Here is a 72,089-nt window from a genome sequence, read left to right on the forward strand (position 1 = left end):
AAGGGGAAAATGCATTGGGCAATAGAGAGAGCTGAACAATGACTGATAAGTACCACAATTTGGTGGAAACTTCCTTTGAAACTTGCGAGATGAGACCATTGATTTATTTGTGATATTTCTGGATATAACTTTCAGTACCCTGCTGTTTTCTTTTTGTCTTGCAATTATAGCATATGATTACTTGATGGGCATTATGTAATATGATTATTGAAATACGTCATCTGCTACTGCCTGATCGGTCATCCATAATAGGTCATTTGATAAAAATGTGTATGGGCATTGTGCAATTGAGATATGAAATGCGGCATTTAACACTGCTAGATTAGGTATTCATTAATAGATATACAGGTCATCTGACAAAAAATGTGTACGTTACAAAACTATCTGAAATTTAGGGGTACTGTGTAATAGGAATAGAGGCTTGATTCTACCACTTAAAGCTGTAATATTGCCATCAGCACTACAGACTTTGACCCTATTATTAGACATAGGACATTTTTTCAGCTAAAAATCTTTGGTCCCTAATTGTAGTTTAAAATATTGTTATTAGTATTACAGACTTTGGCCCTATCATTTGATACAGGTCATCTTTCTGCTACCCATTTTTCCTTTTTTTTTGCTACCCATTTTTTGGTTGCAATATTTCTCCTGGTACTACGAGATAATTTTCACATTGGGTATTTCTTTGTATGTGTGTGTATTTTTTGTTTATATTTAGCGTAAGATTTTTAGAGTCCACGAGGGCCTTTAGGGCTGCCAACATTGAGCAGGGGCGCCATTGTGTCAACAAATTAGGGTGCCAACCTCCACTGGTAGGAAGGCTAAGTCTAGGGTCATTCTAGGGAAAGATTAGCCCTAGTTAAGTTATCACTCCACTGCTACATAAATTTGTTTATTTTTACACTCTTTGGATAATTACTATTATGTGATATACATTTTTAAATATATTAAAATAAAGGTTAATTTTTAGAGGTCTAGGGTTTTTTGTTTTTCTTTTGGTTTGTAAAAGTAGTAAGAACTCTACTATTTTTAATGAAGGTTTTTGTTACTTTTCTGGCAGCCCTGCTGCTATCTGCCAGCCACCCAGTCGTTTTCTTCCTGCCTTCTCTGGCCTCTTCACTATAGACCAGAACTTCATGTTGCGATCAGGCCTTGGGGCTCACGGTGACCCATAAGGTCACAAATGGGACAAGGGGGATGTCGGATGGCACAATGCAGTGATGTCATTGTGCCATCCAGCTCCCACTGCTGTACTAGACAGAAGAGGAGGCAGTGGCAGAGCTGGGTGGGGAGCCTCGATTAGGTGAATACAGTATAAGGTTTTTTTTCCTTATATTGGCTTACTAATTAGTGGGGGACATTACAAGAGGGCAGGGGCTGGCTGGCAATTTTCAGCCTGGGGGGCAATCACAAGGCAGTGGCCCTCGAGTTGCGGTGGCCCTCCTTTTCCCTGCTTTTATCTGGCCATTGCATTAAAGTAGCAGAGATAACAGACTTTAAAAACAGGCTGGTACACAGATATGGGAACTGAACAGAGCTTGCTGCATAGATATGGGAGCAGAATCGAGCTTACTCCAGAGATATGGGAACAGAACGGAGCTTACTACAGAGATATGTGAGCAGAACAGAGCTTACTACAGAGATATGGGAGCAGAACAGAGGTTACTATAGAGATATGGGAGCAGAACCAAACTTACTAGATTCAGAGATATGGGAGCCGAACCGAGCTTACTGCAAAGATATGGGAGCAGAACCGAGCTTACTACAGAGATATGGGAGCAGAACCAAGCTTACTGCAGGAATATGGGAGCAGGACCGAGCTTACTGCAGAGATATGGGAGCAGAACGGGGCTTACAACAGAGATATGGCAGCAGAAACGAGCTTACTACAGAGATAAGGGAGCAGAACCAAGCTTACTACAGAGATAGGGGAACAGAACCGAGCTTACTACAGAGATATGGGAGTAGAAACGAGCTTACTACAGAGATATGGGAACAGAACCGAGCTTACTACAAAGATATGGGAGCAGAACCGAGCTTACTGCAAAGATATGGGAGCAGAACCAAGCTTACTAGAGAGATATGGGAGCAGAACCAAGCTTAGTGCAGAGAAATGGGAGCAGAACCGAGCTTACTGCAGAGATATGGGAACAGAATCGAGCTTACTACAGAGATATGGGAGCTGTTATGAGCTTGCGGTTTAGGAGCAACATGGGACGTGCTCTGGAGGAGGTGGTACCTGTACAGACCGCAGTTCCTGAGCTTAACACAACACTAGAAGTAGCCGTGGGATGTTCCTGTCACTCCCTAGACACCTCTTCACAGCCGGAGGACTAACTACTCCTAAAGATAGAAACAGGAAAGCTATCTTGCCTCAGAGAAAATCCCCAAAGGATAGGACAGCCCCCCACAAATATTGACTGTGAGTGGAGAGGGAAATGACATATGCAGAATGAAACCAGGATGTAGCAAAGGAGGCCAGTCTAGCTAGATAGATAGAACAGGACATAATACTGTGCGGTCAGTATTAAAAATTAGAAAAATCCACCACAGAGTTTACAAAAATCTCCACACCTGACTAAAGGTGTGGAGGGTAAATCTGCTTCCCAGAGCTCCCAGCTTAACTGAATAAATCCATACTGACAAGCTGGACTAGAAAAAACATAGAAAGTGCAGAAAGATTAAGTCCACAACAAGTGGACTGCAAAAGAACAAAGCAAGGACTTATCTTTGCTGAACTGGTCAGAATATCAGGGAAATCCAAGCAGAGATGTGAATCCAACCAGGAACCATTGACAACTGGCACAGGCTGAAGGATAGAACCAGGCTAAATAGCCGAGCCAGAAAGACAATCAGTGGAAGCATCTGCTGGCTACTAAATCCAAGGAGCAGCAGTACCACTTAAAACCACCGGAGGGAGCCCAAGAGCAGAACTCACAAAAGTGCCACTTACAACCACCGGAGGGAGCCCAAGAGCGGAATTCACAACAGTACCCCCCCTTGAAAAAGGGTCACCGAACCCTCACCAGAGCCCCCAGGCCGATCGGGATGAGCCAAGTGAAAAGCACGAACCAAATCGGCGGCATGGACATCGGAGGCAACAACCCAAGAATTATCCTCCTGGCCATAACCCTTCCACTTGACAAGATACTGAAGCCTCCGCCTCGAAAAACGAGAATCCAAAATTTTCTCCACCACATATTCCAACTCCCCATCAACCAACACCGGGGCAGGAGGATCAACAGAGGGAACAACGGGCACCACATATCTCCGCAACAAAGATCTATGGAAAACATTATGGATGGCAAAAGAGGCTGGAAGGGCCAAACGAAAAGATACCGGATTGATAATCTCAGAAATCTTATAAGGACCAATAAACCGAGGCTTGAACTTAGGGGAAGAAACCTTCATAGGAACATGACGAGAAGATAACCAGACTAAATCCCCCACCCGAAGCCGGGGACCAACACACCGACGGCGGTTAGCAAAACGTTGAGCCTTTTCCTGAGACAACATCAAATTGTCTACCACATGAGTCCAAATCTGCTGTAACCTGTCCATTACAGAATCCACACCAGGATAATCAGAAGGCTCAACCTGCCCCGAAGAAAAACGAGGATGAAAACCAAAATTACAAAAGAAAGGCGAAACCAAAGTAGCCGAACTAGCCCGATTATTAAGGGCAAACTCGGCCAACGGCAAGAAAGCCACCCAATCATCCTGGTCAGCAGACACAAACCTGTTGTGGATTCTGTTTGTGGGCTCCCTCTGGTGGTTACTGCTGGTACTGGGTGACTTTGGTGGGTTGCGGCCTTTGGTTTCCACCTGTCCATCAGAGGCTGGGTGTTTCCTATTTTACCTGGCCTTTCTGTCATTTCCTTGCCGGCTATCAATGTATTCAGATGTGCTCTGTTTGGTTCCTGCCTACCTGCTCCCAGATCTTTCAGGATAAGCTAAGTGCTGATTTTCAGTTGTTTGGTTTTTTTTCCAGCTTGCTTATTATGTCTCTATGCTAGCTGGTAGCTCTAGTGGACTGAGGTTCTCCCCATGTGCCATGAGTTGGCACATGGGTTCTTGTAATCTCAGGATGGTTTTTTGATTAGGGTTTTTTGCTGACCGCTCAGTCCCCTTTTGTATCGTTCTGCTTTCTAGTTTACAGCGGGCCTCAATTTGCTAAATCTATATATATCATCTCTATGTGTGTGCCTTCCTCTCATTTCACCGTCAATACATGTGAGGGGGCAACTATATCTTTTGGGGTTCATTCCTCTGGAGGCAAGTGAGGTCTTTATTTTCTCTGCAGTACTAGTTAGCTCTTAGGCTGGTGCGTGGCGTCTAGAACCAACGTAGGCACGCTCCCTGGCTATCTCTAGTTGCGTTTGTCAGGCGTAGGGCAGCGGTCAGCCCAGGTTCCATCACCCTAGAGCTCGTCCGTTATTTATTTGTACTTTGCTTGTCCTGTGCTATCCCTAGCCATTGGGGATTCATGACACAAAGCATCTCAAATAGGTTTCGAAGGTCTGATTAGTTCGCTCAGTTTGGCCATTTGTCTGAGGATGAAACGCCGAAGAAAAAGACAAATCAATGCCCATCCTAGCACAAAAGGCCCGCCAAAACCTAGAAACAAACTGGGAACCTCTGTCAGACACAATATTCTCCGGAATGCCATGCAAACGAACCACATGCTGAAAAAACAATGGAACCAAATCAGAGGAGGAAGGCAATTTAGGCAAAGGTACCAAATGGACCATTTTAGAGAACCGGTCACAAACCACCCAGATAACAGACATCTTCTGGGAAACAGGAAGATCCGAAATAAAATCCATGGAAATATGCGTCCAGGGCCTCTCAGGGACCGGCAAAGGCAAAAGCAACCCACTAGCGCGGGAACAGCAAGGCTTGGCCCGGGCACAAGTCCCACAGGACTGCACAAAAGAATGCACATCCCGTGACAAGGAAGGCCACCAAAAGGACCTAGCAACCAAATCTCTGGTACCAAAAATCCCAGGATGACCAGCCAACACCGAACAATGAACCTCAGAAATTACCTTACTTGTCCATCTATCAGGAAAAAACAGCTTCCCCACAGGACAGCGGTCCGGTTTATCAGCCTGAAATTCCTGAAGCACCCGCCGTAAATCAGGGGAGATGACAGAAAGAATCACCCCTTCCTTAAGAATGCCAACCGGCTCAAGGACTCCAGGAGAATCAGGCAAAAAACTCCTAGAGAGGGCATCAGCCTTAACATTCTTAGATCCCGGAAGATACAAGACCAAAAAATCAAAACGGGAGAAAAACAGGGACCATCGAGCCTGTCTAGGGTTCAGCCGCTTGGCCGACTCGAGGTAAATCAGATTCTTATGATCGGTCAAGACCACAACGCGGTGCTTGGCTCCCTCAAGCCAATGTCGCCACTCCTCAAATGCCCACTTCATGGCCAACAACTCCCGATTGCCGACATCATAATTGCGCTCCGCAGGCGAAAACTTTCTGGAAAAAAAGGCACACGGTTTCATCAAAGAACCATCAGAACTCCTCTGAGACAAAACGGCCCCTGCCCCAATCTCAGAAGCGTCAACCTCAACCTGAAAAGGAAGAGAAACATCCGGCTGACGCAACACAGGGGCAGAAGTAAATCGGCGTTTAAGCTCCTGAAAGGCCTCAACAGCCGCAGAGGACCAATTCGTCACATCAGCGCCTTTCTTCGTCAAATTGGTCAGGGGCTTAACCACACTGGAAAAGTTGGCAATGAAACGGCGATAAAAATTAGCAAAGCCCAAAAATTTCTGAAGACTCTTCACAGATGTGGGTTGAATCCAGTCATGAATGGCTTGGACCTTAACAGGACCCATTTCTATAGATGAGGGAGAAAAAATAAAACCCAAAAAAGAGACCTTCTGAACTCCAAATAGGCACTTAGACCCCTTCACAAATAAAGCATTATCACGAAGGATCTGGAATACCATCCTGACCTGCTACATGAGACTCCCAATCATCGGAAAAAATCAAAATATCATCCAAATACACAATCATGAATTTATCATGATAATTGCGGAAAATATCATGCATGAAGGACTGAAATACAGAAGGAGCATTAGAGAGCCCGAAAGGCATGACAAGGTATTCAAAATGGCCTTCGGGCGTATTAAATGCAGTTTTCCATTCGTCACCCTGTTTAATACAAACAAGATTATATGCCCCTCGAAGGTCAATCTTAGTAAACCAACTAGCCCCCTTGATCCGAGCAAACAAATCAGAAAGCAAAGGTAAAGGGTATTGGAATTTGACCGTGATCTTATTAAGAAGGCGATAATCAATACAGGGTCTCAAGGAGCCATCCTTCTTGGCAACAAAAAAGAATCCCGCTCCCAATGGTGAGGAAGACGGCCGAATATGCCCCTTCTCCAAAGACTCCTTAACATAACTCCGCATGGCGGCATGCTCTGGCACAGACAGATTGAAAAGTCGGCCCTTAGGGAACTTACAGCCAGGAATCAAGTTAATAGCACAATCACAGTCCCTATGTGGAGGAAGGGAACTGGACTTGGGCTCATCAAATACATCCTGGAAATCCGACAAAAACTCAGGAACTTCAGAAGAGGGGGAAGAGGAAATTGACATCAAAGGAACGTCACTATATACCCCTTGACAACCCCAACTAGTCACAGACATAGATTTCCAATCCAGCACCGGATTATGTCCCTGTAACCATGGAAAACCCAGTACAACAACATCATGCAAATTATGCAACACCAGAAAACGGCAATCTTCCTTGATGTGCTGGAGCCATGCACATGGTCAGCTGAGTCCAATACTGAGGTTTATCCTTGGCCAACGGTGTAGCATCAATGCCTCTCAAAGGAATAGGGCTCTGCAAAGGCTGCAAGGAAAAATCACAGCGCCTGGCGAATTCCAAGTCCATCAAGTTCAGGACAGCGCCTGAATCCACAAATGCCATGACAGAAAAGGACGATAATGAGCAAATCAAGGTCACAGATAAGAGAAATTTAGGCTGTACAGTACTGATGGTAACAGACCTAGCGACCCTCTTAGTACGCTTAGGGCAATCAGAAATAACATGAGCAGAATCACCACAGTAAAAACACAGCCTATTCTGGCATCTGAATCCCTGCCGTTCTGCTCTAGTCAAAATCCTATCACATTGCATAGGCTCAGGACTCTGCTCAGAGGATACTGCCATATGGTGCACAACTTTGCGCTCGCGCAGGCGCCGATCAATCTGAATGGCTAGAGACATAGATTCGCTCAAACCAGCAGGCGTGGGGAACCCCACCATAACATCTTTAAGGGCTTCAGAAAGACCCTTTCTGAAAATTGCTGCCAGAGCCTCCTCATTCCATTTAGTGAGCACAGACCATTTTCTAAATTTCTGGCAGTATACTTCTGCCTCTTCCTGACCCTGACACAGGGCCAACAAGGTCTTTTCTGCATGATCCACAGAATTAGGTTCGTCATACAATAATCCGAGCGCTTGAAAAAATGCGTCTACATTAAGCAATGCCGGATCCCCTGATTCAAGAGAGAATGCCCAGTCCTGAGGGTCACCACGCAGCAGAGAGATGACAATTTTAACCTGCTGAATGGAATCACCAGAAGAACGGGGTTTCAAGGCAAAAAACAATTTGCAGTTATTTTTAAAGTTCAAAAACTTGGATCTGTCCCCAAAAAACAAATCAGGGGTTGGAATTCTAGGCTCTAAAGCCGGAGTCTGGACAACATAATCTTGGATACTCTGTACTCTTGCAGCAAGTTGATCCACACGAGAAAACAAACCCTGAACATCCGTGCCAGCGCCAAAATCCTGAACCACCCAGAGATTAAGAGGAAAAAAAAGACAAAACAGACTGCTGAAAAAAAAATGGCTCAGAACTTCTTTTTCCTTCTTTTGAGATGCATTTAATTCATTTTTGGCCAGTTGTACTGTTATGAGCTGGTGGTTTAGGAGCAACATGGGACGTGCTCTGGAGGAGGTGGTACCTGTACAGACCACAGTTCCTGAGCTTAACACAACACTAGAAGTAGCCGTGGGATGTTCCTGTCACTCCCTAGACACCTCTTCACAGCCGGAGGACTAACTACCCCTAAAAATAGAAACAGGAAAACTATCTTGCCTCAGAGAAAATCCCCAAAGGATAGGACAGCCCCCCACAAATATTGACTGTGAGTGGAGAGGGAAATGACATATGCAGAATGAAACCAAGATGTAGCAAAAGAGGCCCGTCTAGCTAGATAGATAGAACAGGACAGAATACTGTGCGGTCAGTATTAAAAATTAGAAAAATCCACCACAGAGTTTACAAAAATCTCCACATCTGACTAAAGGTGTGGAGGGTAAATCTGCTTCCCAGAGCTTCCAGCTTAACTGAATAAATCCATACTGACAAGCTGGACTAGAAAAAACATAGAAAGTGCAGAAAGATTAAGTCCACAACAAGTGGACTGCAAAAGAACAAAGCAAGGACTTATCTTTGCTGAACTGGTCAGAATATCAGGGAAATCCAAGCAGAGATGTGAATCCAACCAGGAACCATTGACAACTGGCACAGGCTGAAGGATAGAACCAGGCTAAATAGCCGAGACAGAAAGACAATCAGTGGAAGCAGCTGCTGGCTACTAAATCCAAGGAGCAGCAGTACCACTTAAAACCACCGGAGGGAGCCCAAGAGCAGAACTCACAAAAGTGCCACTTACAACCACCAGAGGGAGCCCAAGAGTGGAATTCACAACAGGGAGCAGAACCAAACTTACTACAGAGATATGGGAGCAGAACCTAGCATACTACAGAGATAAGGGAACAGAACTGAGCTTACTAGAGAGATAAGGAAGCAGAACCGAGCTTACTACAGAGATATGGGAACAGAATCGAGCTTACTACAGAGATATGGGAGCAGAACCAAACTTACTACAGAGATATGGGAGCAGAACCTAGCATACTACAGAGATAAGGGAGCAGAACCGAGCTTACTAGAGAGATAAGGGAGCAGAACCGAGCTTACTACAGAGATAAAGGAGCAGAACCAAGCTTAATAAGTCTACTACATGGAACCAAGTCTGCTACATAGAAACTGGAGCAGAACTGAGATTACGACATACATACAGTACCATAATCTAGATTACTACATTGATAGAGTACCAGAACCAAGCTTACTGCTTAGATATGGTGCCATAACGGAGCTTACTTACAAACATACACACAGCAATACAGCTACACAGTGCCTAGTACTATCACCACTACACAGAGAATACATAATATTATAATATCACCATTACTTCTACATGAAACTACACTCTATACAAAGACCAAAGATGCCACCATACACTCCCTGACAGAAGTTATGTCGCTTATTTATCCATGTTATGTAAATAAAAGCTTATAACCTGACGTTAAATTCATCCATTGGTTGTATAAGTTATTCTTTTGAAAGCTGAAACCCTCCAAAATGTGGTTTAGGTTAAGAAAATAAATTGTTATCAAAGCAGAAATATTGATCAGTTAATGGACACAGAATGGTCAGATTTTGGCAAGACAAAATTTTTGTTGCCCACAGACAAATAATTAACTTAAAATACAAATATATGTTGCATAACATTGGTGAATGAATTTGTGGTGCTATTGGAGTCATATTTAATATTTTGTGCGACTTCCATGAGCTTGAAGGACTGCTTCCATACGGTTCAACAATGATTTATACAATTTATTAATGAAGTCATCAGGAATAGCACAGAATGCAGTCTTCCATGCCACCCAGAGTTCATCTAGATTCTTTGGTTTTGTCTTCCAAGCTTCCTCTTTCATCCTACCCCAAACATGCTCAATGATGTTCATGTCTGGTGACTGGGCTGACCAGTCCTTGAGCACCTTTATCTTTTTTGCCTGGAGGAACTTTGTTGTAGAAATGGATGTATGAGATGGAGCACCATCCTGCTGCAGAATTTGACCACTTTTATGATTTGGAATATAAGAGGTAGCTAATACTACTTGATATTTTAGGCTATTGACATTGCCTTCCACCTTGCAAATGCTTCCCACACCCCCATACTTAATGTAACCCCAGACCATGATCTTTCTTGTATTTTGGATCCATACGGCTCCAGTAGGTCTCCTGCAGCATTTGCGGCGGCTGTGGTGTAATTCTACTGAAGATTCATCAGAGAAATCCACCTTCTGCCACTTTTCCAGCATCCATCTGTTTAGCAGGCTGTGGGAGTTTGCAAATGCCACACGGTTTTTTATTTGCCTTTTGATTAGTGCTGGCTTCTGGGCACTGATTCGACCATGGAGGCCATTTTGAGACAGAATCCTTCAAACTGTTCTAGTTGACACAGGGACTTGATTTGACCAGACCTGTTGGAGCTCTGCTGCTGTGGAAGAGGGGCTTGCTTTGGATTTTCTAACCAACAAACATTCCTCCTGAGCAGTTGTCTTGCGGGGTCTGCCGGATTTGGGCTAGTCAAACACATCTCCAGTCTCTTCAAATCTTTTTTTTAATTCTTTGTACTTGACGCTGAGACACATTAAAGGTGCCCGCCACCTCTGCAGTGGATCTGGTCTTCAGCCTCTTGATAATCCAGGCTTTTTTTTATACACACACTAAATAACCGATTATTTACTGAGCACAGGTGAGGATGTAAACTAGGATTGGGTGCATTATATGACCAGGCGACAAAACTTTTGTCTTGCTAAAATCTGACCATTCTGTGTCCATTAACTGATCAATATTTCTGCATTGATGTCAATTTATTTTCTTAACCTAAACCACATTTTGGAAGGTTTCAGCTTTCAAAAGAATAATTTATACAACCAATGGATGAATTTAACATCAGGTTATAAGCTTTTATTTACATAACATGGATAAGCGACATTACTTCTGTCAGGGAGTGTACACCTTTTACTACTTGTATACTGATCATTAATTTAAAAAAAGCACAATACTAAGTGCCATTGTATACAGGAACTCTGTATTTACGGTCAGTGTAAAGATACTACAGTGATCACTGGTGACATTATATACAGGAGATCTGTATAAGGTGTCAGTGTACAGGTAATACAGTGATCACCACTGCCAGTGACATTATACACAGGAGCTTTGTATATAGTATACAGTGTATAGTGTCAGTGTACAGGTAATACACTGACTCACTAGTGATGTCTCTAGCTGAAGTCCTTCATCTTTGCTTTTCATTTTCATCCAGCACAGACTGCCGTCACTTCTTCCAGCCAGGACTCGTCTCTGCATAAAATAACACAGTTACCTAGAGCACGGCTTCCAGAGCACATTCCCCACTTTTTCCCTTTCTTCTACACCATGTTCCAAATTATTATGCAAATTATATTTTTCTCGAATTTTCCTAAATGGTCGGTGCAAATGACAGTCAGTCTAATAAAAGTCATCACCCGTTAGAGAATACATCGAATTTTATTGAAGAAACCTCCCAATGATAACAGTATAATCAAAAAAATGAATAAAAACTGAAAATGCACTGTTCCAAATTATTAGGCACAGTAGAATTTCTAAACATTTGATCTGTTTTAAAGAACTGAAAATGCTCATTTGTGGAATTTGCAGCATTAGGAGGTCACATTCACTGAACAAAAAAGCTATTTAACTCCAAAACATCCTAACAGGCCAAGTTACATGTTAAAGGGAACCTGTCACCTGGCGGGACCAGTTTTGGGTCATATGGGCGGGGTTTTTGGGTGTTTGATTCACCCTTTCCTTACCCGCTGGCTGCATGCTGGCCGCAATATTGGATTGAAGTTCTCTGTCCTCCGGAGTACACGCCAGCGCAAGGCAATCCAATATTGCGGCCAGTAGGCAGCCAGCGGGTAAGGAAAGGGTGAATCAAACACCCGAAAACCCCGCCCATATGACCCAAAACTGGTCCCGCCAAATTCAGGTGACAGGTTCCCTTTAACGTAGGAACCCTTCTTTGTTATCACCTTCACAATTCTCGCCTCCATTGAACTTGTGAGTATTTGGAGAGTTTCTGCTTGTATTTCTTTGTATTTCTAACAGAGCTGATGTTTTGATGTGAACTGCCTCCCACCCTCATAGATCTTTTGCTTGAGGATACTCCAAAGGTTCTGTATAGGGTTGAGGTCAGGCGAAGATGGCAATACCATGAGTTTATCTCCTTTTATGCCCACAGCAGCCAATGACTCAGAGGTATTCTTTGCAGCATGAGATGGTGCATTGACATGCATGAAGATGATTTTGCTCCTGAAGGCACAATTCTGATTTTTATACCATGGAAGAAAGTTGTCAGTCAGAAACTCTATATTCTTTGCCAAGGTTATTTTCACACCTTCATGAACCAGGGTGTTATGACCCCAATGGCAGAGGGTCTCAGGAATCAATACCAAGTCTGCAAACACAAAAAACCAGCTCATAGGGCAGTGGTAACTGGGCTGACCATATATCTAATCCTAGCACCACAAATAGAAGTAGCCGGGGAACGTGCCTACGTTGGTTCTAGACGTCTCGCGCCAGCCGGAGAACTAACTAACCCTAGAAGGGAAAAGAAAGACCTCTCCTGCCTCCAGAGAAAAGACCCCAAAAGTTGGATACAAGCCCCCAACAAATAACAACGGTGAGGTAAGAGGAAAAGACAAACATAAGAATGAGCTAGGTATTTAGCAAAGAGAGGCCCACTAGCTAATAGCAGAATATAGTAAGATGACTTATATGGTCAGCAAAAACCCTATTAAAATATCCACGCTGGATATTCAAGAACCCCCGAACCATCTAACGGCCGGGGGGAGAACACCAGCCCCCTAGAGCTTCCAGCAAGGTCAGAAATCACATTTAGTACAAGCTGGACAAAAATAGTAGCAAAGCAAGTAACTCAAAAAACAAAGAAGCAAGACTTAGCTTAATTTTGCAAGAGCCAGGACCAGCAGACAGGAGCAACAGAAGGATCTGATTACAACGATGCCAGGCACTGGACTAAGGATCCAGGAAGTTAATATAGCGACACCCCTGGACTAACGACCCAGGTGAGTGCCAAACAGAAAAAAGACAATCCCAGAGTCATACCACTAGTGACCACAAGAGGGAGCCAAAAAGTCTAATTCACAACACCAGGGCCCTAGAAGCTGTTTCCCCATGATTCCGGCCCAAAACATGACTCCTCCATCTCCTTGCTGACGTTGCAGCCTTGTTGGGCCATCCACCAACCATCCACTACTCCATCCATCTGGACCACCCAGGGTTGCTCGACACTCATCAGTAAACAAGACTTTGGAAATTAGTCTTCATTGGTGTCTGGGCCCACTGCAACCGTTTCTGCTTGTGAACACTGCTTAGGGGTAGCCGAATAGTAGGTTTATGCACCACAGCAAGCCTTTGAAGGATCCTACACCTTGAGGTTTGAGGGACTCCAGAGGCACCAGCAGCTTCAAATAACTGTTTGCTGCTTTGTAATGGTATTTTGGCAGCTGCTCTCTTTATCCAATAAATTTGTATGGCAGAAATCTTCCTCATTATGCCTTTATCTGCATGAACTCTGTCTGTGCTCTGTTTCAGTCACAAATCTCTTCACAGTATGATGATCACTCTTAAGTTTTCATGAAATATCTAATGTTTTCATACCTTTACCAAGGCATTGCACTATTTAATGCTTTTCAGCAGCAGAGAGATCCTTTTTATTTCCCATATTGCTTGAAACCTGTGGTCTGCTTAATAATGTGGAACATAATTTTTAAGTAGTTTTTTTTAATTAGAATCACCTGGAAAACTAATCATCACATGTGTTTAAGATTGATTTTAGTGATCCATTGAGCCCTGAGACACAATACCATCCACGAGTTTATTTGAAAAACAAAACAATTAAATCTTTATGACACTTAAATCTAATTTGCATAATAATTTGGAACATGGTGTACACTAGACATCTGAATACAGAGGTGCACCCACAAACAATATATAATTGGTTATTATGCAACCTCATAGATTGTAAGCTTGCGTGCAGGGCCCTCATTCCTTTTGGTATCTGTTGATCTATGTGTTTATTGTTATGCTTAATGTCCATTTTCTGTACAAGTCCCCTCTAAAATGTTGCGGAATATGTTGGCACTATAGAAATAAAATTATTATAATTATTATTATTAACCGACCATTCCAAATATAAATTATAATCCACCACTGTGCACCCACTAACTATAAATAGCCACTTTCCCCATTTAATATATAAATTAATTAGCACCTGTACTCTTTCCCCCAATTCATTACCAGTCACTTCATCCTCAACGCCCCCCACTATGTACCTACCACTCTAACCCTAACCCCGATTCATTATAGTTACATGCCCCTCCCGCCCAAATTCATTGTCATGTCTTTCTCTCTCACCCTCTATTCATTATCAACTGCTCTACCACACATTCAATACATCATTTACTCCCCCACCCTTAAAATTCATTATTTGTTCTTCCCCTAGATCATCATTTGCTCTCCCCACCCCCTCTTCAATTGATCATTTGCTCTCCCCACCCCCACCTTCAATTAAATTGCTGTCCCCTGTCCCTCACACTGAATTTATCATTTTGCAGTCCCCCACTTTAATTTGAAGTCCCCTTACTTCATTCATTGCAGTCCCCTATCACCCCCTCACTTCATCTGCAGTGCCCCTTCATCATTTGCAGCCCCCTATCCCCCTTCCATTTCATCATGAGCAGTCCCACATCATGCACACTTCATCATGTGCAGTCCTGCAGTCCTCTTCTCCCACTTTATCATGTGCAGTCCCCTTACCCCCCACTTCATCATGTGCAGTCACTAGTGTTGAGCATTCCGATACCGCAAGTATCGGGTATCGGCCGATATTTGCTGTATCGGAATTCCGATACCGAGATCCGATACTTTTGTGGTATCGGGTATCGGTATCGAAACAACATTAATGTAAAAATGTGTAAAAGAGAGAATTAAAATAAAAAATATTGCTATACTCACCTCTCCGACGCAGCCTGCACCTTACCGAGGGAAGCGGCAGCGTTCTTTGTTTAAAATTCGCGCTTTTCTTTCCTTACGTGAAGTCCCGGCTTTGTGATTGGTTGCGTCGCAGTCACATGGGCGACGCAACCAATCACAGCAAGCCGTGACGTAATTTCAGGTCCTTAAGGATTTTAAAATTACGTCCCGGCTTTGTGATTGGTTGCGTCGCAGTCACATGGGCGACGCAACCAATCACAAGCCGTGACGTCACGGGAGGCTGGACACGCGCGCATTTTAAAATGCGCGCTTGTCCAGCCTCCCGTGACGTCCCGGCTTGTGATTGGTTGCGTCGCGATCAACCAATCACAAGCCGGGAGGCTGGACACGCGCGCATTTTAAAATGCGTGCTTGTCCAGCCTCCCGTGACGTCCCGGCTTGTGATTGGTTGCGTCGCGATCAACCAATCACAAGCCGGGAGGCTGGACACGCGCGCATTTTAAAATGCGCGCTTGTCCAGCCTCCCGTGACGTCCCGGCTTGTGATTGGTTGCGTCGCGATCAACCAATCACAAGCCGGGAGGCTGGACAAGCGCGCATTTTAAAATGCGCGCTTGTCCAGCCTCCCGTGACGTCCCGGCTTGTGATTGGTTGCGTCGCGATCAACCAATCACAAGCCGGGAGGCTGGACACGCGCGCATTTTAAAATGCGCGCTTGTCCAGCCTCCCGTGACGTCCCGGCTTGTGATTGGTTGCGTCGCGATCAACCAATCACAAGCCGGGAGGCTGGACAAGCGCGCATTTTAAAATGCGCGCGTGTCCAGCCTCCCGGCTTGTGATTGGTTGACCGCGAAGCAACCAATCACAAGCCGGGACGTCACGGGAGGTTGGACAAGCGCGCATTTTAAAATGCGCGCGTGTCCAGCCTCCCGGCTTGTGATTGGTTGACCGCGAAGCAACCAATCACAAGCCGGGACGTCACGGGAGGTTGGACAAGCGCACATTTTAAAATGCGCGCGTGTCCAGCCTCCCGGCTTGTGATTGGTTGACCGCGAAGCAACCAATCACAAGCCGGGACGTCACGGGAGGTTAGACAAGCGCGCATTTTAAAATGCGCGCGTGTCCAGCCTCCTGGCTTGTGATTGGTTGACCGCGACGCAACCAATCACAAAGCCGGGACGTAATTTTAAAATCCTGAAGGACCTGAAATTACGTCACGGCTTGCTGTGATTGGTTGCGTCGCCCATGTGACTGCGACGCAACCAATCACAACGCCGGAACGTAATTTTAAAATCCTGATGGACCTGAAATTACGTCACGGCTTGCTGTGATTGGTTGCGTCCCGGCCACAAGGGCGGCACGCGACCAATCACAAGCCGGGACTTCACGTAAAGGAAAGAAAAGCGCGAATTTTAAACAAAGAACGCTGCCGCTTCCCTCGGTAAGGTGCAGGCTGCGTCGGAGAGGTGAGTATAGCAATATTTTTTATTTTAATTCTTTCTTTTACACATTAATATGTTCCCAGGGCCTGAAGGAGAGTTTCCTCTCCTTCAGACCCTGGGAACCATCAGGGATACCGTCCGATACATGAGTCCCATTGACTTGTATTGGTATCGGGTATCGGTATCGGATTGGATCCGATACTTTGCCGGTATCGGCCGATACTTTCCGATACCGATACTTTCAAGTATCGGACGGTATCGCTCAACACTAGCAGTCACCCTTACCCCCCACTTCATGTGCAGTCCATCTTACACTCCACTTTATCATATGCAGTCCCCATTACCCCCCACTTCATGTGCAGATCACCTTACCCCCCACTTCATCATGTGCAGTCCCCTTTAACCCCCAATTCATCATGTGCAGTCCCCCTTACCCTCACATCATCATGTGCAGTCCCCCTTACCCCCCACTTCATGTGCAGCCCCACTCCCCCTTCATCATGCGCAATCCCCCTTACCCCCACATCATCATGTGCGGCCCCATTCAATCATGTACAGCCCCACTCTCCCCACTTCATCATGTGCAGTCTCCTTTATCCACTAAACTCTATCATGTGCAGCCCCACTCCCCCTTCATCATATGCAGCCCCACTCCATCATGTACAGCCCCACTCAACCTTCATCATGTGCAGCCCCACTTACCCCCTCACTCCATCATGTGCAGTCTCCTTTAACCCCCAAATTCCATCATGTGCAGTCTCCTTACACCCCCTACTTCATCACTTGCAGTTACCCACCATTAAATTTATTTTATAAAGAAAACAAAAAAGTTCTTCATATTTACCTCAACAGTCGCTCCCATGCAGTGCCTCTCTGCTTCTAGCATCCGGGTCATGTCGGCGCGTGCGTGAGGACGCCATCGCGCATGCCCGACACCTAACCTGGATGTATAGAGAACATGAAGGGAGCAGTAGCTGCGCAGCCGTCAAGGTGACAGCCAAGCATAGCTCCTGGCCCCAGCGCAGACGTGTGCGCTGACTGTGATGTGGCTGTGTCTGCTGCCGGCCATGTCACAGTACAGCAGACATGGCTGCGCACAATTTGCTGTGTGGCTGTAGCCACCACCAGGCAGCCGGCCCTGAACAGCTGCTGGGGGAGCGGCCCGGGGGCATTTGCCTCTTTGCCACCTGTAGGGACATACAAGAGGCTGGCTGTGCAGACATACATGGGGCTGGTTGTGGGCACATGCATGGGGCTGGCTGTGCAGACATATGAGAGGCTGGCTGTGCGGACATACGAGAATCTGATTGTGTGGATATACTGTATTTGAGGCTGGCTGTGGGCAAATATGAAGGGATGGCTGTTCACTGTTCAGACATACGAGGGGCTTGCTGTGCGACATATGAGGGGCTGGTTGTCTGGACATACTGTACATGGGGCCGGCTGTGGGGACATATGAAGGGGTGGCTGTGCAAAGATACGAGGGGCTGGTTGTGCAGACATATGTTGGGCTGACTGTGGGGACATTACAAGAGGGGCTGGCTGTGGAGACATTACAAGAGATGTATTCATGTACTGATGGTGGTTCGGTGGCATATTAATGTACTGATGGTGGTTTTAGCTACCTAAACTGGCTATGGACTAGCGTATAGCAAATGTGGTGCCAATATTCAAAAAGGGGACAAAAACTGAACTCGGAAATTATAGGCCAGTAAGCTTAACCTCTACTGTGGGTAAAATCCTGGTGGGCATTCTAAGGATGCTATGCTGGAGTATCTGAAGAGGAATAATCTCATGACCCAATATCAACATGGGTTTACTAGGGACTGTTCCTGTCAGACTAATTTGATCAATTTCTATGAAGAGGAAAGTTCCGGACTGGACCAAGGGAACCCAGTGGACGTAGTGTATATGGACTTTTCAAAAGCTTTTGATATGGTGCCACACAAAAGGTTGATACATAAAATGAGAATAATGGGGATAGGGGAAAATATGTGTAAGTGGGTTAAGAGCTGGCTCAGGGATAGGAAACAAAGGGTGGTTATTAATGGAGCACACTCGGACTGGGTCACGGTTAGCAGTGGGGTACCACAGGGGTCAGTATTGGGCCCTCTTCTTTTTAACATATTTATTAATGACCTTGTAGGGGGCATTCAGAGTAGAATTTCAATATTTGCAGATGACACTAAACTCTGCAGGGTAATCAATACAGAGGAGGACAATTTTATATTACAGGATGATTTATGTAAACTAGAAGCTTGGGCTGATAAATGGCAAATGAGCTTTAATGGGGATAAATGTAGGGCCATGCACTTCAGTAGAAGTAATAAGATGTATAACTATGTGCTTAATTCTAAAACTCTGGGCAAAACCGTCAATGAAAAAGACCTGGGAGTATAGGTGGATGACAGACTCACATTTAGTGGCCAGTGTGAGGCAGCTGCTACAAAGGCAAATAAAATAATGGGATGCATTAAAAGAGGCATAGATGCTCATGAGGAGAACATAATTTTACCTCTATACAAGTCACTAGTTCGACACACTTAGAATACTTTGTACAGTTCTGGTCTCCGTTGTATAAGAAAGACATAGCTGAACTAGAGCGGGTGCAGAGAAGAGCGACCAAGGTTATTAGAGGACTGGGGGGTCTGCAATACCAAGATAGATTATTTAGTTTGGAAAAACGAAGGCTAAGGGGTGATCTTATTTTAATGTATAAATATATGAGGGGACAGTACAAAGACCTTTCTGATGATCTTTTTAATCATAGACCTGAGACAGGGACAAGGGGGCATCCTCTACGGCTGGAGGAAAGAAGGTTTAAGCATAACAGACGCGGATTCTTTACACAGTGAGACTATGGAACTCTCTGCCGTATGATGTTGTAATGAGTAGTATTGAGCGATACCTTCCGATATTCAAAAGTATCGGTATCGGATTGGATCGGCCGATATCCAAAAAATATCGGATATCGCCGATACCGATACCCGATACCAATACAAGTAAATGGGACACAAATATCGGAAGCTATCCTGGATGGTACCCAGGGACTGAAGGAGAGGAAACTCTGGGATCCATATTCATGTAAAAAATAAAGAATAAAAATAAAAAATATGGATATACTCACCCCTCCGACGGACCCTGGACCACAGCGGTGCAACCGGCAGCCTCCGTTCCTAAGAATGCAGTGAGGGTAGGACCTGCGATGACGTCGCGGTCTTGTGATTGGTCGCGTGACCGCTCATGTGACTGCGATGTCATCGAAGGTCCTTCACTCACTGCATTCTTAGGAACGGAGGCAGACGCTTGCACCGGTGAGAGCCAGGGTCCGTCGGAGGGGTGAGTATATCCATATTTTTTATTTTTATTCTTTATTTTTCACATGAAAATGGATCCCAGGGCCTGAAGGAGAGTCTCCTCTCTAGTGTATAGCACAGCCCACGTAGTGTATAGCACAGCCACGTAGTATATTGCACAGCCATGTAGTATATTGCACAGCCCACGTAGTATATTGCACAGCCCACGTAGTATATTACACAGCCTACGTAATATATAGCACAGCCCACGCAGTATATTGCACAGCCCATGCAGTATATTGCACAGCCCACACAGTATATTGCACAGCCCATGTAGTATATTGCACAGCCCACGTAGTATATTGCACAGCCCACGCAGTACATTGCACAGCCAACATAGTACATTGCACAGCCCACGTAGTATATTGCACAGCCCACGTAGTTTATTGCACAGCCCATGTAGTATATAGCACAGCCCATGCAGTATATTGCTCAGCCTACATAGTATATTGCACAGCCCACTTAGTATATAGCACAGCCCACACAGTATATTGCACAGCAGCCCACGCAGTATATTGCACAGCCCATGTAGTATATAGCACAGCCCCCGCAGTATATTGCACAGCCCACGCAGTATATTGCACAGCCCACGTAGTATATAGCACAGCCCACGCAGTATATTGCACAGCCCACGCAGTATATAGCACAGCCACATAGTGTATAACACAGCCCATGTAGTGTATAGCACAGCCCACGTAGTATATTGCACAGCCCATGTAGTATATAGCACAGCCCACACAGTATATTGCACAGCCCACTCAGTATATTGCACAGCCCACGTAGTATATAGCACAGCCCACGCAGTATATTGCACAGCCCATGTAGTATATAGCACTGCCAACGCAGTATATTGCACAGCCCATGCAGTATATTGCACAGCCCACGTAGTATATAGCACAGCTCACACAGTATATTCAACAGCCCATGCAGTATATTGCACAGCCCACGTAGTATATAGCGCAGCCCACGTATTATATAGCACAGCCCACGCAGTATATTGCACAGCCCACGCAGTATATTGCACAGCCCATGCAGTATATTGCACAGCCCACATAGTATATAGCAAAGCCCACACAGTATGTTCAACAGCCCATGCAGTATATTGCACAGCCCACGTAGTATATAGCACAGCCCACGCAGTATATAGCACAGCCCACGCAGTATATTGCACAGCCCACTCAGTATATTGCACAGCCCATGTAGTATATAGCACAGCCCACACAGTATATTCAACAGCCCATGCAGTATATTGCACAGCCCACATAGTATATAGCACAGCCACGTAGTATATAGCACAGCCCACGTAGTATATAGCACAGCCCATGCAGTATATTGCACAGCCCATGCAGTATATTGCACAGACCATGCAGTATATTGCACAGCCCACGTAGTATATTGCACAGCCCACGTAGTATATAGCAATGTGGGCATCATATCCCTGTTAAAAAAAGATTTAAAATAAAAAATAATTATATACTCACCGTCCGGTGGCCCCTGGATCCAGGTGAAGCGTTTACCTATGCTCCTCGCGCGCTCCTGTCTCAAGAGTGCATTGCGGTCTCGCGAGATGATGATGTAGTGGTCTCGATAGACCACTACGTCATCATCTCACGAGATCGCAATGCATGGAGCGGTCACCGGCGCGTCGCGAGGAGTGGGAAAGGCCTGTTCTGGATCCGAGGGGTCGACGGACGGTGAGTATATAACTATTTTTTATTTTTTTATTATTTTTAACATTAGATCTTTTTACTATTGATGCTGCATAGGCAGCATCAATAGTAAAAAGTTGGTCACACAGGGTTAATAGCAGCGTTAACGGAGTGCGTTACACCGCGGCATAACACGGTCCGTTAGCGCTGCCATTAACCCTGTGTGAGCGCTGACTGGAGGGGAGTATGGAGCGGGCACTGATTGCAGGGATTAAGGAGCGGCCATTTTGCCGCCGGACTGTGCCCGTTGCTGATTGGTTGTGGCTGTTTTGCCGCGATCAATCAGCGACTTGGGATTTCCGTGACAAACAGAAAGACAGACAGACAGAAAGACAGAAGTGACCCTTAGACAATTATATAGTAGATATGGTCCTGATTCTGTATTGATGTACTATTGATGACTCTGGTCTTCTATTTATGTACTGATGATGATTTTGGTTTTGCATTCATTTACTGATTATGGCTCTGGTGATGAGTACAGCACCAGAACCGTCATCACTATATGTGTTAGGCATCAGGATTCTCCCTCTGTACGAGTTAGATCACAAGCCTTATCTGCCTCTGCAGTCTCACATTCAGGTCCGGTCACTCAGATTGCTGCTCAGCATAGATGTCATTCCCATCGACTTGCTCAGGCTCCTGGTATGTGCTTGATTACTGCTGGCTCTCCAGCCAAACCTATAGTAACCAGTGTTGTGCAGGTGCAGTCTTGTGCTCTAGAGCCTAAGTCCAGAAATCACCTTACTGAGCATGTCTGTGATGTGGCAGCTCCAGATTAGCCTGCGGGCGATGCCATGGCTGGTTGGGCATGAGTTTTTGGGGTGGAGCCTAATGTTTAATGGCTCTCAGAGGTGCATGCTAGTATCATTTTATGCATGGCTATGTGAGCAAGTCTCTACCACTCTGTCTGCAAGTGTCATGAATCTGTCTAAACTTTGGAACTGTACAAGTAGGCAGGCACCTAGCATCAGTAGGGGCAATTAGCCATTGGCTTAGCATCTGGTTCCTGCATGTGTATGGTTAGCACAGCAGAGTTCCAGAGCAATCACAACCCTAGTCAGGGTATTAAGCTCAGAGCATCTGTTCCGTTTCTGTGTGGGAGTGACACAGCTCAGTTGCAGTGCATCTGTTCCATTGCTGTGTGTGAGTGACACAGCTCAGTTGCAGAGCTTTTCTTTCATTTCTGTGTGCGAGTGACAAGGCTCTGTTGCAGAGCTTCTCTTTCATTTCTGTGTGCAAGTGGCACATCTCAGTGCAGAGCAACTCTTTTCATTTCTGTACTGTTCCTCTCTGTGGAGTAACAGAGGTTGGAACTCAGCGTTCTGTTTACATGGAGTGACGTTAACCCAGTAGGTACAGGCAATTGCTCGCCGTCATTGTTTACTAGCAGCAGTTTTCCATCTCTGCACAGTGGACCCCTGGTTGCAATTGGACTTTATTAGTTATTTTAGTTAGCGCAATCCACTAACCCTAGCAATATGAATACATAACCAGATCCATCAGTAGTACATGAACATAGCACCAGGACAATCATTACTACACGAATGCATCACCAGAACCCCTATCATTACAGGAATATGACACAAGAACCTTCATCAGTGCTTGCATATGTCACCAGATCCACCATCAGTACAGGACTATGGCACCAGAACCACAAATCAGTTTTGTCACATGATAGAGGTAAAAACCATCATGTGCATCCCTTTATCTATAATGGGATCTGTTTGGTTTCCATTAGTGTATCTGACAAATGCTGGATACCTTGATTGAAACCAATTGACCCCTATTGATTGTTAAGTTGTATTAGTTTCCATTACTATCCTTCTGTCTGACATTGAAAATATAGGATGTCAGGGATTTATCCCTTGTATTGTGCAAATGGTTCCCAAGCAATTAATGATTCTATATCTAACTTTGAAAACATAGTCCCTGTTGAGCCTCACCCCTAAAGTGCACCACTTTTTTACTTTTACTGGTATTCTTTTTGTAAAAATGGTAACAATTCTAGTGGAAATGGTTTTCAGAGCTTGTTACTTGAAACATCAAAAGGGGAGGCGGCATGTGTTAGGGGTCCTTTTATCTTAGTCTCTGACCCATTCCTTTATTTGGGGGCTGAGGGTTCATGAGAGTGTGGGTGGTAGGGTCGCCATCGGCTTCATCTGCATAGGGCACCAAAATACCTTGTCACGGCCCTGTGTGAATGAGCCTTTGTGGTAAACCTTTAATTTCTGCATTCTTATTCCTAAATATGCACACCAAAAAAAGACTGAAGTAGGCACAAATTAAGAGAATAATGGGTAAAGTACAACATTGCTATAAAGCTCTGCACGCATCTTGTCTTTACACCACATTTACTTTTTGGCATGCATTCTTGCATTATGTGTCATTATTCCTTTTTTTCTTTAATTTTTCAGACTTTTCAAAACATTTTTAATACAAAGAGATGCTGAAAAAAGTATACTGAGTGAAATGTGTTTTTATGTTTTAACAAAGGCAGAGACAATGCCAAGGAAAATTACAAGAATTTCTGTAGAATTACTGAGAAAGTAGAACCAAAAGTATTATGAATAAAAGTAACTCTTCCTAAGGCCACATTCACATGTTCAGTATTTGGTCAGTATTTTACATCTGTATTTGTAACCAAAACCAGGAGTGGAACAATAGAAACACGTCACCACTTCTGTATTTATCACCCTCTCCTGGTTTTAGCTTACAAATACTGATGTAAAATACTGACGAAATACTGAACGTATTAACATTGCCTAATAGTGCATCTAGTTTGTTGAGTATCTTTGTCTGACATTGTAAACTGATACCTAATACAGACTTCTTGAGTAGTACATAAGAAGTAAGTATGAATGATACAACTGGATAAATACCAGTATGAACCCTGTAATAGAAACTAACCAGTAAAACCTCTTTAAAAGACCACTTTTTGAGAAGAGCACCCCATATCAGATTTCTTCTGACAGATTCTCAGTTCCATCATACATGATGCTATGATCACTCCCCTAGAAGAACACTGTTAATGCTTTTGATCAAAGAGCAATATGCCATAGATCACATCTATAGGTGGACTCTGACAGTCAAAACATGTTTCCCTGTCATGTTTCTCCTTTATATACACATGTACATATGAAATACACACATATACTGTACATGCTCATATACAGTGTTCAGCATAAGTGAGTGCACCTGTCATGATCCAGGCCAGGGTTTGTTTCTTGCTATTCTCTCCCCGGTCTGGTCATGTGGGGGTTAACCTTCTCTGCCTTGTTCTGGGTTCGGTGTGGCTATTTCAGTCTGCTGTGGCCTGCAGACCCATGTCAGTGATAGTTCATGCTCCCAGGCTAGAGCAGCTGACCCCTTGATACCTTGTTTTGTCTTCTGCCCGTTTGCTCTGTTCCCATGACTTCCCTTTCCTGCCACCCCGCTTGTCTTAGTGTTCGCTCCCTGTGCTTGGACCTCTTGGTATGTGACCCGGCTTGTCTTCTCACCTGTTTTACTGTCTCATGTCTCAGTTATCTCTTCTCCTGTCTGGCTCTGACTTCTGGCTTGTATTTGACCACGTGTATTGCTGTGACCTCTGGTACTTCTGTTCCTGACTGTTACTTACTCGGCTCGTCTGACTACTCTTTCACCACTTGGTGGTACCCTGTGCTGCTGCCCAGTAGTGCTGCGCTGTGTGTGCAACCTCTCTTCCCTCATCAGCATCCTCTGGGGAGTTTGCGCTATACTGCACTGCAGCAGCATTACAGCACCCCAACACATTTATCAAGATTTGATATTTTGCGCATCCAAGAAAAGTAATTTTCCTGACAAATTCATTCAAGACCATGTTGTAAAAATGAGTACACTAGTACACCAATTAAAGTCTTAGAAGCTAAGCTAAAGTGTAGACTACAATCTTCAGTCAGTCAAAATACTGTTGCAAAAGTATAAAGTATTACAAAAAATAAACAAAGATGTAACTGAAACCATCTCAAAGAGATGTCCAGGTCAACCAAGGAAGTTAATGCCAAAAGAGGAGCATCTTCTGATGAGAAGAGTTGAAGAAAATCAACATGCAAGTTCACTGCAGATATCTAAAGATGTAGAAAACCAAATCGAAGTGAGGGCTTCCAGAGACACAATGTGGCATATACTGCAGAAGAATAGCATGCATGGGTGTCCCTCATGAAGGATCCTTTCCTAAAGTCAATGGACAAAAAATGGCCATCTACAATTTGCGAGGGCCTATGCTTAAGATTATGAAGATTACTGGAACTCTATATACTGGAGTGACGAGAACAAAATAAAGTTGTTTCAAGCTGATGTCTTCAAAACTGAATGGTGCAACAAAGGTGAGGAGTACAAAGAAGAATGCATCGTGCCTATAGTAAAACATAGTGGTGGCAGTGACTTTATGTGGGGCTAAATGAGCGCTGCTGGTGTTGGGGAGCTACATTTCATTGCTAGTATCATTAATTCACAGTTGTACTGTTCTTTATTGAAAAAGAAGATGCCATCACTCCGTGCACTTTTCCACCATGACAATGATCCAAAACACACATAAGTTTAATTTCTGAAGAAAAACATGATGAAAAGGATTCAGTGGCCGAGTGTCTCCTGATCTGAACCCAATCGAATGCCTACAGGCAATTGTGAAGGGACAAATTGAGTATCATTCTCCTTCCAGCATCCAGGCTCTAAAAGAAGTAGTTCCTAAAGAATGAAAAAAGATAGATGTTACAATATGTCACCACCCTGTTCATTCCATGCCTAGAAGGCTTGATGCTGTCCTTAAAAATCATTGAGGTTATACAAAATACTAGATGTAATGTAATGTAATGCTAATATGGCACCTGTGTATGTCTGTTGCCGAGTGCGCATGCGCCTGCCTCTCTGCGGTATGTGCGCTCCTGCTTGCCGTCCGGCACATAGTCACGTGGGGCCCTGCGTGTTCTTGTTGCCGGCGGACATGTTGGAATCGTCTGTGCCGCTGATGCGCAGGTGCAGCGTGGTTGTGCTCTTATTACCTTTTCATGGCGATATATAAAGCACACTCCGGCGATGTTTCCTTACCCCCTGAGGAAGGAGCGCTTTGTTGGCTCCGAAACGCGCGTTGGGGTTCGGTCCAGCTGTCCCACTAGCACACCGGTCCTGCAGTGTGAGGTATGTAGCTACGCTGATATGGTGATGATTCTTTGATATAATATACAGCATAGGCCTATGATGGAAATATTTATTTAATAAGCATTGCCTTTAATTATACTACTCTGTCCTATGCTGTATCCCTGCTAGTGACTTGGTTGTGGGTGGACACCTGGCCCCAATTTTGACCTGGTCGTGTTCCAGTGGTTGCCTCCATCTCTTATGCCATTTTTCTTGTTCATGTCTGGTGTTTTAATGGTTGTTTATTTAATAAAATTATTTGTATAGGATCTTCATGGCTGTTTTTCTTCTGTTTTTGCGTGTTGTATTTTTGCAGCTGATCCTCAATAGTCCGTTATGCATATTATATTTAGCCCCATATAGGAGATATAATGTCAGCTACTGTCAATTATAGTATGCTTGCCTCAATATTTTTGTAAAATACTAGATGTAGTAGTTTTTGATGAGGGTAGTATTCATTTTTGCATCTATTAATTTGAGTAAACTTTAATATTTTGTAATGAAAGTTATAGTATTAACTTTACTTTCATGTCATTGGTTACAAAATGTTCTATGACACCTCAGTCTTGTCAAAATGTGGGTGACTTTTCTTGTGTTCAGTGAAATATTGATTGAAATCTTACTTTTCTTAGGGGGTGTACTCAATTATGCTGAGCACTGAACATTACAAACATAGAACATATATTTATGCCATTTTAATACATCACAGATTGATGAAAAAAACACAATGTGAACCAAACCTAAAAAGGAGAGAGTAATTTAATCCTCTTTTACTGATGAAAAGCATAACTTTTTTTTATTTTTATTTATACTTTTGCTATAGAATGTTTTGGTGCTTTTTGTAAAACAAGTTGTGTTTTTTAGGCAGCATTTTGCCATATTATACATCTGTGTATATCAATATAATATGCCTATAAATAGAAAGATAGGGTTTTTAGGCAGTGAAAATCCACTTACATTGACCAGTGAAGCCTGTGGCTCACATTAGAGTTTCTGTCTACCAGGTCTTGAGTTTGAATCCCAGCAGAGTCAAGTTATAAGAAGAAAATAAGAATTAATGAAATATATTTAGGCATCAACTAAGAGCACTCAGATGTTTGTAACACCCTCCAAAATGTCCTGTCTAGGAGGAAAATTAGACCATGGTAGTGTCCTGCATGGAACATATGTAACATAAGGCATTTCATCTTTTTATTGGAAAGTGTATTAGCTAATACAATGGAGTGTCTTAGAATGGCTGCACAGTTTCAAAAACAAAAGTAAGGCCAAAGCTGATTGTGTCTTAAAATAACAAAACAAATATTACTTGCCTACCAAGGCCCCTAGTGCTCCATCACCATCTATCTTCTGCTCTCCCTAGATTTTTGATGATTGGGCTGCAAAGCAAAACTCCTAACAAACTTGAGGCAATTTTGAACAATGCTACTTAATAACAATGCTTCTGACCTCTGCCTGGTCTGGTCATAGAGGGCCTAGGGCTATGATGTCAGTGAAGTTTGTTGGGTTAAATGCTAAAACTGATGAAAACTACCTCAAAGGGAGGCAGCCAAAAAATAAGGGAGCATGGTCCGATGCTAGTCCAAGACAGGTATGTAACATTGGTATTGTTACTGCTTGAAAATCTACTTGTAAGGGTTACTCCGAAATTTTAACATTGGTAATTTTGCAAAATGCTTAAAAAATGTTTTAAAAAGCAACTTTGTAATTTAAGTATTATTTAAATTTGTCCCTCTTCTATAATTTCTACTTTTTTTTCTTTATTGGTTTACTTTTTTGCAAGGGAACACCCATCACTGCTGTCTAAAAGTGGTGTCTGAACATGCACATTGCTAACAAGTTCTTTCATAGTGATCATTGGGGTTTTCCAGTGAGCTTTCTAAACATGGGTCCTTCTCATAGTTAGGTGTATCCTATGGTCTTGAAAATACTTGGTGACATGCACAAGAGCCGCCCTTGACACATTACTGATAATTAAAATCCAGGTTTAACACTAATAAAGTACTGTAAGGCCATGTGCACACGTTGCGGATTTCTTGCAGAAATTTCCTGAAGAAAACCGGAAATTTTCTGCAAGAAATCCGCATTTTTTTTTTTGCGTTTTTTTTCCGTTTTTTTCGCGTTTTTTTAGCATTCTGCAAGCGTAATTAGCTTGCAGAATGCCAAAGTTTTCCAAGCGATCTGTAGCATCGCTTGGAAAACTGACTGACAAGTTGGTCACACTTGTCAAACATACTGTTTGACAAGTGTGACCAACTTTTTACTATAGATGCTGCTTATGCAGCATCTATAGTAAAAGATAGAATGTTTAAAAATAATAAAAAAAATAAAAAAATGCTTATACTCACCCAGACATCTCATCAGCGGCGTCCGTTCGTCTTCCTATAGCTGGTCTGTGCGCACAGGGCCTTCCGTGACGTCACGGTCACGTGAGCGGTCACATGACCGCTCACGACCAATCACAGGACAGTGACGTCATCGGCAAGGTCCTTCGCCGCACATCAGCTACAGGAACCGAACGGCAGCATGCAGTGGAGGCGGGAACACTGCGCGGGACATCGAGGGTGAGTATAGGACTATTTTTTATTTTATTTCTTATTTTTTGACCACTTATATGGTGCCCAGTGCGTGGAGGAGAGTCTCCTCTCCTCCACCCTGGGTACCAACCGCACATAATCTGCTTACTTCCCGCATGGTGTGCATAGCCCCGTGCGGGAAGTAAGCAGATCAATGGACTCCTAGGTGTGCGGAATCCCTGCAATTCCGCATTTTTAATGAACATGTTGCTTTTTTTTCCGCTATGCGATTTTTTCGCGGAAAAAATCGCAACATTTGCACAAAAAATGCGGAATACCTAATAAATAATAGGAGGCATATGTTAGCGCTTTTTTCGCGTTTTTATCACGTTTTTATAGCGAAAAAACGCGAAAAAAACGCTAAAAATCCTGAACGTGTGCACATGGCCTAATACCAGTGTGCAACTGTTCATGGTGAAGGACAGAAGTTTATGGCAATCTTATCAAATGTTTCTATTATCTAGCAGAAGGAAAGGGCACAGGAAAGAGTGGAAGGAAACAAAATGCCTTTCTTTTGCTGAGAAAGAAACAAAAAATACAAGGTCATTAGTTAAAGAACATGAAACATGGAAAATCAAAGAAAAATCTACTTTTTAGTAAACTCTATTAGAAGATTAAATAGCAAAATCACTGCAGTTATATTACAAATGAACGTGTTTGTTACAACAAGACATATCTGCGTCTTCGCTGTCCAAACATTTGGTATTTCTTTTGAGGTTTGAGTTTAGAGAATTGTTCTCCCATTGAAATACATTGTAACAATATCATTCTGTGATACTTACCTTCCAAAAACTTCTTGTTGAGGATTCAAACACCATGGTTACCTTCTAAGAACATTAGCTTGAAGAGCAATATGACTACTTCTTCAGAGTATTTGTATTCTTGATAACTACTGCTTTGTCCACCATTTAGAAGAGAATAGATTTCACCTCTACCTTACATCTACTTAAAAGCTGGATCTTATGATTTATCAATGAGATTTCTCATTTATGTAAGTCTATTCTTTAGCGCTAATGGTACATTCACCCATATACAGATGTGGACAAAATTGTTTGTACCCTTCTGTTAAAGAAAAACCTTTTGAGGAAATGACTGCAATCTATTTTTTTAACTCTTAAGGAGACCTCTGCACCTGTCCACAGGTATTTTAGCCCACTCCTTGTGACAAACAGCTGCAACTGTCTCAGGTTTGAAGGCGCTTTCTCCAGACTACATGTTTCAGCTCCTTCCATAGGATTTAGATCAGGGCTCATAGAAGCCACTTCATAATAGTCCAATTATTTGCTCTAAGCCATTCTTGGATGCTTCAGCTGTGTATTTTGGGTTATTATCCAGTTGGAGGACCCATGACCTGGAACTCAAACAAAGCTTCCTGACCCTGGGTAGCATATTTAGCTTCAGAATGACTTAATAGTCTTGATGATTTATTGTACCCAGCACCCATTCAAGACTCCTTGTGCAGCTAAAGCAGTGCAGTAAAGCAGCCATGAAGCAAAACCGAGCCTCCTCAATGTTTCCCAATAGGTACAATTTTTTTTGCTTCATTTTTGTGAATAGAGAGCCAATATGCCTAGACAAAAAAGCTCCAGATTTATCTCATCTGTCCAAATGACATTATCCCATAAGTTTTGTGGCTTGTCAACATTCGTTTTAGCAAATTGCAGTCTCAATTTTTTAAGATTTTCTTTCAACAATGGTTTCCTCCATCTTCCATAGTGTCCACTTTAGCCAAGACCGAGACAGACAGTGCGTTCTCACACTGATGTACCTTGATCTTGGAAGTCACATATGATCTTTATGGAAAATGTTCTGAGCTCGTGGGTTTCCATTGGCATTATCTATCTCTTCAAATTGTCATCTATTTGTTACATCCGGGGAGGATGACTACAGTCGCATAGACCTTAAACTTCTGAATAATATGTGCAACTGTAGTAACAGGAACATCAAGCTGTTTGGAAATGGTTATTTAGCCCTTAATTTTAACATGTTGTCTATAATTTTCTTTCTAATCTCTTCAGACATCTCTTTCCTTAGCTCTCTTTGGTCCATGTTCAGCGTGGTACATACCATGATACTAAACAGCACAGTGACTACTTTTCACCCTTTAAACAGGCATACTGACTGATTTCCCACTGTAGACACCTGTGATGGTTTTTACATGACATAGCTTAGTTTCACATGTCCCTATAGTCAAATTATTTTCAAACTTTTCCAGCAGTACCATCACTTGTGCACAGGAAATTTTCATTAGCTTTTTTATTTCATTTCTGTTGAACCAAAATGTCTGATTTTTATTAGTTCCTATTCAGTAAACTTCAATTGAAAATTACTTTTGTCAGATTCAAGTTATTTCATTGTTCATTGTAGGTTTTCTTATTTTAACCAAAAAGTACCAACAATTTTGTAAACATCTGCATAATAAAGATTTGGGGTTATCAATAAATTTCTGTAACGGCTTCGCAAAACAGTCTGAAAATATGTCAAAAATGAATGTTTTTGCAACTGCAACCACTGACATATTCTTATCAGTTGGATCACACGATTTGGCAAACAAACAGGAAGTTCAGCATTTCCAAGGTCTGTGGAAGCTTCTTTTTTTAGGACAGGCAAGGATGGGGCAGGAAGACACCAATATGTTCTTGGATAAGGTCCTCTGGGAGGAGAAGGAAGGAAAAACGTGATTTAACCGGTAAAGACTTCCAAAAAAAGGATGCAGAGTTTATTTTTAAGTTTGGTGGGAAATCTTAAGGTGAGAGATAGAAGCTGACGTGGCACGCTATAGGAGGCTGGTTTACAGAAGGTTGTTTTTTTATTAGAATGCTAGCTTGCTTATTACATTTGAGAATCCATGGTTACAACGGTGAGTATTTCCCTTTCTAGGTTGAAAGAGTCACACTAACTATTTGAAATTTAAGGGAGTGAAATGTCATACTGAGAATAACATTTTCATTCAGTATGTTGCCACATAGACAACTATTATAATAAAACATATACATTGTGTAAGCAAAAGTATATTTTCCTAGAGGCAGTGCATGGAAAAATTGTACATTTTTATATACTTGGTCATCAAATAAAAAATTAAATTAATTACATACAGTATAGACCAAAAGTTTGGACACACCTTCTCATTTAACGATTTTCCTGCATTTTCATGACTATGAAAATTGTAAATTCACACTGAAGGCATCAAAAATTAACACATGTGGAATTATATACTTAAAAAAAATTGTGAAACAACTGAAAATATGTCTTATATTCTAGGTTCTTCAAAGTAGCCATCTTTTGCTTTGATGACTGCTTTGCACTCTCTTGGCATTCTCTTGATGAGCTTCAAGAGGTAGTCACCGGAAATGGTCTTCTAAACAATCTTGAAGGAGTTCCTAGAGATGCTTAGCACATGTTGGCCCTTTTGCCTTCACTCTGTGGTCCAGCTCACCTTAAACCATCTCGATTGGGTTCAGGTCTGGTGAGTGTGGAGGCCAGGTCATCTGGCGTAGCACCCCATCACTCTCCTTCTTGGTCAAATAGCCCTTACACAGCCTGGAGGTGTGTTTGGGGTCATTGTCCTGTTGAAAAATAAATGATGGTCCAACTAAACGCAAAACAGATGGAATAGCATGCCACTGCAAGTTGCTGTGGTAGCCACGCTGGTTCAGTATGCCTTCAATTTTGAATAAATCCCCCACAGTGTCACCAGCAAAGCACCCCCACACCATCACACCTCCTCCTCCATGCTTCACGGTGGGAACCAGGCATGTAGAGTCCATCCGTTCACCTTTTCTGCGTCGCACAAAGACACGGTGGTTGGAACCAAAGATCTCAAATTTGGACTCATCAGACCAAAGCACAGATTTCTACTGGTCTAATGTCCATTCCTTGTGTTCTTTAGCCCAAACAAGTCTCTTCTGCTTGTTGCCTGTTCTTAGCAGTGGTTTCCTAGCAGCTATTTTACCATGAAGGCCTGCTGCACAAAGTCTCCTCTTAACAGTTGTTGTAGAGATGTGTCTGCTGCTAGAACTCTGTGTGGCATTGACCTGGTCTCTAATCTGAGCTGCTGTTAACCTGTGATTTGTGAGGCCGGTGACTCAGATAAACTTATCCTCAGAAGCAGAGGTGACTCTTGGTCTTCCTTTCCTGGGGCGGTCCTCATGTGAGCCAGTTTCTTTGTAGCGCTGGTTTTTGCAACTGCACTTGGGGACACTTTCAAAGTTTTCCCAATTTTTCGGACTGACTGACCTTCATTTCTTAAAGTAATGATGGCCACTCGTTTTTCTTTACTTAGCTGCTTTTTTCTTGCCATAATATAAATTCTAACAGTCTATTCAGTAGGACTATCAGCTGTGTATCCACCAGACTTCTGCTCAACACAACTGATGGTCCCAACCCCATTTATAAGGCAAGAAATCCCACTTATTAAACCTGACAGGGCACACCTGTGAAGTGAAAACCATTTCCGGTCTACCTCTTGAAGCTCATCAAGAGAATGCCAAGAGTGTGCAACGCAGTCATCAAAGCAAAAGGTGGCTACTTTGAAGAACCTAGAATATAAGACATATTTTCAGTTGTTTCACACTTTTTTGTTAGGTATATGCCGTATATACTCGAGTATAAGCCGACCCGAGTATAAGCCGACCCCCCTAATTTTGCCACAAAAAACTGGGAAAACTTAATGACTCTAGTATAAGCCTAGTGTGGGAAATGCAGCAGCTACCGGTAAATGTCAAAAGTAAAAATAGATACCAATAAAAATAAAATTAATTGAGACATCAGTAGGTTAAGTGTTTTTGAATATCCATATTGAATCAGGAGCCCCATATAATGCTCCATACAGTTTATGACAGGCCCCATAAGATGCTCCATATTAAAATATGCCCCATATAATCCTGCATAAAGGTTAATAATGGCCCCATAAGATGCTCCATAAAGATATTTGCCCCATATAGTGCTGCACAAACCTTGATTATGGCCCCATAAGATGCTCCATACAGACACTTGCCCCATATAATGCTCTGCAAACGTTAACTATGGCCCCATAAGATGCTCCATAAAGATATTTGCCCCATATAGTGCTGCACAAACGTTATGGCCCCATAAGATGTTCCATACAGACACTTGCCTCATACAATGCTGCACAAACGTTGATTATAGCCCCATAAGATGCTCCATACAGACACTTGCCCCATATATTGCTGCACAAACGTTGATTATGGCCCCATACAGACACTTGCCCCATATAGTGCTGCACAAACGTTGATTATGGCCCCATATAGACACTTGCCCCATACAGTGCAGCTCAAACGTTATGGCCCCATATAGACACTTGCCCCATACAGTGCTGCACAAAAGTTATGGCCCCATACAGACACTTGCCCCATATAGTGCTGCACAAACGTTATGGCCCCATACAGACACTTGCCCCATATAGTGCTGCACAAACGTTATGGCCCCATATGATGCTCCATACACACACTTGCCCCATTTGCTTTTGCTGCGTTAAAAAAAAATCACATACTCACCTCTCCGTCGCTCAGGCCCCCGGCACTTGCAATATTTACGTGACTTCGTTCCAGCCCCGCTCTATCTTCAGCGTCTTCTGCACTGACGTTCAGGCAGAGGGCACGCACTAACCACATCACCGCGCCCTCTAACCTGAGCGTCACTGCGGAAGATGCTGAAGACGGAGCGGCGCCGGAACGAGGAGCAGGTGAGTATCGCGCAGCGCAGCGTTCCACTCCCCGTTATACTCACCTGCACCTGGCGCGGTGCATTCCCTGCTTCCCCGGCGCTGCAGCTTCTTCCTGTATTGAGCGGTCACTGTTACCGCTAATTACAGTAATAAATATGCGGCTCCACCCCTATGGGAGGTGGAGCCGCATATTCATTACTGTAAGGAGCGGTACCATGTGACCGCTCACTACAGGAACAAGCTGCCGGCGCCGGAGAAGCAGGGACTGCACCGTGCCAGGAGTAGGTGAGTATAATTAGACAGCCCCCGCTCCCCCTCCCCTGCCGACCCCTGGGTATGACTCGAGTATAAGCCGAGAGGGGGACTTTCAGCCCAAAAAAATGGGCTGAAAATCTCAGCTTATACTCGAGTATATACGGTAATTCCACATGTGTTAATTCATAGTTTTGATGCCTTCAGTGTGAATTTACAATTTTCATAGTCATGAAAATACAGAAAAATATTTAAATGAGGTGTGTCCAAACTTTTGGTCTGTACTGTATATTTTTCTATATGCTTTCAAAATCATAAGTAAGAAACATGTTGTGGAAGGGACTGCACACATGTTGTATAGTCTTTCTTTGCTTTTGTTCAAGCTCATCTGTGTAATATGTGCTAAGATATTTTTATTAAATATGACAAAAAATAATATCTCTGCAAAATGATACCATTGGGAATGTTTCCTATGACTGCATAGGGTATCCATAATTCCCTATGTGCCCAACTATGCCATGCACATAAGATCAAGATCAATTCTCTGCTAGGGCTCAGTTCCAAATTTTTCATATATGTGTACAGTAAATAAATAAAATCTGTAGTTTGTAAAGTACTGAAACTTCCCTATAACATGGTAGATCAGCTCAAGTGGCTTACTGTATCTAACAGTACTAATTTCTCAGTTTTGTTATGGATTCCTATAGATTCTGACAGCTTCCACTGACTGTTTTTGTCTGATAGAATAGTGCAGCCTGTTGTGATATTCTGGATGTCAAAATTAAATAAGAACTTCATGGAAAAGAACTAAAGGGGAACTGAGCCAAAAATGAAGCAAAATCATTCCTAAACTAAAACATTAAATGGCTTCATAATTAGTAAATGCAGTTGTAATTGTAATGACAGATTTTGTGGCAAACTTAAAAAAAAATATATATAAGTATATATACTTTTCACAGCAAATTATTCCCTGAATTAGTGTTAAGCCAGGAGACTCTGCTGACTGTGCCGACTTCTTAGTGATCGACCTAGTAAGTGAAGATGATTGAATCTGTCAAGATTCTGCCTGCCTCCCGTCCTGCACCTGTCCTTGCACACCGGTTGAATATTGTGGAGGCCGGGGCCGAATCCCACCCTGGCATGTGGTACCGACGCTGATGAGGCTGGCCTGAATAGTATCTCCCTGTCTCATGTCTTCCTCCATCTCCACCTTATTCGCATGCAAAGCTTCATGTATAATTGTGAGAAGCAACTGTTTAACTTTGTGGAGCCCTCAACGTCTTGAAGAACTGCACAAATGTCAGACATCAATGACCACTCTTCAGTTGCTATGGCGTGTGGTCATGTTGAACACCAGTTGGTTGGCTGGCACTTGAGAGTCACCCACCAGGGCAATGGGGATACTCGGTACCGGGTCAGGGGATGTCATGGTGGCTGTGGCCCTGGGCCCATTTAAAGGGTCTTTTAACCCCTTTCTGACATTGGACGTACTATCCCATCGAGGTGGGGTGGGCCCGTATGACCACCGACGGGATAGTACGTCCAGAGCGATCGGCCGCGCTCACGGGGGGAGCGCGGCCGATCGCGGCCGGGTGTCAGCTGCCTATCATAGCTGACATCCGGCAATATGTGCCAGGAGCAGTCACGGACCGCCCCTGGCACATTAACCCCGGCACACCGCGATCAAACATGACCGCGGTGTGCCGGCGGTATAGGGAAGCATCGCACAGGGAGGGGGCTCCCTGCGGGCTTCCCTGAGACCCCCGGAGCAACGCGATGTGATCGCATTGCTGCGAAGGTCTCTTACCTCCTCCTCCTCCTTGCAGGCCCGGATCCAAGATGGCCGCAGCATCCGGGTCCTGCAGGGAGGTGGCTTCACTGCGCCTGCTCAGAGCAGGCGCCGGGAAGCATAGAAAATTGCACGTCAGATCGGTGATCTGACACCGTGCACAGCAAAGTGTCAGATCACCGATCTTACACTATAACATGATGCCCCCCCCCCCCCCCTGGGGCAATGTTATAGTGTAAAAAAAAAATATTCCAATGTGTAAAAAAATAAAAAAAAAATTCAAAAAATAAAAAAATATACATTGTTCCTATAAATACATTTCTTAATCTAAATAAAAAAAACAAACAATAAAAGTACACATATTTAGTATCGCCGTGTCTGTAACAACCCCACCTATAAAACTATATCACTAGTTAACCCCTGCAGTGAACACCGTAAAAAAAAAAAAGCGAGGCAAAAAACAACGCTTTATTCTCATACCGCCAAACAAAAAGTGGAATAACACGCAATCAAAAAGAAGAATATAAATAACCATGAAACCGCTGAAAACGTCATCTTCTGCCGCAAAAAATAACCACCACACAGCATCATCAGCAAAAAAATAAAAAAGTTATAGTCCTCAGAATAAAGCGATGCAAAAATAATTATTTTTTCTATAAAATAGTTTTTATCGTATAAAAGCGCCAAAACATAAAAAAATGATACAAATGAGGTATCGCTGTAATCGTACTGACCCAAAGAATAAAACTGCTTTATCAATTTTACCAAACGCGGAACGGTATAAATGCCTCCCCCAAAAGAAATTCATGAATAGCTGGTTTTTGGTCATTCTGCCTCACAAAAATCAGAATAAAAAGCGATCAAAAAATGTCACGTGCCCGAAAATGTTACCAATAAAAACGTCAACTCGTCCCACAAAAAACAAGACCTCACATGACTCTGTGGACTCAAATATGGAAAAATTATAGCTCTCAAAATGTGGTAACGCAAAAAATATTTTTTGCAATAAAAAGCGTCTTTCAGTGTGTGACGGCTGCCAATCATAAAAATCCACTAAAAAAAACCCGCTATAAAAGTAAATCAAACCCCCCTTCATCGCCCCTTTTGTTAGGGAAAAATTAAAAAATTTAAAAAAATGTATTTATTTCCATTTTCCCATTAGGGTTAGGGTTAGGGCTAGGGTTAGGGTTAGGGTTAGGGCTAGGGTTAGGGTTAGGGCTAGGGTTAGGGTTAGGGCTAGGGTTAGGGCTAGGGTTAGGGCTAGGGTTAGGGCTAGGGTTAGGGTTGGGGCTAGGGTTAAGGCTACAGTTAGGGTTGGGGCTAAAGTTAGGGTTAGGGTTGGGGCTAAAGTTAGGGTTAGGGTTGGGGCTAAAGTTAGGGTTAGGGTTTGGATTACATTTACGGTTGGGAATAGGGTTGGGATTAGGGTTAGGGGTGTGTCTGGGATAGAGGTGTGGTTAGGGTTACCGTTGGGATTAGGGTTAGGGATGTGTTTGGATTAGGGTTTCAGTTATAATTGGGGGGTTTCCACTGTTTAGGCACATCAGGGGCTCTCCAAATGCGACATGGCGTCCGATCTCAATTCCAGCCAATTCTGCGTTGAAAAAGTAAAACAGTGCTCCCTCCTTTCCGAGCTCTCTCGTGTGCCCAAACAGGGGTTTTCCCCAACATATGGGGTATCAGCGTACTCAGGACAAATTGGACAACAACTTTTGGGGTCCAATTTCTCCTGTTACCCTTGGGAAAATACAAAACTGGGGGCTAAAAAATAATTTTTGTGGGAAAAAAAAGGATTTTTTATTTTCACGGCTCTGTGTTATAAACTGTAGTGAAACACTTGGGGGTTCAAAGTTCTCACAACACATCTAGATAAGTTCCTTGGGGGGTCTAGTTTCCAATATGGGGTCACTTGTTGGGGGTTTCTACATTAGGGGCTCTGCAAACGCAGTGTGACTCCTGCAGACCATTCCATCTAAGTCTGCATTCCAAATATCGCTCCTTCCCTTCCGAGCCCTCCCATGCGCCCAAACGGTGGTTCCCCCCACCTATGGGGTATCAAAGTACTCAGGACAAATTGGACAACAACTTTTGGGGTCCAATTTCTCCTGTTACCCTCGGGAAAATACAAAACTGGGGGCTAAAAAATAATTTTTGTGGGAAAAAATTTTTGTCTTATTTTTACGGCTCTGCATTATAAACTTCTGTGAAGCCCTTGGTGGGTCAAAGTGCTCACCACACCTCTAGATAAGTTCCTTAGGGGGTCTGCTTTCCAAAATGGTGTCACTTGTGGGGGGTTTCAATGTTTAGGCACACCAGGGGCTCTCCAAACGCAACATGGCGTCCCATCTCAATTCCTGTCAATTTTGCATTGAAAAGTCAAACGGCGCTCCTTCCCTTCCGAGCTCTCCCATGCGCCCAAACAGTGGTTTACCCCCACATATGGGGTATCAGTGTACTCAGGACAAATTGTACAACAACTTTTGGGGTCCAATTTCTTCTCTTACCCTTGGGAAAAATAAAAATTGGGGGCGAAAAGATAATTTTTGTGAAAAAATATGATTTTTTATTTTTACGGTTCTGCATTATAAACTTCTGTGAAGCACTTGGTGGGTCAAAGTGCTCACCACACCTCTAGATAAGTTCCTTAGGGAGTCTACTTTCCAAAATGGTGTCACTTGTGGGGGGTTTCAATGTTTAGGCACATCAGTGGCTCTCCTAACGCAACATGGCGTCCCATCTGAATTCCAGTCAATTTTGCATTGAAAAGTCAAATGGCGCTCCTTGGCTTCCGAGCTCTGTCATGCGCCCAAACAGTGGTTTAACCCCACATATGGGGTATCGGCGTACTCAGGACAAATTGTACAACAACTTTTGTGGTCCATTTTCTCCTGTTACCCTTGGTAAAATAAAACAAATTGGAGGTGAAGTACATTTTTTGTGAAAAAAAGTTAAATGTTCATTTTTATTTAAACATTCCAAAAATTCCTGTGAAACACCTGAAGGGTTAATAAACTTCTTGAATGTGGTTTTGAGCACCTTGAAGGGTGCAGTTTTTAGAATGGTGTCACACTTGGGTATTTTCTATCATATAGACTCCTCAAAATGACTTCAAATGAGATGTGGTCCCTAAAAAAAAATGGTGTTGTAAAAATGAGAAATTGCTGGTCAACTTTTAACCCTTATAACTCCCTAACAAAAAAAAATGTTGGTTCCAAAAGTGTGCTGATGTAAAGTAGACATGTGGGAAATGTTACTTATTAAGTATTTTTTGTGACATATGTCTGTGATTTAATTGCATAAAAATACAAAGTTGGAAAATTGCGAAATTTTCTAAATTTTCACCAAATTTCCATTTTTTTCACAAATAAACGCAGGTAATATCAAAGAAATTTTACCACTATCATGAAGTACAATATGTCATGAGAAAACATTGTCAGTATCACTGGGATTCGTTGAAGCGTTCCAGAGTTATAACCTCATAAAGGGACAGTGGTCAGAATTGTAAAAATTGGCCCGGTCATTAACGTGCAAACCACCCTTGGGGGTGAAGGGGTTAAAGGGGTTTTGACATAAAGTCTATTTTTGTGACGCCACCTGTGGTTTTCGGTCAGTAGGGACCGACGCCACTTAATGGGGTCCTCTGGGGTGATGGTATGGTGTCTGGATGGTGTCGCTTCCCACAGGTGAAGCGGGGTCCCCGGGGCTCCCAAGGTGTGTGGCAAGAATGTTGTATGCTGACGAATAAGTGGAGGACACAAGTTGTAAAGTCTTTACCTGGTTTACCGGTGGTAGTAGTTCACAGTCCAGGGTACCAGGCACAGGTGGTGATGTGGTCCTGCCAGCTTGGAGGCAAAGGTGACCCCTCTCCCAGGTGAGGTCCGTAAGCCTTTCTTACTTGCGCTAATATGGCGAGGCCCCTGCTACTTGTAGCTTACTGGCAAGGTCTCATCTCCTGTCCTGGAACACGGTAGGCAGTTTGAGCCTTTTTATAGGGTCTCTACCACGACCCAGGCTCTTAGAGTACTGCTGTACCTCAGGCTTGGTGTGGGCAGTTAACGTGTAGTTTAGTGCCCTCCGGTTCTGCTATGTGTCTTAGAATCCCACTAAAACCTCGGGCTCCCGGGGCCCGGTTTCTGCACTTCGGCTCAGAGGGTGTGTGGTCACAGTTCCCCTCTGAGCCCTTTTTCCACTCCTGTACTCCTTTCCTCAATGCTCCACTGCATACAACAACCCTTCAGGTTCTCTTCCTTCCCAGGAGCCGCAGCTCAGTCCTGGCTGCGCAGCTCCGGTATCTGCCTCACAGACTTCCTTCTGTATCAGTCTCTCTCTCAGACTGCTCTCTTTTGTCTCCCTGGACCAACTAACTAACTCCTCCTCCAGACCAGGATACTTAAAGCTGGGGAAGCTCCCTTGAATCCGGGTCCTGAGCTACCCCTCCTGACCTGGATTCAGAATGTGTTGCATGTGTGTGCTTACATGGTAAAGAAAATCCTCTTTGCCTCCACGCATGATATCACCCTCCCCGAAAAGGAAGGTAACATCACTGTAACAACCGGTTACCTGGGGTGTTATACTTGCATGCACTGCTATGCTGCTACAGAACTGCTAGAGCGGCAGCAGCTGTAGCTGACTTGCGGAAATGGGTGCTGACGTGGCGTACCTTGACCAGAGGCTTTTGTAAATCTGGGTAGGTTTTCAGAAACTGCTGAACCACCAAGTTGAACACGTGGGCTAAACATGGTACATGTGTGAACCTGTCAAGCTTCACAGCCACCACCAGGTTACGGCCATCATCACACACGATCAGGTTGTAGGTTCAATACAACTATGAGGAGAATTGACCCCTAAAAACAAACTTTTATTTATTTATCTAAAAACAAACAGTCATGTTGTTCAAAAAAACATATAATTACAGACAGTACCAGGCCATTTTCTTTAATGACCAGGGTCACCGAGTCATTACTAGGAGGTAGGTATGTGATCCTAATAGATCCCCATCTCTTCCTAGGATGTCTCCCTTTCTTGCAATGGAGGTTGGCAACCTAATTTATACTCCGTGGCACCCCCGCTCAACGACAGTGTTCCTACTCACCCTATTGCACCCTAGCCCAAAGTGAAGACATATATACACAAAGAAAGTGGGAAATATTAAAGGTTCCTAACTGTGTCTGTTAGGTATCCTTGTAAAAGCAGCCTGTTTACAGGGAGTCTCTAGAGCATTTATTGTGTATGCATAGAGTTTACCTAAGATTAACTCAATGTGGAGGAGGATCCAAGAAGGGGTCTCTGACACGGGATATCAGAAGGTCAGAGGTTAAATCATTCTCACAGATTCCCTTTAAGGTTCCAATACATAATAGAGTAAAGTTGGATGACAACAGATTTCGTAAGGATTGGCCAATCTTTTTGTCCTCCAGGAGATATTCCACCGCCAATGGAGTCTGGCTGGCAGGAGCTCTCATAAAGAATATAGGAATGCTTGGCCATGCCAAATGTACCTGTGTATGTGGGAGTTGGGACAGATACTATCGTACAGCCAACAGCTATGTAATTTGTATGGGGCCATTACGACATTAAAAGCTATTTTGCCATCCTATTTTTTTCTACACTAAACCATTCAATCCTTTCAGAGCACAAACAACAGAGGAATGTCTTGTTTTTACTGACTTGTGTGCTTTGTAAAGCACAGAGAGATCAATCTCATTCACACCCTGCAATCAGTACTTTGTGAATTTGAATCCATGATTTGCTTTGATCGTACAGAAATATTTCCTGCAGCATTATAATTCTGAGGTCGGTTTCTTACAGATCTGTCCCAGCACGTGCTGCTAGTAATGTACCTCTTCCCTGGTAAGGAGACTCATTGCTCTGTAGTTTTGAGCATCAATAGAGTCAGAGACAATTTTAGAGATGTTCAAACTCTGTATATAAATGTTTATTGCATACACTATATTGAAAAAATAGTTCAGCCACATAGGTGTATAAAATCAAGCACTCAGCTGCATTATATTAAAAAATTACAATTGCTTAAAGTATTGGTTAAACATCTTGTAGAGAATCTGTCAGTAAGGTTTACCCTAAGCAAGCATAGGTATTACAGCCTAGGGCTGTGGAAAACCTTTCCAAAGATGCCCTTTTGTCACTATTTGGTGCTTTCTTGCCTTGAAATTCTTATTCACATGCACATTGTCACAATCCATTTTTGGATCTGTGACAGATCTGGCTTTTCATATTTAAAACTGTTTTCCTTTCATGTCATCGGTGGTTAATGCAGATTTCCCCTGTGGCCTGCTGGGGTAATTGCATTGCTGCTGGGTCAGCTGATGTGGGTGGTAACTGCGGCGCCCCAGGGTCCTGGTCGTCGCATTGGTATTGCTTTACTCTCGGGGAGAGTGATGCTACGTTTGGAGGCAAAGAAGTATAACTGCATCCAGGTATCACAAACAAGCAACACATTTCACACTCCAGACCACCAGGGGGAGCTTCTGCTCCTATTTATTAGGTCAATCCCTATATACAGTTATATGAAAAAGTTTGGGCACCCCTATTAATCTTAAGCTTAATGTTTTCTAAAAATTAGGTAAATAGGTAAATCACCTGCGCTATGGAGTGATATTGCTGGTACGTAACCTGCGTAATGACTTCCACCAAGGGAAAGTCAAGGAAAATAACAAGCTCAGTAAATTGATGTTGAGCCGAATCCTCAGAAAGTTATGCGCATATAGACACAGACAACCCTTGCAGGGTGATCCACACCCGACAGTAGCCGATAGTGCAGGCGTGCTTATTAGAGTGAATAAATGTACTTACTAGATGTTGAGACAGGAATGGTCACGAGGATGGAGAGTACCAGTCGTCCTTACAAGTTGGTAAGTCAGGGCTGCACCGTGGGGCTGCGGGGTGGTGCCGCAGCTAACTTGGCTAGAGGAGTCTCTGCTCACTTGGCGATAGGTGTGAGCGAGAACCGCCAACTCCTAGAGTGCCCCGGCCGGAAGCAACGCCGGAGCGGTGGCGGAGTGTGTTGGGGGCGTGGTATCTGATGTGACGTCACAGGGTAGGAGGGCGGGTGCTTGACAGGGCAACCAATCCGACGCGTTTCAAAGGATACACTCCTTCTTCGTCAGGAATGGAGTTTCCTGTCTGGCCCAGCCTTATGTAGCCTACGCCCCCTTCACTTATAGCCTGCCTTGGTAGCCCGCATATTGACGCGTCCACATAGTGGAGCTTGTGGGCGTTTGTCCTTACCGCGCTGGATGAAAGTTTGAGCTATAGTATGGCATGTGTACTCTGCATATATATCGGACTTAGATGGTGATGAATAAAAAAAACTGAATAATCTGGCCCTGAAGGGCAAATCGCTGGGGATTCTGAACAAAAAAGAATTCCATTTCATCAACAATTGAACCCCAACAGTAGCCATTTTTTACCACATACCAAAGATCCACAAAAATACCATAAACCCACCAGGTCGCCCCATTATGTCGGGCATAAATTGTCTGACAGCCAATCTTTCCAAGTACGTGGACCTACACTTGCAAAAGTGTATGCCTCTGATCCCGGCCTACCTAAAGGATACTACACATACTATACAAACTTTGGAATCCATCACTTGGCAAAGCAACTATATCCTAGGTACACTGGATATTAAATCCCTGTACACTGTAAATAATCATGAGAAAGGTTGTGAGTCAGCACACCTATTCTTACATTCTTTAGGTATATACAAGGAATCTCAAATACAATTTCTTCTAGAAAGTATAGAGTTTATACTCAAGCACAACTACTTCAAATACGAGGAACAATACTATCTGCAAACGTGGGGCACCGTGATGGGCACACGTTTTGCGCCCAGTTATGCTAATCTGTATGTGGGTAACTGGGAGCAACAATACATCTTTAAGGAAGGACTACTCCAAACAGGTCTGAAACTCTGGCATCGTTTCATCGACGATATTTTGTTTATCTGGGAGGGCACAATAACTGAACTCAATTCTTTCATTTCCAACCTTAATAATAATCAGTTTGGTTTGGAGTTTACACCTACCATTAAAAACACTAGAGTCAATTTTCTAGACTTAACTATCTATGTAGAAAATAATACATTAAAAACCAAATGTTTTCACAAGGAGGTCGATTCTAATAGCTTTATACATGTCACAAGCTGTCACCTCCCAGTCTGGCTTATAAACATCCCAGAAGGCCAATATAACCGTATCAGGAGGAACTGAGGTGTGACACTGATCCAGCGATGCGTTCGCTTGTAACCAGGGTAAACATCGGGTTACTAAGCGCAGGGCCGCACTTAGTAACCCGATGTTTACCCTGGTTACCATCGTAAATGTAAAAAAAAAAACCGTACATACTCACATTCCGGTGTCCGTCAGGTCCCTAGCCGTCTGCTTCCCGCACTGACTGACTGCCGGCCGGAAAGTAAAAGCAGAGCACAGCGATGACGTCACCGCTGTGCTCTGCTTTCACTTTACGGCCGGCACTCAGTCAGTGCGGGAAGCAGACGGCGAGGGACCTGACGGACATCGGAATGTGAGTATGTACGGTTTGGGTTTTTTTACATTTACGATGGCAACCAAGGTGTCATGGTTCCCAATGGCAGGGACTTAGGCAAAAACGAACTAGCTCTAGGAAGATGGTAACTCAGATGACCGCGATGCTGAACCTAACACACAAATAACAGTAGCCGGGGGCGTGCCTACGTTTATATCCCTAGACGTCTCGCACCAGCCGGAGATCTAGCTACTCCTAGTAGAGGAATACACAGACCTGACTTGCCTCCAGGGAAACCCCAAAAGTGATAGTAGCCCCCCACATATAATAACGGTTAGGTAAGAGGAAAGCACGTACGCAGTATGAATATAGGTTCAGCAAAGAGAGGCCCTCTGACTAGATAGCAGAAAATACAAAAGAGGACTTCGCGGTCACCTCAAAACCCTAATCAGCCATCCTGAAATTACTTTAACTCCGATATCAACTCATGACACCGGAGTAGTAATTTCAGATCACTAGAGCTTCCAGCAGCAAGAGTGTATAAATGCGTGCTGGACAAAACAAACACAAAAATACAAAAGATCCAACTTAGCTGAATTGCAGACTTGGAGCAGGTAGCAAGCAACAGAGGTGCTCTGATAACATTGATTGCCGGCACTAGAATGACTGAGAAGCCAAACTAAATAGGAAACTCCCAAACCCTGATGGGAACAGGTGCACTGGAAACAAAAGACAAAAGTAAGCCAGTACCACCAGTAGCCACCAGAGGGAGCCAAAAACAGAATTCACAACAGTACCCCCCCCTTAAGAAGGGGGCACCGAACCCTCATGAGAACCACCAGGGCGATCTGGATGCGCCCTATGAAAGGCGCGAACCAAATCAGAGGCATGAACATCAGAGGCAGTCACCCAAGAATTATCTTCCTGCCCGTATCCCTTCCATTTAACCAAATATTGGAGTCTCCATCTGGAAACGCGAGAGTCCAAAATCTTTTCCACAACATACTCCAATTCACCCTCCACCAGCACAGGAGCAGGAGGTTCAACAGAAGGCACAACCGGTACCTCGTACCTCCGCAACAACGACCGATGGAAGACATTATGAATGGCGAAAGATGCTGGTAGGTCCAAACGAAAAGATACAGGATTAAGAATCTCCAAAATCTTATAAGGACCTATGAACCGGGGTTTAAACTTAGGAGAAGAGACCTTCATAGGGACAAAACGAGAAGACAACCACACCAAGTCCCCAACACGAAGACGATGACCCACACGACGATGACGATTAGCAAACTGCTGAGTCTTCTCCTGAGACAACTTCAAATTGTCCACCACATGACTCCAAATCCGGTGCAGTCTATCCACCACAGTGTCCACTCCAGGGCAATCCGAAGATTCCACCTGACCAGATGAAAAACGAGGGTGAAACCCTGAATTGCAAAAGAAAGGAGAAACCAGAGTGGCAGAACTGGCCCGATTATTAAGGGCAAACTCTGCCAACGGCAAAAAAGCGACCCAATCATCCTGATCAGCAGACACAAAACACCTCAAATAAGTCTCCAAGGTCTGATTAGTTCGCTCCGTCTGGCCATTAGTCTGAGGATGGAAAGCAGACGAGAAAGATAAATCAATGCCCATCCTGGCACAGAACGCTCGCCAGAACCTAGACACAAATTGAGATCCCCTGTCAGAAACGATGTTTTCCGGGATACCATGTAAACGAACCACATTTTGAAAAAACAAAGGAACCAACTCCGATGAAGAAGGCAATTTGGGCAAGGGTACCAAATGAACCATCTTAGAAAAACGGTCACACACCACCCAAATAACGGACATTTTCTGAGAAACCGGGAGGTCCGAGATAAAGTCCATAGAGATGTGCGTCCACGGCCTCTTCGGAATAGGCAAGGACAACAACAATCCACTAGCCCGAGAGCAGCAAGGCTTGGCCCGAGCACAAACATCACAAGACTGCACAAAAGTACGCACATCCCGAGACAGGGAAGGCCACCAGAAGGACCTGGCCACCAAATCTCTGGTACCAAAGATTCCAGGGTGGCCTGCCAACACAGAAGAATGAACCTCCGAGATGACTCTACTGGTCCACTCATCTGGAACAAACAGTCTCCCAGGCGGACAACGATCAGGCCTATCAGTCTGAAACTCCTGCAAAGCACGTCGCAAGTCTGGGGAGACAGCAGACAAAATCACCCCATCCTTAAGGATACCCGTAGGCTCAGAATCACCAGAGGAGTCAGGCTCAAAACTCCTAGAAAGGGCATCTGCCTTCACATTTTTCGAACCCGGCAAGTATGAAACCACAAAATTAAACCGGGAGAAAAACAGCGACCAGCGCGCCTGTCTAGGATTCAGATGCCTGGCAGACTCAAGGTAAATCAGATTCTTGTGATCAGTCAAGACCACAACCTGATGTCTAGCACCCTCAAGCCAATGACGCCACTCCTCAAATGCCCACTTCATAGCCAAGAGCTCCCGATTACCGACATCATAATTTCGCTCGGCGGGCGAAAACTTTCGAGAGAAGAATGCACATGGTCTCATCACTGAGCAATCGGGACTTCTCTGCGACAAAACCGCCCCCGCTCCAATCTCGGAAGCATCAACCTCGACCTGAAAAGGGAGCGAAACATCAGGCTGGCGCAACACAGGGGCAGAAGAAAAGCGGCGCTTAAGCTCCCGAAAGGCCTCCACAGCCGCAGAGGACCAATTGGCAACATCAGCACCCTTCTTAGTCAAATCAGTCAGAGGCTTAGCAACACTTGAAAACCCAGTTATGAATCGACGATAGAGATTAGCAAAGCCCAAGAATTTCTGAAGACTCTTCAGGGAAGTAGGCTGCGTCCAATCACAAATGGCCCGAACCTTGACAGGATCCATCTCAATAGAAGAAGGGGAAAAAATGTACCCCAAAAAAGAGATCTTCTGAACCCCAAAAATACACTTCGAACCCTTTACAAACAAAGAATTGGCCTGCAAAACCTGAAAAACCTTCCTAACCTGTTAAACATGCGACTCCCAGTCATCCGAAAAAATCAAAATATCATCCAAATACACAATCATAAATTTATCCAGATATTCACGGAAAATATCGTGCATAAAGGACTGAAAGACTGAAGGGGCATTAGAAAGACCAAAAGGCATTACCAAATACTCAAAATGGCCCTCGGGCGTATTAAATGCAGTTTTCCACTCATCTCCCTGCTTAATCCGCACCAAATTATACGCACCCCGAAGATCAATCTTAGAGAACCACTTTGCCCCTTTAATACGAGCAAATAAATCAGTCAATAGTGGTGTTGTGGATTCTGTTTGTGGGCTCCCTCTGGTGGTTGCTGCTGGTACTGGGTGACTTTGGTGGGTTGCGGCCTTTGGTTTCCACCTGTCCATCAGAGGCTGGGTGTTTCCTATTTTACCTGGCCTTTCTGTCATTCCCTTGCCGGCTATCAATGTATTCAGATGTGCTCTGTTTGGTTCCTGCCTACCTGCTCCCAGATCTTTCAGGATAAGCTAAGTGCTGATTTTCAGTTGTTTGGTTTTTTGTCCAGCTTGCTTATTATGTCTCTATGCTAGCTGGTAGCTCTAGTGGACTGAGGTTCTCCCCATGTGCCATGAGTTGGCACATGGGTTCTTGTAATCTCAGGATGGTATTTTTGATTAGGGTTTTTTGCTGACCGCTCAGTCCCCTTTTGTATCTTTCTGCTTTCTAGTTTACAGCGGGCCTCTATTTGCTAAACCTATATATATCATCTCTATGTGTGTGCCTTCCTCTCATTTCACCGTCAATACATGTGAGGGGGCAACTATATCTTTGGGGTTCATTCCTCTGGAGGCAAGTGAGGTCTTATTTTCTCTGCAGTACTAGTTAGCTCTTAGGCTGGTGCGTGGCGTCTAGTACCAACGTAGGCACGCTCCCTGGCTATCTCTAGTTGCGTTTGTCAGGCGTAGGGCAGCGGTCAGCCCAGGTTCCATCACCCTAGAGCTCGTCCGTTATTTATTTGTACTTTGTTTGTCCTGTGCTATCCCTAGCCATTGGGGATTCATGACAGTATAGCCGGCCCACAAAGTGTTAATATTTTGGGCTGAAGCAGGAGAAATAGAAGTGTTTAAGGGAAATTTTTTTTTTTTTCCCTTCAGAGTTTTGCTGCCTAGCCCTTAATTGCTGTCTAGCTGCTTCTTACCTCCTCTTAACCCTTGAATGGCTCTGATCTTAGCTGTTTAACATGGATGTCCAGAGTTTGGCTTCCAGCCTGAGTAATCTCGCGGCAAAAGTTCAAAACATACAGGATTTTGTTGTTCACACTCCCATGTCTGAACCTAGAATTCCTATTCCAGAGTTCTTCTCTGGAGATAGATCTACCTTCCTGAATTTCAGGAACAATTGTAAATTGTTTCTTTCTTTAAAATCTCGCTCCTCTGGAGACCCTGCTCAACAGGTCAAGATTGTAATATCTTTCCTGCGGGGCGACCCTCAGAATTGGGCATTTGCATTGGCACCAGGGGATCCTGCATTGCTCAGTGTGGATGCGTTTTTTCTGGCATTGGGATTGCTCTATGAGGAACCTAACCTGGAGATTCAGGCTGAAAAGGCTTTATTAGCCCTCTCTCAGGGGCATGATGAAGCGGAAATATATTGTCAAAAATTTCGGAAATGGTCGGTGCTTACTCAGTGGAATGAGTGCGCCCTGGCTGCAAACTTCAGAAATGGTCTTTCTGAGGCCATTAAGGATATTATGGTGGGGTTCCCTACGCCTACAGGTCTGAATGAGTCTATGGCTATGGCCATTCAGATTGATCGGCGTTTACGGGAGCGCAAACCCGTGCACCAGTTGGCGGTGTCTTCTGAACAGGCACCTGAGACTATGCAATGTGATAGAATTCAGTCCAGAAGTGAACGGCAATATTATAGGCGGAAAAATGGATTGTGTTTTTATTGTGGTGATTCAGCTCATGTTATATCAGCATGCTCTAAACGCACAAAAAGGGTTGATAAATCTTTTGCCATTGGTACTCTGCAGCCTAAGTTCATTTTGTCCGTGACTCTGATTTTTTCACTGTCTTCCATTTCCGTCGATGCCTATGTGGATTCGGATGTGGATTCGGGCGCTGCCCTGAGTCTTATGGATTGGTCATTTGCTAAACGCTGCGGTTTTAGTCTGGAGCCTCTGGAAGTTCCTATTCCTCTGAAGGGAATTGACTCTACACCATTGGCTATGAATAAACCGCAGTACTGGACACAAGTGACCATGCGCATGACTCCCGTTCATCAGGAGGTGATTCGCTTCCTTGTACTGTATAATTTACATGATGTACTAGTGCTTGGTCTGCCATGGTTACAAACTCATAATCCTGTCCTGGACTGGAAAACAATGTCTGTGTTAAGCTGGGGATGTCAGGGGGTTCATGGTGATGCACCTCCGATTTCAATTGCTTCATCTACTCCTTCTGAGATCCCTGCGTTTTTGTCTGACTATAGGGATGTTTTTGAGGAGCCTAAGCTCAATTCGCTTCCTCCTCATAGAGAGTGTGACTGTGCTATAGAATTGATTCCTGGCAGTAAGTTCCCTAAGGGTCGTTTATTTAATCTGTCACTGCCAGAGCATACTGCCATGCGGAATTATATTAAGGAGTCCTTGGAAAAGGGACATATTCGTCCATCTTCGTCCCCTCTGGGAGCAGGTTTTTTTTTCGTGGCAAAAAAAGATGGTTCCCTGAGGCCTTGTATAGATTATCGCCTTTTGAATAAGATTACAGTCAAATATCAGTATCCATTGCCATTATTAACTGATTTGTTTGCTCGCATTAAGGGGGCTAGGTGGTTCACTAAGATAGATCTTCGCGGTGCGTATAATCTGGTGCGGATAAAACAGGGTGATGAGTGGAAAACCGCATTTAATACGCCTGAGGGCCTGTTGTGAAATTGGATTCTGGGCTCCCCCGGTGGCCACTTGTGGAATTGTACTTGTGTGCATCATCCCCTCTGTTCACCTGCTCCTATCAGGATGTGGGAGTCGCTATATAACCTTGCTCCTCTGTCAGTTTCATGCCGGTCAACAATGTAATCAGAAGCCTTTCTGTGCATGTTCCTGCTACTAGACAACTCCCAGCTAAGTTGGACTTTTGTCCTTGTGTGTTTTTGCATTTTGTTCCTGTTCACAGCTGCTGTTTCGTTACTGTGTCTGGAAAGCTCTTGTGAGCGGAAATTGCCACTCTGGTGTTATGAGTTAATGCTAGAGTCTTAAAGTAATTTCTGGATGGTGTTTTGATAGGGTTTTCTGCTGACCATGAAAGTGCCCTTTCTGTCTTCTTGCTATCTAGTAAGCGGACCTCGATTTTTGCTAAACCTATTTTCATACTACGTTTGTCATTTCATCTAAAATCACCGCCAATATATGTGGGGGCCTCTGTCTGCCTTTTGGGAAAATTTCTCTAGAGGTGAGCCAGGACTGTCTTTTCCTCTGCTAGGATTAGGTAGTTCTCCGGCTGGCGCTGGGCATCTAGGGATAAAAAAACGTAGGCATGCTACCCGGCCACTTCTAGTTGTGCGGCAGGTTTAGTTCATGGTCAGTATAGTTTCCATCTTCCAAGAGCTAGTTCTCATATATGCTGGGCTATGTTCTCTCGCCATTGAGAATCATGACAGTTTCACCGGCCAAAAAAAAAAGGGTTAAATTACTGGCTGAGAAAGGAGAGAAAAAAGAAGTCTGCTACAATTTTTTTTTTTTTTTTTTTTTTTCCTCTAGTTCTGAGTGTGCTCTTAATTGAATCACTTGCTAGTCTGCCTATACTGCAGCCTTCCTCTCTTTCTCTCCTTCTTATCCTTGAATGGCTCTGTGTTCACCTGTTTCAAATGGATCTTCAGAGTGTAGCTACAGGTTTGAATAATCTCGCCACAAAGGTACAAAATTTGCAAGATTTTGTTGTTCATGCACCTATGTCTGAGCCTAGAATTCCTTTGCCTGAATTCTTCTCGGGGAATAGATCTCACTTTCAAAATTTTAAAAATAATTGCAAATTGTTTTTGTCCCTGAAGTCTCGCTCTGCCGGAGACCCTGCACAGCAGGTCAGGATTGTAATTTCCTTGCTCTGGGGCGACCCTCAAGACTGGGCTTTTGCATTGGCACCAGGGGATCCTGCGTTGCTCAATGTGGATGCGTTTTTTCTGGCCTTGGGGTTGCTTTATGAGGAACCTCATTTAGAGCTTCAGGCGGAAAAGGCCTTGATGTCCTTGTCTCAGGGGCAAGATGAAGCTGAAATATACTGCCAAAAATTCCGCAAATGGTCTGTGCTTACTCAGTGGAATGAGTGCGCCCTGGCGGCGATTTTCAGAGAAGGTCTCTCTGATGCCATTAAGGATGTTATGGTGGGGTTCCCTGTGCCTGCGAGTCTGAATGAGTCCATGACGATGGCTATTCAGATCGATAGGCGTCTGCGGGAGCGCAAACCTGTGCACCATTTGGCGGTGTCTACTGAGAAAACGCCAGAAAATATGCAATGTGATAGAATTCTGTCCAGAAGCGAGCGGCAGAATTTTAGACGAAAAAATGGGTTGTGCTTCTATTGTGGTGATTCAACTCATGTTATATCAGCATGCTTTAAGCGTACTAAGAAGCCTGACAAGTCTGTTTCAATTAGCACTTTACAGTCTAAGTTTATTCTATCTGTGACCCTGATTTGTTCTTTGTCATCTATTACCGCGGACGCCTATGTCGACTCTGGCGCTGCTTTGAGTCTTATGGATTGGTCCTTTGCCAAACGCTGTGGGTATGATTTGGAGCCATTGGAGGCTCCGATACCTCTGAAAGGGATTGACTCCACCCCATTGGCTAGTAATAAACCACAATACTGGACACAAGTGACTATGCGTGTTAATCCGGATCACCAGGAGGTTATTCGCTTTCTGGTGCTGTATAATCTACATGATGTTTTGGTGCTGGGATTGCCATGGCTGCAATCTCATAACCCAGTCCTCGACTGGAGAGCTATGTCTGTGTTAAGCTGGGGATGTAAAGGAACTCATGGGGACGTACCTTTGGTTTCCATTTCATCATCTATTCCCTCTGAGATTCCTGAATTCTTGTCTGACTTTCGTGACGTTTTTGAAGAACCCAAGGTTGGTTCACTACCTCCGCACCGGGAGTGCGATTGTGCCATAGACTTGATCCCGGGTAGTAAATACCCTAAGGGTCGTTTATTTAATCTGTCTGTGCCTGAACACGCGGCTATGCGAGAATATATAAAGGAGTCCTTGGAAAAGGGACATATTCGTCCTTCGTCATCTCCCTTAGGAGCCGGTTTTTTCTTTGTGTCTAAGAAAGACGGCTCTTTGAGGCCGTGTATTGATTATCGACTTTTGAATAAAATCACGGTTAAATATCAATATCCGTTACCACTGCTTACTGATTTGTTTGCTCGTATAAAGGGGGCCAAGTGGTTCTCTAAGATTGATCTCCGTGGGGCGTATAATTTGGTGCGAATCAAGCAGGGGGATGAGTGGAAAACCGCATTTAATACGCCCGAGGGCCATTTTGAGTATTTGGTGATGCCTTTTGGTCTTTCAAATGCCCCTTCAGTCTTCCAGTCCTTTATGCATGACATTTTCCGCGATTATTTGGACAAATTTATGATTGTGTATCTGGATGATATTCTGATTTTTTCAGATGACTGGGACTCTGATGTCCAGCAGGTCAGGAGGGTTTTTCAGGTTTTGCGGTCTAATTCCTTGTGTGTGAAGGGTTCTAAGTGTGTTTTTGGGGTTCAAAAGATTTCCTTCTTGGGATACATTTTTTCCCCCTCTTCCATCGAGATGGATCCTGTCAAGGTTCAGGCTATTGGTGATTGGACGCAACCCTCTTCTCTTAAGAGTCTTCAGAAATTTTTGGGCTTTGCTAACTTTTATCGTCGATTTATTGCTGGTTTTTCTGATGTTGTAAAACCATTGACTGATTTGACTAAGAAGGGTGCTGATGTTGCTGATTGGTCCCCTGATGCTGTGGAGGCCTTTCGGGAGCTCAAGCGCCGCTTTTCTTCCGCCCCAGTGTTGCGTCAGCCTGATGTTGCTCTTCCTTTTCAGGTTGAGGTCGACGCTTCTGAAATCGGAGCTGGGGCGGTGTTGTCGCAGAGAAGTTCCGACTGCTCCGTGATGAGACCTTGTGCTTTTTTTTCCCGTAAATTTTCGCCCGCCGAGCGGAATTATGATATTGGGAATCGGGAGCTTTTGGCCATGAAGTGGGCTTTTGAGGAGTGGCGTCACTGGCTTGAGGGGGCCAGACATCAGGTGGTGGTATTGACTGACCACAAAAATTTAATTTACCTTGAGTCTGCCAGGCGCCTGAATCCTAGACAGGCGCGCTGGTCGTTGTTTTTCTCTCGGTTTAATTTTGTGGTGTCTTACCTACCGGGTTCTAAGAATGTTAAGGCGGATGCCCTTTCTAGGAGTTTTGAGCCTGACTCCCCTGGTAATTCTGAGCCCACAGGTATCCTTAAAGATGGAGTGATATTGTCTGCCGTTTCTCCAGACCTGCGGCGGGCCTTGCAGGAGTTTCAGGCGGATAGACCTGATCGTTGCCCACCTGGTAGACTGTTTGTTCCTGATGATTGGACCAGTAGAGTCATCTCTGAGGTTCATTCTTCTGCGTTGGCAGGTCATCCTGGAATCTTTGGTACCAGGGATTTGGTGGCAAGGTCCTTCTGGTGGCCTTCCCTGTCACGAGATGTGCGAGGCTTTGTGCAGTCTTGTGACGTTTGTGCTCGGGCCAAGCCTTGTTGTTCTCGGGCTAGTGGATTGTTGTTACCCTTGCCTATCCCGAAGAGGCCTTGGACGCACATCTCGATGGATTTTATTTCGGATCTGCCTGTTTCTCATAAGATGTCTGTCATCTGGGTGGTGTGTGACCGTTTCTCTAAGATGGTCCATCTGGTTCCCTTGCCTAAGTTGCCTTCTTCTTCCGAGTTGGTTCCTCTGTTTTTTCAAAATGTTGTTCGTTTGCATGGTATTCCGGAGAATATCGTTTCTGACAGAGGGACCCAATTCGTGTCTAGATTTTGGCGGGCATTCTGTGCTAGGATGGGCATAGATTTGTCTTTTTCGTCTGCTTTCCATCCTCAGACTAATGGCCAGACCGAGCGGACTAATCAGACCTTGGAGACATATTTGAGGTGTTTTGTGTCTGCGGATCAGGATGATTGGGTTGCTTTTTTGCCTTTGGCGGAGTTCGCCCTCAATAATCGGGCCAGCTCTGCCACCTTGGTGTCCCCGTTTTTCTGTAATTCGGGGTTTCATCCTCGATTTTCCTCCGGTCAAGTGGAATCTTCGGATTGTCCTGGAGTGGATGCTGTGGTGGAGAGGTTGCATCAGATTTGGGGGCAGGTGGTGGACAATTTGAAGTTGTCCCAGGAGAAGACTCAGCTTTTTGCCAACCGCCGTCGTCGTGTTGGTCCTCGGCTTTGTGTTGGGGACTTGGTGTGGTTGTCTTCTCGTTTTGTCCCTATGAGGGTTTCTTCTCCTAAGTTTAAGCCTCGGTTCATCGGCCCGTACAAGATATTGGAGATTCTTAACCCTGTGTCCTTCCGTTTGGACCTCCCTGCATCCTTTTCGATTCATAATGTTTTTCATCGGTCATTGTTGCGCAGGTATGAGGTACCGGCTGTGCCTTCCGTTGAGCCTCCTGCTCCGGTGTTGGTTGAGGGTGAGTTGGAGTACGTTGTGGAAAAGATCTTGGACTCTCGTGTTTCCAGACGGAAACTCCAGTATCTGGTCAAATGGAAGGGATACGGTCAGGAGGATAATTCTTGGGTCACTGCCTCTGATGTTCATGCCTCCGATCTTGTCCGTGCCTTTCATAGGGCTCATCCTGATCGCCCTGGTGGTTCTGGTGAGGGTTCGGTGCCCCCTCCTTGAGGGGGGGGGTACTGTTGTGAAATTGGATTCTGGGCTCCCCCGGTGGCCACTTGTGGAATCTGACTATAGGGATGTTTTTGAGGAGCCTAAGCTCAATTCGCTTCCTCCTCATAGAGAGTGTGACTGTGCTATAGAATTGATTCCTGGCAGTAAGTTCCCTAAGTGTCGTTTATTTAATCTGTCACTGCCAGAGCATACTGCCATGCGGAATTATATTAAGGAGTCCTTGGAAAAGGGACATATTCGTCCATCTTCGTCCCCTCTGGGAGCAGGTTTTTTTTTCGTGGCAAAAAAAGATGGTTCCCTGAGGCCTTGTATAGATTATCGCCTTTTGAATAAGATTACAGTCAAATATCAGTATCCATTGCCATTATTAACTGATTTGTTTGCTCGCATTAAGGGGGCTAGGTGGTTCACTAAGATAGATCTTCGCGGTGCGTATAATCTGGTGCGGATAAAACAGGGTGATGAGTGGAAAACCGCATTTAATACGCCTGAGGGCCTGTTGTGAAATTGGATTCTGGGCTCCCCCGGTGGCCACTTGTGGAATTGTACTTGTGTGCATCATCCCCTCTGTTCACCTGCTCCTATCAGGATGTGGGAGTCGCTATATAACCTTGCTCCTCTGTCAGTTTCATGCCGGTCAACAATGTAATCAGAAGCCTTTCTGTGCATGTTCCTGCTACTAGACAACTCCCAGCTAAGTTGGACTTTTGTCCTTGTGTGTTTTTGCATTTTGTTCCTGTTCACAGCTGCTGTTTCGTTACTGTGTCTGGAAAGCTCTTGTGAGCGGAAATTGCCACTCTGGTGTTATGAGTTAATGCTAGAGTCTTAAAGTAATTTCTGGATGGTGTTTTGATAGGGTTTTCTGCTGACCATGAAAGTGCCCTTTCTGTCTTCTTGCTATCTAGTAAGCGGACCTCGATTTTTGCTAAACCTATTTTCATACTACGTTTGTCATTTCATCTAAAATCACCGCCAATATATGTGGGGGCCTCTGTCTGCCTTTTGGGAAAATTTCTCTAGAGGTGAGCCAGGACTGTCTTTTCCTCTGCTAGGATTAGGTAGTTCTCCGGCTGGCGCTGGGCATCTAGGGATAAAAAAACGTAGGCATGCTACCCGGCCACTTCTAGTTGTGCGGCAGGTTTAGTTCATGGTCAGTATAGTTTCCATCTTCCAAGAGCTAGTTCTCATATATGCTGGGCTATGTTCTCTCGCCATTGAGAATCATGACAAGGGCCATTTTGAGTATTTGGTAATGCCTTTTGGACTCTCCAATGCTCCGTCAGTCTTTCAGTCCTTTATGCACAATATTTTCCGTGAATATCTGGATAAGTTTATGATTGTGTATTTGGATGATATTTTGGTGTTTTCTGATGACTGGGAGTCTCATGTTCTACAGGTCAGGAAGGTGTTTCAGGTTCTGCGGGCCAATTCTCTGTTTGTGAAGGGCTCAAAGTGTCTCTTCGGAGTCCAGAAGATTTCTTTTTTGGGGTACATTTTTTCTCCTTCTACTATTGAGATGGATCCCGTCAAGGTTCAGGCTATTTGTGACTGGACACAACCTACATCTGTTAAGAGCCTTCAGAAGTTCTTGGGGTTTGCTAATTTTTATCGTCGGTTCATTGCTAATTTTTCCAGTATTGTTAAACCTTTGACTGATTTGACTAAAAAGGGTGCTGATGTTGCTGATTGGTCTCCTGCGGCTGTGGAGGCCTTTCGGGAACTTAAGCGCCGGTTTTCTTCTGCTCCTGTGTTGTGTCAACCAGATGTTTCACTTCCTTTTCAGGTTGAGGTTGATGCTTCCGAGATTGGAGCGGGGGCGGTTTTGTCGCAGAGAAGTTCTAATGGCTCGGTGATGAAGCCATGTGCATTCTTCTCTAGAAAATTCTCGCCCGCCGAGCGCAATTATGATGTGGGTAATCGGGAGCTTTTGGCCATGAAGTGGGCATTTGAGGAGTGGCGTCATTGGCTTGAGGGTGCTAAACATCGTGTGGTGGTCTTGACTGATCACAAGAATCTCATTTACCTTGAGTCTGCCAGGCGTTTGAATCCTAGACAGGCTCGTTGGTCGTTGTTTTTTTCTCGTTTCAATTTCGTGGTTTCATACCTGCCAGGTTCAAAGAATGTAAAGGCAGATGCTCTTTCCAGGAGTTTTGTGCCTGACTCTCCTGGAGACTCTGGGCCTACTGGTATTAGGGTTGAACAATTAATATAAATGTTCAATTCTCTAGTTGCCTACTCCTGGCCTAATGGATATTGATCATGTGCACTAAAGAAATACACCAGACACAGTCAGCTGTAACTCTCCTTGATCAATGTGTGGCTCAGCTCCAAGAAGGGATTTTATTAGTCAAACACAATGTTATATATCTCCTGTAAGGGGGCTCGGTTAGCTCTAAAATGGGAGTGATCGGATGTATTCCATTGGTTAGTGGGTTGGGCATGAGCAAGTCCATGGGCGGATCCATGAGGTCATCAAGGTGGGTTGGTCCGTGAGGTCATCAGAGTGGGCGTCGCTGTGGGTGGATCCATGAGGTCATCAGAGTGGGCGTCATCTTGGATACCAGACCGCATGGTCTGCTGAGACAGGAAATGGCAGCCATCTTCAGTGTCTTCATTGTTCATATACCAGAGCACACGGCTCTGGTAGAGGAGATGGCAGCCATCTTAAGTGTCTTACTTTGTCTGAGGAAAACTTATGTAAGGTTAAACAATACATGTTATAGGTTGCTTTCCTCAATTACCTTATGTGTTGAGGTTAATTAAGTATTTGATCTTATGGCTCTCCTCAACAGTCCCCCCTAAATACTTTATTAACCTTTTCTTTTATCTTGATCCCACCGTGGTTCCCTAACCCACCGATGTTAAGTGTTATTATGACATCAGAGAATGTGTGACTAATTATGGGTATACTGCAGAGGTATATCAGAGCGCGTTACCAGTGTCCTCGGGACTTCCCAACCTGCTGGATCTATTACTCTCCAATCTCCCATCTCCATGGTTACTTAGAGTAAAATACACATGCGACTAACCCTGATGTACACATCCTAGATCTGACCGTCTTGCCCGGGAGGGGGAATTGGAGTTTTCACCAGTTTGAGACAAGTTTTCCCTTGTGGAAAACCTCCCTTTGTAGCTGGACTTTGACAAGCAGGTCAGATGCTACTCTGTCCCTAACTGTCTAACAAGTTTATAATGTGAGAGATGGATCCAGGAGGCGCTCAGCAACCCTGACTGAAGTATGAGGAGTCAGGAGCACTTGGTAGGGGCCCTCAAATCTCGACTCCAGGGATGTCTTTCTGATGAACTTCTTTACCAGCATGTAGTCACCAGGTTAGAAAGTATGGGTACCTTCACTGGAATCTGGACCTGGAATGGATGATAAAACTCGTACGTGTGTTACTGACAGTTCTTTAGTAACAACAATTAACAACAATTACAGAATTTACAAGAGTATCACTTCCCAAGGCTAGCTGTTGTGGAAAATATTGACCCAATCTTGGAGGCCCCCCAAAAAGAATCTCGTATGGTGTGAGTTTAGTGGGACCCCTTGGAGTGTTTCTGACTGAGTATAAGGCAACGTGCAAAATGTCTGTCCAAGTCTGACCTCCTAACTGGCTTTCAGTATTTTATTTTTGAAGGTGCCATTCAGTGTTTCTACTTTCCCACTGCTCTGGGGGTGATATGGCGTATGTAAACCCAAATCAGCTCCCACCAGTGTCCATAGTTCCTTAGTCAGTGCTGCAGTAAACGCAGGTCCTTGGTCACTCTCAATTACCTCTGGGACCCCATATCTGCTTACTACTTCATGCATCAGTCTCTTAACAGTCACTCTGGCAGTCATGTTGGTTACTGGCTAGGCTTCGGGCCATCCTGAGAACATGTCAGTCACTACCAGTACATACTCGTACTTCCCTACTTTTGGCATTCGAATGTGGTCAATCTGAAAGGGATAAAATGGTTTAGCCAAATGTTTCTGAGTAACTTTCTGAGGCGGTGCTGGATTGCATGTTGCACACACAAGGCAGGACTTGAAATAATTTTGGGTGACAGTAGAGATCCCAGGTGCCATATAAATCTTCCAATCAGGTCATTCATCCGATTCTTGCCTCTGTGGGTGATACTGTGTGCCCATTCTGTCACTGAGGGGTACAGATTACGGGGTAGACCTTTGTGTTCACCCTCCAGACTCCATCTTCATCCTTTTTTAGCTCCTCCTTCTTGCCATGACTTATTTTCATCATCTGATGTCTTGTCTTGATGTAGATGGATAATCCTCATAAGAGAGGCTTTAGTCCCTTCTTCAGTGTCTTGTGACACGTACACCGCTGCTTTCTCTTTCCTAAATGGATCCACAGCATAGGTTTTTTCTGTTTTGTCAGCAAAGAAGTTCCCCCTTGCTTCTGGAGAATCCAATCTCCCGTGAGCTTTGATCTTGATTACTGCAACCTCCAAAGGTAGATCTAGAGCGACCACAAGTTCTTGCATGGTAGCAGCATGTTTTACAGGAGTTCCACTGGACGTTAGGTATCCTCTGGCTGCCCAGATACTGCCGAAGTCATGAGCCACTCCAAAAGCGTATCTTGAATCCGTATAGATGTTGACCACCTTCTCCGTCGCTTCCTGACAAGCCAGTGTCAAAGCTTTAAGTTCCGCTTCTTGTGCAGACATGTGCGGTGGTAGCGATCCAGCTGAGATGATCTGGTCATGTGTAACCACGGCATATCCCGTATGGAATCTTCCTGTTTCATCTGCAAATCTGGAACCATCAGTGAAGAATGTCAGGTCAGCATGTGGGAGTGGGTCTTCAGACACGTTTTTCTTGGAGGCTGCTTCTTCCTGCATTTGTTCGAGACAGTCATGATCCTCTGAGTGTGTAGAGGCATCTTCTCCGAGAGCATCAGTATCATCCACATCCCCCCTGGAAAGAGGAAGCAGTGTGGACAGTTTGAAGATGCTGCAGCGGACAAGAGTGACATTATCCGGAACCAAGAGCCAACGTTGGAGTCTCATATGACGCTATAGCGACAGGTGTTTAGGTTGAGTCTGGCCTAGAATAGCTTTTATGTCGTGTGGAGCCATTAAGAGAACCGGATGTCCTAAGATGATATCAGAAGTTTTGTCCAGAAGCATATGTGCAGCATGAACAGCTCTGAGGCAAGTCGGGGAAGCTTGAGACACAGAGTCCAGGCGGGCAGAGTAGTAGCCGATTGGTCTTGTTCTTCCCCCATGTTTTTGTGCTAGGACTCCGGAAGCATGTCCTGCTACTTCACTGACAAACAAGTAAAAAGGTAGTTGATAGTGTTGAGCATTCCGATACCGCAAGTATCGGGTATCGGCCGATACTAGCGGTATCGGAATTCCGATACCGGGATTCCGATACTTGGCGCGTATCGGATACCGGAATCGGAAGTTCAATGATTCAAAATTCAGAAATTCAGCCAATGAGAAAGATTCCAAGTGTGGGCACATCCTGTTTAGCATGGAGGGCATGAAACTACTGGCAAGGCTGTGATTGGCTGCTGAAATGATGTCATGATGCAGTTTAAAAGTCGCTGGCGCCATTTTGCGATCACTCTGCTGTGAATTCAGTTAGTAACAGGACGCTGTTTGCTGACTGAGGGACAGTTTAGAGATAGCGATTTGCTTCTTTGTGCTTTCCAAAGGCTAATTTAGCAACCGCTGTGTTCACCTACTATTCACCTTCCTTTTGCCTTGTAGCGCTGTTTTCACAGCGATCTGCAAGGTCTCTCTGTGTGTGTGTGTGAGTGCAGCCCACTCTCTAGTCTGAGTGCAGCCACATAGGCCATCCATAGCTGGTTGTATTCAGTTCAGGGAGGGTGGTTCATTGCCTCATACTGTCCTTTTTTTTTTTTTTTTTGAAGTAGTGCAGGCTGCTGCACATTTTTTCCAAAAATTCCTATTAGTGTCTTTCCACCCGTCTCCAGCTAATTTGTGGAAAAACACTACATAGGATAAAGTAGAGGAGGGTTTTTGGGCCTTGCAGCGCCGTTTACGGCTGTCTGCACGGTCTCCGTGTGACTGCAGCTCGCCCTGTAATCTGTGAGCAGCTATAGCCTGGTTGTCTCCAGCTCAGGGTTTTTCACTGCGTCATACCGCCAAATCAATTTTCTGTTTTTTCAAAGTAGTGTAGTCTGCTGCTAATTTATTTTAAAAAATCCTATTAGTGTCTTTCCACCCGTCTCCAGCTAATTTGTGGAAAAACACTACATAGGATAAAGTAGAGGAGGGTTTTTGGGCCTTGCAGCGCCGTTTACGGCTGTCTGCACGGTCTCCGTGTGACTGCAGCTCGCCCTGTAGTCTGTGAGCAGCCGTAGCCTGGTTGTCTGCAGCTCAGGGTTTTTCACTGCGTCATACCGCCAAATCAATTTTCTTTTTTTTCAAAGTAGTGTAGTCTGCTGCTAATTTATTTTAAAAAATCCTATTAGTGTCTTTCCACCCGTCTCCAGCTAATTTGTGGAAAAACACTACATAGGATAAAGTAGAGGAGGGTTTTTGGGCCTTGCAGCGCCGTTTACGGCTGTCTGCACGGTCTCCGTGTGATTGCAGCTCTATCCGTTGTCAGTTCAGCCTCAAAAAAATAAATAAATAATAAAGTTCACCAAACACACCAGTTACACACCACTTTACATTTGTGTAGGCCACATTAGCTCATATTCAAGTCTAGTCCACACTTTAGAAAATTAGTGTGTCTTATACCTGTTAGGAGGAGTTGCTCAGGAATAAGCACACAAAGCCGTTAGTACTTTTCTGCTTATCTTTATCAGTCAACCAAGATGAAGAAGGCAGTGAGTAAGGCACGTGGGCGTGGGCGCGGAGCAGGGAGGGGACGTGGGGATTCTGTGCCTGCTGCGGGCACCGGTGAGTCATCAGCACCCACTTTCACAAGGGAACAGTCGTTCATGCGCAGCTTTGTCGCCGAGCGCCGTACACCGCTGCTGCGTGAAGACCAAATTGAAGCCGTTGTGGGATGGATGGCAGCTAATGCATCAACTTCCATTAGTGCCACATCCTCTCAGACACAGAGCACTGGAGAGCAGCCATCTGTCTCTTCACCACCTGCAAAATTGCCCAGGCAGACAGAGATCCCAGGACAGGAGCAGTCTCTACTTCTGTTCTCTGAATCATCTCTTGGCTTGGAAACAGGGGGCCAGCCAAGCAGCATTGGAGAAATGGAAGAAGAGGCAGGGTGCAGTGATGCCCAACAGCTTTTTCTGTCTTCCTCTGAAGAGGCGGGTGGGCCAGTGGCTCCGGTCACCACCTCGCAGGCCGCATCAGCTGATGATGACACTCAGGTGCCACTTACTGGTGCGTGCTCTGCTGCTGAGACTACCCAGGAGGAGCAGTTGGGGGCAGAGGGTAGTGTAGATGATGAGGTCCTTGACCCATCTTGGCGTCAGGGACAGGAAGGTGGTGGGAGCAGCTCTGAGGAAGAGATTCCCCGTACGGCCCAAAGAGGGAGAGGGAGGGGGAAGACTGCGGATCCTGCAGCCTCCGCTTTGGCACCCGTAAGGAGCATGTCTCTTCCAAAAGTCAAAAGGGGGGCTCCCAAGACTTGCAGTGCCTGGTCCTTTTTTGACACAGTTGCAGATGACATTTGCTATGTCAGATGCAAGGTGTGTCATCAAAAAATCAAAAGAGGTCAAAAAGTCGCCAACCTCAATACCTCCAACATGTGGAAACATGTGCGCAACAGGCACCCGGCGGAGTTAGACAAACACACTGAAGAGCTAGGCCAACCAACAGCGGCAGCTACCACCTCTTCAGCTCGTGTTGCCTCTTCCTCTAGCTCACACGCAGCTGGTTCGGCTTCCTCCCAGGATCGCCGTGGAAGAACCTCTGGCCCTGTTGTCCAGAGACCCGCTGTCATTCCACCCGCAGCACCACTTTCCCAGTCAACCACACACTCCCAGCCCAGTCTACAGCCATCGGTAGTACAGGCATGGGAGAAAAGGCGGCCTTTCTTGTCAAACCACCCACGAGCACAGGCTCTGACTGCAGGCATTGCCAAACTTCTGTCACTGGAAATGCTGTCATTCAGGCTGGTGGAGACTGACAGCTTCCGTGACTTGATGTCATTGGCAGTCCCACAGTACAGTGTGCCCAGCCGCTTTTACTTCAGCAGGCAAGCCGTCCCTGCCCTGCACAAGCATGTGGAGGGACACATAAAACACGCGCTACTGAACGCCGTCAGTAGCAAGGTCCACCTCACCACCGATGCGTGGACCAGTCAACATGGACAGGGGCGATACCTTTCCCTCACTGCCCATTGGGTTAATGTCGTTGAGCCGGGTACAGACCGTGCGAGTGGCGCAGGACGTGTCCTGCCCACTCCAAGGATTGCAGGAATCCATTCTGTACGCATTGACTCCTCCTCTTACACCAGTTCCTCAGAATCATCGCTGCAGGAGCCGTCACAGTCCACCTCCACATGGACCCGTGATGAACGTGTACCTGTTACGACCGACATGAGCACAGCCGTGGCCAAACGTCAACAGGCCGTCTTGAAATTAATTTTTTTGGGGAATCGTAGCCACACAGCGCAGGAGCTCTGGAATGCCATCAAGCAGGAGAGCGATGTGTGGTTTGAGCCAGCGAATCTCCAGCCAGGCATGGTAGTGTGTGATAATGGCCGAAATCTGGTGGCAGCCCTGGGCCTCGGCAACCTCACTCACATCCCATGTCTGGCACATGTGCTCAATTTGGTCGTGCAGAGTTTTTTGAGGGACTATCCGGATCTTGATGCACTGCTGCACAAGGTCCGCCTAGAGTGTGCTCACTTGCGGCGTTCCAGCACGGCAAAAGCGCGCATTGCGGCTCTGCAGCGCCGACACCGCCTGCCGGAACATCGCATCATATGTGACCTACCTACCAGGTGGAATTCCACGTTACATATGTTGGAGCGGTTGTGTGAGCAGCAGCAAGCTGTAATGGAGTACCAGCTGTATCAGGCGCAAAAAAGTCGCAGTCAGCGCCGTACAGACTTCACAACCACAGAGTGGGCCACTATGAAGGATGTCTGCCAGGTTTTGCGTCCCTTTGATTATTCCACGCGGATGGCGAGTGCAGATGATGCACTAGTCAGCATGACTGTCCCCCTTATCTGCCTGCTTGAAAAATCACTGCAAGCGCTAAGGGATGATGTTGTGGAAGAGGTGGAGGATGAGGATTCACCACTTCCATCATCTTCTGGACAGTCAGCGCCACGTGGTTCCTCACAAACGCGTAGGCAGGGGACAGTTTGTGAGGAGGATGAGGAGGAGTCAATGGAGGAGGAAGACATCCGTCCAGAGGAGGGAGTTCCCGAATTGTCCAGTACTCAGTGTGTACAGCGAGGGTGGGGTGATGACGAGCGGGCAGAGATCACGCCTCCAGCTGGGGACAGCGTTTCTTGGGCAGTTGGCAGTCTGCAGCACATGGTGGATTACATGCTGCAGTGCCTGAGAAACGACCGCCGCATCGACCACATTCTCAACATGTCTGATTATTGGGTGTTCACCCTCCTCGATCCTCGCTACCGGGACAACGTAGAAAGCCTCATCACACCGTTGAACCGGGAGCGAAAAATGCGGGAGTACCAAGACACACTGGTCAGTTCCATCATCTTCTCCATTCCAACTGAGAGAAGTGCTGCTAGTGCATTCCAAAGCAGCTCAGTGCGTCCAGGCAGTGGTGGAGGCTCTGCACAAAGAGGGAGCAGAAGCAGTGCCTCTGCCCAAGGCAAGACCAGTATGGCCGAACTGTGGCACAGTTTTCTGTGCCCGCCACAAAAGTCTACACCATCACAGACGGCTCCAGTCAGCAGGAGGCAACGGTTCCGTCAGATGGTGACAGACTACATGTCTTGCCCTCTTGCTGTACTCCCAGACGGCTCTTCCCCTTTCAAGTTTTGGGTCTCAAAGCTGGATACATGGCAAGAGCTAAGCCAGTATGCATTGGAGGTGCTGTCTTGCCCTGCGGCCAGTGTATTATCGGAACGTGTCTTTAGTGCTGCAGGTGGTGTACTAACTGACCGTCGCATGCGACTATCCTCCGATAACGTTGACCGGCTTACTTTCCTGAAAATGAACAAGGCCTGGATCTCGCAGGAATTTGCCACTCCTCCTCCTGATTAAATAATTAGGTCACTGTATACGTTATCCAGGTCTCCTGTTGTGTTCATCTTTCTACCACCTGAACTTAAATTCCTGGGCTCCAACACCGCCAGTTGAGGCTCAGATGTGCCGTCTGCACAGTCAAAACATACGACCCAGTGTTATTGGGTTTCAGTAACGTCAGCTGATCCCCAGCTGTGTAGCCGGCAATGTGTCATGCGACCGCCACGCTGACACAACAACTGAAATGTAAGGGAATCTGTCCCCCCCCCCCCAAGGCGTTTGTTACTGAAAGAGCCACCTTGTGCAGCAGTAATGCTGCACAAGGAAAAAGGTAGCTATTTTGGTTTTGCTCCTTGCACACGCAAAACTTAACACTTATAAAATGTGTCCACTGATACCGTAAAACCGTCCCGGAGGTGGGACTTTCCTTCGTAATATGACGCAGCACAGCCGTCATTCCTACCCCCCCGGCGCCGCGCCCCGGCTCCTCAGCGTTGTTTGATTCCGTCCCGGAGCCTGCGCTGTTATGTTATCCCGTGGCCAGGCACACTTAGCGCTGCCCGTCTTCTGGCATCATTTGGTGTCAGGCTGGCTGCGCCTGTGCGGCCACGCTGGCCGAGAGCCCGCCTCGCAGTGTCTTCTGATTTAATCCCACTGGGGGCCTGGGATCTATGGACATGCGCAGTGCATATCTGAACCTCCACCTCTCACTCATCTCCCTATGGCTTCTTCAGACTGTTCGGTGTCAGCTGGTCCCTAATAGCATGCCACGGCCGTGACACCGCACAGTCTGAAAAAGAAGCCGTAGGGAGGGGAGTGAGAGGCGAGGATATGCACTGCGCATGGCCATGGATCCCAGGCCCCCAGTGGGATTACATCAGAAGACACTGCGAGGCGGGCTCTCGGCCAGCGCGGCCGCACAGGCGCAGCCAGCCTGACACCAAATGATGTCAGAAGATGGGCAGCGCTAAGTGTGCCTGGCCACGGGATAACATAACAGCGCAGGCTCCGGGACGGAATCAAACAACGCTGAGGAGCCGGGGCATGGCGGCGGGGGGGTAGTAATGATGGCTGTGCTGCGTCATATTACGAAGGAAAGTCCCACCTCCGGGACGGTTTCACGGCTTCAGGGGACACATTTTAAAAGTGTTTAGTTCTGTGTTTGCAAGGAGCATGATGAAAAGAGCCACCTTTTCCTTTTGCATCTTTTGTGCTGCACAAGCTGGCTCTTTCAGCTACAAACGCCTTGGGGGGGGGGTTAAAGGTTCCCTTTCGACTTTCTCAGGCTTCGGCCTACATTGTGTTCCTCTGCTTTTCCACCTGCCCCTGGGCTCCAACACCGCTAGTTGCCGTCCAGAAGTGCTGTACGCACAGTCAACAGTCGCTCCTCTGTTATTGGGGTTCAGTAACGTCAGCTGTTCCCCTGCTGTGTGTGTGGCAATCCCTCCTACCTCCTCCAACCTCCTCCAACCTCCTCCTCCTCCACCTGTCCCTGGGCTCCAACACCGCCAGTTGCCGTCCAGAAGTGCTGTACGCACAGTCAACAGTCCCTCCTCTGTTATTGGGGTTCAGTAACGTCAGCTGTTCCCCTGCTGTGTGTGTGGCAATCCCTCCTACCTCCTCCAACCTCCTCCTCCTCCACCTGTCCCTGGGCTCCAACACCGCCAGTTGCCGTCCAGAAGTGCTGTACGCACAGTCAACAGTCCCTCCTCTGTTATTGGGGTTCAGTAACGTCAGCTGTTCCCCTGCTGTGTGTGTGGCAATCCCTCCTACCTCCTCCAACCTCCTCCAACCTCCTCCTCCTCCACCTGTCCCTGGGCTCCAACACCGCCAGTTGCCGTCCAGAAGTGCTGTACGCACAGTCAACAGTCCCTCCTCTGTTATTGGGGTTCAGTAACGTCAGCTGTTCCCCTGCTGTGTGTGTGGCAATCCCTCCTACCTCCTCCAACCTCCTCCAACCTCCTCCTCCTCCACCTGTCCCTGGGCTCCAACACCGCCAGTTGCCGTCCAGAAGTGCTGTACGCACAGTCAACAGTCCCTCCTCTGTTATTGGGGTTCAGTAACGTCAGCTGTTCCCCTGCTGTGTGTGTGGCAATCCCTCCTACCTCCTCCTACCTCCTCCAACCTCCTCCTCCTCCACCTGTCCCTGGGCTCCAACACCGCCAGTTGCCGTCCAGAAGTGCTGTACGCACAGTCAACAGTCCCTCCTCTGTTATTGGGGTTCAGTAACGTCAGCTGTTCCCCTGCTGTGTGTGTGGCAATCCCTCCTACCTCCTCCAACCTCCTCCAACCTCCTCCTCCTCCACCTGTCCCTGGGCTCCAACACCGCCAGTTGCCGTCCAGAAGTGCTGTACGCACAGTCAACAGTCCCTCCTCTGTTATTGGGGTTCAGTAACGTCAGCTGTTCCCCTGCTGTGTGTGTGGCAATCCCTCCTACCTCCTCCTACCTCCTCCAACCTCCTCCTCCTCCACCTGTCCCTGGGCTCCAACACCGCCAGTTGCCGTCCAGAAGTGCTGTACGCACAGTCAACAGTCCCTCCTGTTATTGGGGTTCAGTAACGTCAGCTGTTCCCCTGCTGTGTGTGTGGCAATCCCTCCTACCTCCTCCAACCTCCTCCTCCTCCACCTGTCCCTGGGCTCCAACACCGCCAGTTGCCGTCCAGAAGTGCTGTACGCACAGTCAACAGTCCCTCCTCTGTTATTGGGGTTCAGTAACGTCAGCTGTTCCCCTGCTGTGTGTGTGGCAATCCCTCCTACCTCCTCCTACCTCCTCCAACCTCCTCCTCCTCCACCTGTCCCTGGGCTCCAACACCGCCAGTTGCCGTCCAGAAGTGCTGTACGCACAGTCAACAGTCCCTCCTCTGTTATTGGGGTTCAGTAACGTCAGCTGTTCCCCTGCTGTGTGTGTGGCAATCCCTCCTACCTCCTCCAACCTCCTCCTCCTCCACCTGTCCCTGGGCTCCAACACCGCCAGTTGCCGTCCAGAAGTGCTGTACGCACAGTCAACAGTCCCTCCTCTGTTATTGGGGTTCAGTAACGTCAGCTGTTCCCCTGCTGTGTGTGTGGCAATCCCTCCTACCTCCTCCAACCTCCTCCAACCTCCTCCTCCTCCACCTGTCCCTGGGCTCCAACACCGCCAGTTGCCGTCCAGAAGTGCTGTACGCACAGTCAACAGTCCCTCCTCTGTTATTGGGGTTCAGTAACGTCAGCTGTTCCCCTGCTGTGTGTGTGGCAATCCCTCCTACCTCCTCCTACCTCCTCCAACCTCCTCCTCCTCCACCTGTCCCTGGGCTCCAACACCGCCAGTTGCCGTCCAGAAGTGCTGTACGCACAGTCAACAGTCCCTCCTCTGTTATTGGGGTTCAGTAACGTCAGCTGTTCCCCTGCTGTGTGTGTGGCAATCCCTCCTACCTCCTCCAACCTCCTCCTCCTCCACCTGTCCCTGGGCTCCAACACCGCCAGTTGCCGTCCAGAAGTGCTGTACGCACAGTCAACAGTCCCTCCTCTGTTATTGGGGTTCAGTAACGTCAGCTGTTCCCCTGCTGTGTGTGTGGCAATCCCTCCTACCTCCTCCAACCTCCTCCAACCTCCTCCTCCTCCACCTGTCCCTGGGCTCCAACACCGCCAGTTGCCGTCCAGAAGTGCTGTACGCACAGTCAACAGTCCCTCCTCTGTTATTGGGGTTCAGTAACGTCAGCTGTTCCCCTGCTGTGTGTGTGGCAATCCCTCCTACCTCCTCCTACCTCCTCCAACCTCCTCCTCCTCCACCTGTCCCTGGGCTCCAACACCGCCAGTTGCCGTCCAGAAGTGCTGTACGCACAGTCAACAGTCCCTCCTCTGTTATTGGGGTTCAGTAACGTCAGCTGTTCCCCTGCTGTGTGTGTGGCAATCCCTCCTACCTCCTCCAACCTCCTCCTCCTCCACCTGTCCCTGGGCTCCAACACCGCCAGTTGCCGTCCAGAAGTGCTGTACGCACAGTCAACAGTCCCTCCTCTGTTATTGGGGTTCAGTAATGTCAGCTGTTCCCCTGCTGTGTGTGTGGCAATCCCTCCTACCTCCTCCTACCTCCTCCAACCTCCTCCTCCTCCACCTGTCCCTGGGCTCCAACACCGCCAGTTGCCGTCCAGAAGTGCTGTACGCACAGTCAACAGTCCCTCCTCTGTTATTGGGGTTCAGTAACGTCAGCTGTTCCCCTGCTGTGTGTGTGGCAATCCCTCCTACCTCCTCCAACCTCCTCCTCCTCCACCTGTCCCTGGGCTCCAACACCGCCAGTTGCCGTCCAGAAGTGCTGTACGCACAGTCAACAGTCCCTCCTCTGTTATTGGGGTTCAGTAACGTCAGCTGTTCCCCTGCTGTGTGTGTGGCAATCCCTCCTACCTCCTCCAACCTCCTCCTCCTCCACCTGTCCCTGGGCTCCAACACCGCCAGTTGCCGTCCAGAAGTGCTGTACGCACAGTCAACAGTCCCTCCTCTGTTATTGGGGTTCAGTAACGTCAGCTGTTCCCCTGCTGTGTGTGTGGCAATCCCTCCTACCTCCTCCAACCTCCTCCTCCTCCACCTGTCCCTGGGCTCCAACACCGCCAGTTGCCGTCCAGAAGTGCTGTACGCACAGTCAACAGTCCCTCCTCTGTTATTGGGGTTCAGTAACGTCAGCTGTTCCCCTGCTGTGTGTGTGGCAATCCCTCCTACCTCCTCCAACCTCCTCCAACCTCCTCCTCCTCCACCTGTCCCTGGGCTCCAACACCGCTAGTTGCCGTCCAGAAGTGCTGTACGCACAGAGCCAAACACCTCGCCAATGTGTTAGTGGGGTTCAGCACCGCCAGCTGTTCCCCTGCTGTGTATACGGCAACGTGTACTGCGACCGCCACGCAGACACAACAAGTTAAATGTAAGGGAACCTGACCCCCCCCCCCCCAGGCGTTTGTTACTGAAGGAGCCACCTTGTGCAGCAGTAATGATGCAAAGGGAAAAAGTGCCTCTTTTCGTGATGCTCCTTGCACATGCTGAACTAAACACTTATGAAATGTGTCCCCACACAGCGTTAAACCGTCCGGTAGGTGGAACTTTCCTTTGTCGTGTGACGCAGCACAGCCATCATTTTTACCCCCTTGGCGCCGTGCGCCCCCTCCTCAGCGTTGTTTGAATCTGTCCCGGAGCCTGCGCTGTTAGGTTAGCCCTTGGCCATGCACACATGTTGCGCTGCCCGTCTTCTGACCTCATTTGGTGTCAGGCTGGCTGCGCCTGTGCGGGTGCGCTGGCCGAGATCCCGCCTCGCAGTGTCGTCTAATGTAATCCCACCGCGGGCCTGTGATCCGTGCCCGTGCGCAGTGCATATCCTCTCCTCTCACTCCCCTCCCTACGGCTTCTTCAGACTGTGCGATGTCAGCTGGTCCCTAATAGCATGCCACGGCCGTGACACCGCACAGTCTGAAAAAGCCGTAGGGAGGGGAGTGAGAGGAGAGGATATGCACTGCGCACGGGCACGGATCACAGGCCCGCGGTGGGATTACATTAGACGACACTGCGAGGCGGGATCTCGGCCAGCGCACCCGCACAGGCGCAGCCAGCCTGACACCAAATGAGGTCAGAAGACGGGCAGCGCAACATGTGTGCATGGCCAAGGGCTAACCTAACAGCGCA

The sequence above is a fragment of the Ranitomeya variabilis genome, chromosome 2, assembly GCF_051348905.1.
Source record: "Ranitomeya variabilis isolate aRanVar5 chromosome 2, aRanVar5.hap1, whole genome shotgun sequence".
NCBI classification, from domain to species: domain Eukaryota; kingdom Metazoa; phylum Chordata; class Amphibia; order Anura; family Dendrobatidae; genus Ranitomeya; species Ranitomeya variabilis.